Raw genomic sequence first — 71,249 nt, 5'->3', positions numbered from 1 at the left:
CGCTTAACTTTATACTTAATATTTCATATCCACCTCCCTTTTTGTAGTGTTGTTTGTCATATTTGTAACGTTGGTCATCGATCCATGATATGAAAACAAATTATGTTATCGATTGAAACAACTGATGATGTTAATATCTATATCTATACTATATAATTAAAGAAACCAATATGTGACACGTGTCATTCATTGGACGCACCTATTTTTGGGGTTTTCCGCCTTTCTTTTATATTTATTATTTAGTATATAAATTAGATTTTTTACTATTATTAGTATTTTTATTATTTATCAAATATATTGATTACTTAAAATTTATATATAAGAGGTTTTTAAAGACATATTGTTTTATTATTTAGTATGTAAAATTACATTTTTTTTTTCAACCCGTGTAATACACGGGGTAATAATCTAGTAACCTAATATAAGACACTGATTTGTTTTTTGTTAATCATCGAGAAGTCACTTTTAGTAGATTAAAATGCCGCATGTCACAATGAAGATAACACGACATACACGTCGTGAAACCACATATCAAAAGCTGACATAGTCATCAAACACATTGAACAACTATCGTGGTGGCTATGGAGCTTTTTAAGGATAATGATGGGTACAATAGCGAGACTAGAAACTATGGCAACGACAAGGAGGATGAGGGTTTGGCAGGGGTTTTTCTATGTGTTTGATGAATATATGGAGATGAATCCACAAGTAATGATTTGCGTAGAAACTTACTTGCAATGTAATTTGCAATGTTACTATCCTCGCTTATTTACATGGCTTTATAGTGGTCAGGTTTTAAGGGTTTTCTTTATAGGAATGTTATACTAGATTTGTGTACTATTAACTATTGAATATGAATAGCAAAATGTAAATTTAAAAAATTAAGTAGCTGCCGAGTTTAAAAAAAAAAAAAAAAAAAAAAAAAAAAAAAACCTCACATTAACAATATCATACATAAGCACTTTTGTAGGTAAAGATTTAATCACTTTAATCTATCTACTATAATAAAAGAAACCAAGTTTTAGACACGTGTCATTAATGGAAAGTATCCTCAAATCTATACTTATCTTATATTAACTAAATAAATTAATAATAAATCTTATCATACTTTAATAAAATATTATCCTCAAATCTAAATTGTTAATTTAATATATTTTTAAAACAAATATCTCTCTTTCCTACTTATCTTAAAACAAATATCTCTCTTTCCTATTTATCTTATATTAAATATATAAATAATAAATTAATATTAAATGTTATCCTAATTTATTAAAAATATAACTTTTTTATTATTTGATATACAAAATTATATTTATTAAAAAAGTCTAAAATGCGGGGTTTTGAAAAATATAATTTTTTTATTATTTACTATCCAAAGTTACATTTATATAACCCGTGTAATACACGAAGTTTTTAAAGATATAACTTTTTTTATCATTTGCTATGTAAATTAGATTTATTCAACACGTATAATACCAGAGGTTTTTAAGGATATAATGTTTTTATCATTTGATAGATTTTTCGACCCAACTATACACGGGTTTTTTAAAGATACGACATTTTTAGTATTTAATATACAAAATTACATTTATTTAGTATGTGTAATACACATGATTTTTAAATATATAACTCTTTTTAGATCTATTCAACACGTGTAACATACGAGGTTTTGAAGGATGTAATTTTTTTATTATTTGGTAGATTTATTCAACCCGATTATACACGGCTTTTTTCAAAGATACGACGTTTTTAGTATTTAGTATACAAAATTTCATTTATTTAATTTATGTAATACATATGGTTTTCAAATATATAACTTTTTATTATTATTTGATATATAAAATTACATTTATTTAACCCGTACAATATACGGGGTTCATAAAAATATAACTTTTTATTATTTAATATATAAAATTACATTTATTCAACCCATGTAATACACGGGGTTCTAACCTAGTTTAAATATATTAGAATTTACTGTTGGACCATAGAGGTGAGTTTAACATGAAACCAATTTTAAGAAAATAATCATGAAAGCGGAATAACTTACTTGTGCATTGTGCTCAAGTGATATATAATGAAAGTTAGGGGGTGTTTGTTTTTACAAGAAGTACTTCTTGATCTCTTATGTCTGCGCCGCGCAGACCACGTGCAGACCTTTAGGTCTGCAGTGTGTTTGTTTTTTTGAAGAGATTTCACTAAAAAAGCTCTTCTAGAGGTCTTCCTCGCGCAGATCTGGACCAACCTCTTCAAACCTCTTCAAAACACTTATCTCTGTCAAAACATGTCCAGATCTTCAAACCTCAAAACCCTACTCACTTCTCCAACCGTTAACCATCATTCACCCTTCACCGCCACCCCCTCTTCAAACCTCCTCCGCCAACCCCTCCACCTCCACCGCCCCTCCACCACCGCGAACACCCTTCTCCAGCCGTTCAACCTTCTCCAATCGACACCCATCTCCAGCCGTTCAACCTTCTTCAATCGACACCCATTTCAGCCGGTCAACCTTCTCCGATCGACACCCATCTCCAGCCGTTCTTCTCCCTCCTTGACCTGCTTAAATGTGAAAGATTGACCACTTTCTTCTTCACAACTTCCCCAACCCTACCCCCTGTTCAACAAAAAATTGTAAACAATGGGACATGGGATTAGTTGCAGGGTACAAGATGAACATGGGTTGTTTACAGCAGTACAATTTAGGCATTTGGAGATTGTAAAGCATCTACATATAGCTGCTGCCAATAGCCAGATTAAGGTGGGTATTCAAGATTTTCTTTAAAGTTGGAATCTTGATTCATGGTTATGTAAAGCATCTACATTTGATGGTTTCTTGGTGGGTTTTCCTCAGATTGTTTGCTTTTGAAAGACGGATCAGTTAATGGTATGTTTGTTTATGATGATTGTTGTTGATTTTTTTTTATATGATGTTAGTTCTTAATTAGATATCTCGTATGATAAAAATGTTTCTTGATTTCAGTTCATTGTTTGTTGAGAGATATTGTGAATTTTTTGTGTTTGTGATTGGGAATTTTTGATGTTTGTTAAGAAACACCTTTGAAAAAACAAACAGTCTTCTTCTCGCAGATTGCAGAGGTTTAGACCACCTCTTCTGCTACAGAGGTTTGCAGATGTGGTCCGCATATTGCAGACACTTTGCCTCTGATAAAACAAACAGCACCTTAGAAACAGAATGTGGTATATATTGTTGCATAACCTTGTTATGTATTAAAGTTGAAGCAAAAACATATAAGGTGTTCCTCACATTTTAAAGATATGTCTTATTTACACACCCTTTTCTTCTCTGTCTCTCTTTAAAGAAAAAATGGTTGAATTATCTCTTGGCACATTAGGTGATATTTTCTATTTTTCTTAGGCAAACGTACAGTTTTTTACCAACTCATACATGACAGATAAAATCCAAGTTGTTACAAGAATACAACTTAATTGACCATACATAACTCAAAAGGTAAAAAAAAAAAAATTAACAGTATTCAAAAAGACCTTGATGAGCTCAAGCAGATTCGTTAACCAACCGTTTCTTTTTGTTAAGCGATCCGCTTGAAGACGCCTTTAAGTTCTTCCACTTTTTCATAGACTCCTCGGTCCTCATAAATGGGCATGTTTCATCAGATTCTAATTTCCCAAGAGATAAATTAACCCTCTTTCTTTCTGGAACTTTATTCTTTGCGGGCGACAAAGTAGCTTCCTTTGTCACAATCGGGATCTGAATCATCTGATCATCATGATTCTTGTTTGCTGGTTGTGAATCAAATGTATCCGCTTGTTGTTCATGTTTTCCGAAACTTACATCGGGAACAATCTGAGAAATGCTGAAAGAACTATGACTTGCAGTGCTGATCAGTTGTGTCCATGAAGATTTATGCCGCCAAAATTCACCTCTAGCTGTCCGAATCAAATCTTCATCGTTTTTCACAGGCGAATCTTTAGTTGGTTTCTTTAAATCTTGATCATTTTCATGGTTATCAAAATTGCAATCAAGATCATCAGTTTCAAGTTCTTCCTCTTTTTGGTCAAGATCGTCACTTTTAGGTTCTTCCTCTTTTTGGTCAACATCATCACTTTTAGGTTCTTCCTCTTTTTGGTCAACATCATCACTTTTAGGTTCTTCCTCTTTTTGGTCAACATCCTCACTTTTAGGTTCTTCCTCTTTTTGGTCAACATCCTCACTTTTAGGTTCTTCCTCTTTTTGGTCACGATTATCAGCTTTTGGTTGCTCTTCTTTTTGCTCATAATTGTTTGCGATAATGTCGGGAATGTTATTTTCTGTAGTCACGTCACCTACTTCTGTTCCAGGCCTGTTTTCATCAGCCTCTAACTTTCTCTTTTTATCAGTGTTAAGTTCCTCTTCTTTTCTAGACGCAATGAAGTCTGAAATACTGAATGATGTGTCGCGTTTCTGACCAATAAGACCTTTCCATGAAGACTTCAGTGACCGTAAAGAATTATTTTCCGATTGTTTCCTAACCACTCCCACTTCTTTTTTGTCGTTTACTTGAGTATCCACACGGGCCCGAGAATTTTCCGATTGTTTCCTAACTACTCCAACTTCTTTTTTGTCGTTTTCTTGAGTATCCACACGGGCCCGAGAATTTCCAGATGTTTCTTCCGTGTGTGACGATTTTCTCTTCTTATCGAGCGGATCAGTTTTCTTTCGAGAATTATCTTTCACCTTATTTGGTTTCTCAGTAGAAGTATTCGCCATCATGGCTTTCATTTCCCCTAACAGATCCATACCGTCGTTTTTCCTATTACCCACGTTGATTATCATATCATCATCATCTGTTAACTGATCTTCCTCGTCAGTTTCAGCAGTAACCGGTTCATCTTCTTCATTTGTTGATTCAGAGCGCTCAATTACTTGTTTAGACGGATTTGCCCTTTCGAATATCTTATTCATCACTGAGTTCATAATACTCAGCTCTTGCTCGTTGATACCGTAGCTTGCGTCGTCGATTTCCATAGATTGTTTTTTACTTGGAGGAGGAAAAGCAAGCGAGTGCTCCTCGCAATCGCAGAAATGGGTTGGAACAGGTGGAACTTGAATCCGTTGAAAGCTGTATTTGTGTTTTCCGATCCCAACTTGAGCCAATGATTTCACCTATAATATAAAAAAAAAAAAAAAACTAACAGAATTAGTGAGGTGGAATCGAGACAGCATGTGAGTAGAGGTGGTAATTTCAACCATTTACTTGTATATGAGTAAAATAAAAAAGAGTAAAATGCCATTTGCGTCCAAAGGTTTGTTTTACGCGTCTGGATCCAAAAGGTTTGAAATTTTGTCATTTTCATCCAGCTCGTTAATTTCATCCATTTTTCTCTGTTAAGTCAGGGGAATTTTCGCCTTTTTTGTTAACTTAAAAGGCAATTCAGTCTTTTTCACTTTATGTACAAGCATTTAGCAGAATGTACAAGTATTCAAAATACCCTTACTAAATAAAAAAGATGAAAGTACCCCTGACATAACGGAGAAAAAATGAAGTTAACGAGCTGGATGAAAATGGCAAAATTTTCAAACCTTTTGGACTCGGATGCGGAAAAACAAATCTTTGGACGAAGTCGCAAAACTAGCCAAACCTCAGGGACGAAAATATCATTTTACTCAATAAAAAATTATGCTTAAAAGAAAACAGGTAATATGAGTTGGAAGTGGCAAAAGCCGCTCAAAGTATAGTGTATACATATTCTTCACACCAATTATTTTTAAAGAAACTATAAAAACCTGACAAAAGGTTTTTCGCATCAATTCGACCAGACCCATTTACACCCATGACCCATACAAAAAAATAATCCAACGGACCAACACACACATTTTGTCACCTCAATGGTTGTTTTGTAATCGAAAGGGTGTAAATAAAGAGGTTACCTTTCCTAGCTTTGGGAAGAATATGTGTATCTGTGTCTTATCTGCAGGGGACGGTTTCTTTGGCTTCTCGGATGTATCGTGAATTTTGGTTGCATCGGGATTACATTTATCAGATGCTTTGCTGGCATGTTCAGACTCCTCTTGCCATTCACGCTTCAATTTAACAAGATAATGTTCTTTAGCCTTCTCAAGCCTCAGCTTCCCTCCTTTCCACATACATCCATTATACTGTAAAGTTTGAGTGTTAATATAGGCATAAATATCTACGTAGTAGATAATATTATAAAAAGATAACTATATCAGTATATTCTCAGGTAATTTCTTTTAAAAAACTAAGAAGCTTTAAAAAAATATATACAACGAACTTACTAATAGCCCTGTCATGTAAGCGAATATCATGATGTTATAAGAAGTACAAATACAAAACAAGAAAAAGAGTAAAACATAGCACAAAAATAATGGGAGAGTTTAAACTACCAAGGAAGCGGTAGCCACGCATGTATCGATATCAATATGTTTAAACGACCCACGGGGATTTATCTTAACCATAAACATTCGTAAATGTGTAATTATTAAAATAAAATAAAACGCTTCCGTAAAATAGGAACCCTTAATACAAATTTGTTGCTTATCCATACAAACCTCTCACCCTTCACTTACAAATCTATAGCTTTCCATGTTCAAATTCAAAGATGTTAACCATATACAAGTATTGGTGTATTATTATACTTTATTTAAAAAATGCATCTTTTAAACATATGAACACAATGCCATTGTTTTTTATTTCTCCAACAAACAAACAATGAACCAAAACCACAAAGCAAGACTCATGAGGGGCACTGACTGACTGTCATAACTAAGTACACATACACTTAACAAATTCAATCTAATAGGCACATCTGGAAGACAAATTGATATTCAAAACAGTTATGTACTCAACATGTAAACCCTAGGTCAATTTGCAGATAAAAAAGGCATCAAAACAAATAACATAATATGAAAGAAAGAGAGAGAGAGAGAGAGAGAGAGAGAGAGAGACCGTGCTGAAGAGTTTTGGAAGAGATTTATCGGAAGAAGGGAGGAAATCGAGGTAAGCGAAGCTACGGCCTTTGGTGCGGACGACATCGACGGCGACTACTTCACCCAACGCCGAGAATGTTTTCCGGAGATCATCTTCCGTCACTCCGGCGCCTAATCCGCCGACGTATATCCGTGTTTTCTCTTTCGTTATTTCTGTCTCTCCCTCCATTGTCGCCGGAGACGGAAACGAAAGCAACTTCTGAGAACAGAAGGTGACTAATGACTTAGGTTATGTTTCTGGGCTGGGCCGGGTCGGCTGACCTAAATGTATGCCCACAAACCAAAACTTTCCCGTTTCAGCCCATTTATATTTATCAAGATAATAAATATCCTTGGAATTAGTTTAGAGTAAATTGTCAAAATCTTTCTTGGTCTGGGCATGTATATCAGTTTCATCCAAAACAATTTTTTGTACTATATTGTTTTTTATTTTTGGAAATTTTTGTCAGTTTCATACAAAACAATTTTTTTTACTTATATTGTTTTTTACTTTTGGAAATTTTTGTTATTTTCATCCAAACGTTTAACTTTGTTTGCCAAAATCGTCCCTAAAATTTGGGATCTTTTGTCATTTTCATTCAAATGTCTCAAAGAAAAAACAAAGCAAATTAAATGTTTGGATGAAAATGACAAAAAATCCCAGGGTGATGGGCGATATGATACAAAAAAGTTATTTTGGATGAAACTGGTAAACATACCCAAACCTCAATGACGATTTTAGCAATTTATTCATTAGTTTAATTAGAATTGGTTTGAGCTTATATTAACTTTGCTATTTGTAAGATTTGCTGGAGGATGATAATGATGAGAATTATTTTGAGCCCAGTTCTACTATGATTTATCAATCTTTTGAGCTACCCAATAAACCTCCACTTATCTATTTATATATACATAACAACGGGTTAATTTCAGAACCAATAACATATATGTACACAACTAGGTGATGCCTCGTATCCCGCGTTGCGGAGTGATGGCTGAATAATTCTCAATCAATTAAAAAAACACTACTATAATTTTGCTAGGAAAAAAACTAAAATGATGTTAAGATCGTATTTTCGGCTCTGGGCAAAACTACAATTTTTCAGGACTAATGAGCAAGTGTTAGGCAGCTCTTGACACGGGAAAAAATTAAATCGGGTCAACCAATAAAAATATTTTCTACTTTTGCGAAAAAAAAAACTAAAACGATTGGAAAACATAATTTTGAACTGAGGGCGAAATCATAGTTTTTATTCAGGGATAAAATCGTAAACTAAATGGACCAATGGGAGAGTGTCAGTCAGCTGCCGGCGTGACTGTAAGTTTACACTTGGGGAAAATTGTAATTTAACCAGGAAAACAAACAAAAACGATGGAGAAAATGTAAATTTAATTTGAGGGCAAAATCGTAACGTGGCTGTGAGAAAAAAAAAACTTATGGCAAAATTGTAAATTTAAACGGGGCAAAATCCTAACTTTTAACCAAGGGCAAAATTGAAATTTTTAGCCGGGAGTGAAAGCGTAAATTTATTTTTAAGTGGGGGTAAAAGCAACTTTTTTGACTGATGGCGAAATCGTAATGTTAAGGGGAAAAAAACTAATGGCAAAACTGTAAATTTAAACGGGGCAAAGTCATAATTTTGAACCCAGGGCAAAATCGAAATTTTTTAGCTGGGAGGAAAAGCGTAAATTTGTTTTTAAGTAGGGGTAAAAACATACCATTAAACTAATGGCAAAATCGTAATTTTAAAACGGGATAAAATTGTAAATTTATTGGACCAATAGGAGAGTGCCAGGCAGGTGTCAGCTAATCACAAAACAAAACTATTTAGAAAGCAAAAGAGAAAAAAAAAAAAAACAAAAACAAAACCTGGCCGCCCATTTGACCCAATCATTGGAAAACACTATTCTCGCATCTTGATATTGTAGATGTAGTAAATAAATAAATAAATAAATGTGTTTTCTAACGCAGCAAGTAATGTGATTACCCTTTATCATGTTTTTGCAAGTTTTTTTTTTTTTTGATAAATAATTATGTACTTAAATTTAAGAATACATACTTGTAGATATCTATAGAATACATTAGTATCTACTACTAATGTATATAAGTTATGTTGAATATAGGAGTGATTTTCATATGTATGTTTAATTAGTTTGAACCGATATGATTATACGATAATGCAGTGGCGGATCCAGGAATTTTTCCATGGGAGTGTGAAACATTTTTAAAAATTTTAGGCCCCAAGGTATATAAATAAAAAATCGGTTCGTATCGGGTCGGTTCGGGTCGCGTCGGGTCATGTAAAACAAAAGAACTAACTTTATATAATCATCAAAAACACATCAAACCTTGTTACAAACATAATTAAAACGTCGCCCTACAGGTTTACATTTTTTGAAATATATCCAAAACATCATCTAAACCTACTTTCTTAAGCAAGTCTTTCTCTATATAACATATACAACCTTCACTTAAATTCTCAATGCCAATCCGATTACGCAAGTATCCACATCAACGAATCTGGAAGATGTATCAACTTTCCTCTTGAGAAATCGCGTCATAACGTCCCAGCTCATTATTCCTATCGGCTATCACAAACAAATTGATCTATAAGTTCATGTCTCCATAACATATTACATAATGTATCAACGATTCAAGCCCTAAATATCATAACGTAAATCACTCTAAAAATCATCTAAACAACATATAGACCATAAAAAAAGGCAAACATACCGTGATATGTGGCTATAAAAAAAAGACAAAATATCATCACTAACAAAATATAACCCACCATAACATAATGAAAACAAAACGAAGCACATGTCTACTATGGTTAGTATGCGGCTATAATAGGCTGCTGGAGGTGGATAATATCAACCAAAAATCATCAAAAATAACAAAGAAACTTACCCGTGTTTGATCGGCGGTGGTATGGTGGCTGATTACGGTGGTATGCGGCTGCTAACTGTTCACTGTTGTCGCTGTTGATGTTCTGATCGCTGGCGTGCAAGGACGATAGAGAGAGCAGGATAGAATATGTAACGGTTTTGGGCTTGTTTATTTTATTGGACTAAGATTTAGTAGTGGGCTATTTGAATGTGTTGGGTATTTGGGTTTAGTTATTTAGTTATTAAAAGTAATATAATTTAGGTAGTATTTTTTATAAAATAAGAGTTTACTAAAGAATATTTTTAAAATATAAATTGATAACACTTTTTACCTAAGGGGTGCGAACGGAAAATTCCAAGGGGTGCGGACGCGATTTTCGACGGAACTTAGCACTAAATTTTTTTTTCCCGGGGGTGCGCCCGCCCACCTTAGGCTGGGCTTAGGTCCGCCCTGCGACAATGAGCTATGAATATGAACAAACAATATAATTGATGTTAATGTTGTACTTGAAAATGTTAAACTGTACCATAATGTAAGATCAAATCACATTGTTGAGAAAAGTAACATTTCAGTTATATCCACTGATGAGTTATGAATAAATAAGCAAACCACTGTTTGAGACTAAACGAGACAAACAACTGGTGGCATTATAAGCACTGCTAGTGATCAAACACTGATGGTGGTTAACAGCTGATAGTAACAACTGATGATGGTAAACAGCTGCTGTTGAAATAAGCAGTATATAGTGAATCAGTGGTTTGAAATGCTGTTGTGAAGTGAGTCAGTAGTTGAGGTATCGGGGAGCAGTTGTTTAGGTATAAGGTCTGATACTTACATTCTTGTAAGTTCAGGGGGTGTGTGTGGAAATTCTTACAACGGATAGTTGTAACTGAATTTAGGTCGATTAGTATAAATAGGGGTTTGCAGTAGTTTGTAGTTAGTTCATTAATTTCAGTTTCTTTGTAATTCCTTTCTTGTAATTCAATTTCTGATTCAATAAGATTCAATCGTTAATCATTGATTCAATTCTCTGGGTCAATTTCTGGGTTGTTTTTTCTAACAAGTGGTATCAGAGCCATTGGTGGCTCGATTAAGAAGAAATTGAAGTTCAATTCCGCAATCAGAGATCAAAGATGGTGTCAACGAAGTTTAAATTGGAGAAGTTTGATGGGAGGAATGATTTCAGTCTATGGCGTGTGAAGATGAGGGCTCTTCTGGTTCATAATGGTGTAGTAGATGCGCTGAAAGGAGAAGATAAACTTCCTGAAGGCTTAACTGATAAAGAGAAGAAGGATATGCTCGAGAAGGCTCATAGTGCAATCATATTGAGTCTTGGTGATAGGGCTGTAAACGAGCCGAGTCGAGTCGAGCTAGACCCAGCTCGGGCTCGGCTCGAACTTGATTCGAGCTGGCTCGACTCGAGCTCGAATTTCAAATCGAGCTGAGATTTGAGGCTCGAGCTCGGCTCGATTAGAATTCGAGCTAGCTCGGCTCGGCTCGATCTAGCTCGAACTAACAAAGAACCGCAAAATTTATTACTTAAAAAGCCCTTAAAAATGAATTTCTTCATAGCCTAAGGGCCATAACTGCCATTTAATTTAAGAATATGGCTAAATATGCAAGTATAAATAGTTAATTCACTTTCTCCATTGTCTTTACCTTCTTTTATAGGGGAGATACTCCTTTAGTTTTTGTTTTCTAAGTGATGTGGGACAAAAAATGAAGGATGTAAACCTCATCGAGCCAGCTCACGAGTCGAGCCAGGCCAAGCTCGAGCTCGGCTCGTTTACAAACCGAGCCGAGCCGAGCTGGCTCGGCTACAACCGAGCCAATTTCGAGCCGAGCTTTCTTCGAGCTTTTTTCGAGCGAGTTTCGAGCGAGCTGCGAGCCACGATTTTTTTGAACACCCCTACTTGGTGATCGAGTTCTTCGTGAAGTATCAAAGGAGACGTCTGCTGCAGGGATTTGGGCAAAGTTGGAGTCATTGTATATGACTAAATCTTTGGCAAATCGGTTGTATTTGAAGAAGAGGTTGTATACATTTCACATGTCATCTGGAAAGAGTCTTGAAGATCATATTGATGAATTCAACAAGTTGATTTTGGATCTTGAAAATATAGAGGTGGTATTGGATGATGAAGATCAGGCCATAATATTTCTCACTTCTTTACCATCATCATATGAACACTTTGTGGATACATTGATGTATGGTAGAGATTCTCTATCTATGGAAGATGTATTGTCTGCTTTGAATTCAAAAGAATTGAAGAAGAGGTCAGATTCTAAAGAAGAAGGTGGAAATGGTTTGTTTGTGAGAGGAAGGTCAGATCAAAGGAATTACAGCAGTGGCAGCAGAAATTCCAGGTCAAAATCCAAGTCAAGATTCAAGAGGAGATGTTTTGTTTGTAATTCAGAGAAGCACTTCAAGAAAGACTGTCCAGAATTCAAGAAAAGAAAAGGTGAAGGCAGTTATTCAAGAGGGCAAAGTAGTAATTACTCAAAGGGGCAAAGTAGTCATGTAGATTCTGATGATCAGTCAGAAGGAGGTTATGACAGTGCTGATGTTCTTATGGTCACAAGTGAATGTAATCAAGAAAAATGGGTAATGGATCCAGGGTGTTCATTCCATATGACACCTCTTAAAGAAGCCTTCAAAGAATTGAAGATGGTGGACATGGGGTCTGTAAAGCTAGGAGATGACAGCCCTTGTCAGATTCTTGGCATTGGTACAGTCACAATGAAGACAGAATCTGGCATCACGTTTGATCTCAAAGATGTGAGGTACATCCCTGATCTTAAGAGAAGTTTATTATCTCTTGGTACTTTAGAGAAAATGGGATATCATGTTAGTCTTAGAGACGGAAAGGCCAGGGTCATAAAAGGGTCTATGGTGGTGCTCAGTGGTACTAGAATCAAGAACAACATTTACATGTTGGATTGTAAAGTTGTTGATGGAGTGGCTGCTGTGGTAAGTGAAGAAGGTGATAATGAAGCCCTGAAGTGGCATAAGAGACTTGGTCATATAAGTCAACAAGGCCTGATTGAGTTGTCCAAACAACAAGTTCTTGGTGATCTAAAGAACTGTGATATAAGCTTTTGTGAAAGCTGTGTTTTGGGTAAACAGAAAAGAGTTAAGTTCAGTAAGGGAAAGCATATATCTAAGGGAGTCTTAGATTATGTTCACTCTTATCTGTGGGGGCCAGCAAGAACCGAGACTTTGGGCGGTGGAAGATACTTCTTGTCCATCATAGATGATTACTCAAGAAGAGTGTGGGTTTATGTGCTTAAACACAAGAGTGATACTTTCAAGAAGTTTCAAGAATGGAAAGTATTGGTGGAGAATCAAACTGAGAAGAAAGTGAAGAAACTCAGAACAGATAATGGGCTGGAGTTTTGTAATCATGAGTTTGATAAATTTTGCAAAGAAAATGGTATAGCCAGACACTTAACCATTCCTGGTACTCCACAACAGAATGGTTTGGCTGAAAGAATGAACAAAACTTTATTAGAAAGAGTGAGGTGTATGTTAGCAACCTCAGGAATGCCAAAGAAGTTCTGGGGTGAAGCTGTATCCACTGCAGCTTATTTGATCAATAGATGTCCTTCATCACCAATTCAGATGAAGACACCTATGGAGATGTGGTCTGGAACTAAACCTGAGTATGAAGATTTAAAAGTTTTTGGGTCTTTGGTGTATTCTCATGTGAGTGATGATAAGTTGGATCCAATATCTCAAAAGTGTGTAATGCTGGGATATACTGAAGGTGTAAAGGGATACAGGCTTTGGAGGTTGCAAAATCCAAAGGTGATAGTGAGCAGAAATGTTCAGTGCAGGGAGAATGTCTTATACAAAGATGTTATGGAGTAAATGAATAAAAGTGTATCCAAGAAAAATGATCTTCAGTTTGAGGTGGAGCTAGTGTTAAACAGACCAAAGGTGAATGTTGAAAGGTCTGGTGCAACTCAGGGTGAAACAAGTCAAAGTGGAAGTCATGGTTCAAGTCAGGATGAGACAAGTCAAAGTATACCAAATTTGGAGGATTACATTTTGATAAGAGACAGGTCAAAAAAGAGAGTTGTGAAACCACTGAGGTACAAAGATCAAGAAGATATTTCTGCAGTTGCCTTTGTAGCAGCAGAGAATGAAAACATCTATGAACCGCTAACTTTTGAAGAAGCTGTTAATTCAGAAGATAATCAAAAGTGGTATAAAGCAATGGATGAAGAGATGTATTCTCTGTACAAGAATGGTACGTGGGAGTTAGTAAACAAGCCTAAGGACCAGAAGTTGGTGTCTTGCAAATGGATCTACAAGATTAAGGAAGGTGTTAAACCAGGAGAAGATCCGAGATATAAAGCGAGATTGGTGGCAAAAGGATTTACTCAAAAGGCAGGTGTTGATTACAATGAGATTTTTCTCCTGTAGTCAAACATGTCTCAATTAGAGTTCTCTTGTCCTTGGTTGCATCATTAGATCTGGAATTGGAACAAATGGATGTGAAAACTGCATTTTTGCATGGTAATTTGGAGGAGAAGATCTATATGGCACAACCAAAGGGGTATGAGGTCAAAGGGCAAGAAGATAAGGCATGTTTACTGAAAAGGTCCTTGTATGGACTGAAGCAGTCTCCCAGACAGTGGTACAAAAGATTTGATGAATACATAGTGGGCAGTGGTTTCAGCAGAAGTCCTTATGACAGTTGTGTGTATCATAGGGAGTATGACAGAGGTAAATTTGTCTATTTACTCTTGTATGTTGATGATATGTTGATAGCTTGTGAAAGCAAAAGCCAAATAGAAGAAACCAAACAACTGTTGATGAGAGAGTTTGAAATGAAGGATTTGGGGAAAGCCAGAAAGATACTTGGTATGGAAATTCACAGAAACAGGGCAGAAAATGTGTTAACACTGTCTCAATCTTCTTATATTGAGAAAGTGTTGAAGAATTATGGAATGGGAGAGTGTAAGCCTATTACAACTCCTCTTGCAGCTCATTTCAATTTGTCAAAGAAAGATTGTCCTCAAACAGATGAAGAGGAAGAATACATGAGCAAAGTTCCATATGCAAACACTGTTGGAAGTCTGATGTATCTTATGGTCTGCACAAGGCCTGATATTGCATATGCTGTTAGTGTGGTGAGCAGATACATGGCAAATCCTGGTAAAAATCATTGGGCAGCAGTGAAATGGATTCTCAGGTATTTGGCTGGTACAAAGAAACTTGGTTTAAAGTTTGAAAATCATGCTGAGAAGGAGAACATGGTCAGTGGTTATGTTGATTCAGATTATGCAAAAGACAAAGAGAATGGCAGATCAATAACTGGGTATGTGTTCTCAGTAATGGGTAATGTGGTGAGCTGGAAGTCTCAGTTGCAGCATGTTGTGGCACTATCCACAACTGAGGCTGAATTCATATCTTTAACTGAAGGGGTAAAAGAGTCTTTATGGTTAAAGGGTATGGTTGCTGATCTGGGAATCAGGTTGGATGGTGTGGAGGTGAATTGTGATAATGAAGGTGCTGTTCAGTTGTCAAAGAACAGTGTTTTTCATGAGAGAACCAAACACATCAATGTGAAGATGTTTTGGATCAGAGATGTGGTGACTTCTAAGGAAGTTGCGGTCAAGTGGGTTGGAACAGAAGTTAACCTAGCTGATGTGATGACCAAGGCTTTGCCAGGTGCAAAGTTTACATTTTGCTTTAACTCATTAAGTCTAGGTTAAACTGAATTGTTACTTAGGTGGAGATTGTTGAGAAAAGTAACATTTCAGTTATATCCACTGATGAGTTATGAATAAATAAGCAAACCACTGTTTGAGACTAAACGAGACAAACAACTGGTGGCATTATAAGCACTGCTAGTGATCAAACACTGATGGTGGTTAACAGCTGATAGTAACAACTGATGATGGTAAACAGCTGCTGTTGAAATAAGCAGTATATAGTGAATCAGTGGTTTGAAATGCTGTTGTGAAGTGAGTCAGTAGTTGAGGTATCGGGGAGCAGTTGTTTAGGTATAAGGTCTGATACTTACATTCTTGTAAGTTCAGGGGGTGTTTGTGGAAATTCTTACAACAGATAGTTGTAACTGAATTTAGGTTGATTAGTATAAATAGGGGTTTGCAGTAGTTTGTAGTTAGTTCATTAATTTCAATTTCTTTGTAATTCCTTCCTTGTAATTCAATTTTTGATTCAGTAAGATTCAATCGTTAATCATTGATTCAATTCTCTGGGTCAATTTTTGGGTTGTTTTTTCTAACACTTTCTTTCAATCACAAAATGCATACACGAATATAAAGAACACAATCATGAACTAGCCTACTACAATATCGGTTATTACAAGTAAAAGAGACAACGTACCTTTGAAGCTTTAAGGGGCGTGTTCCCCATCTCGATAATTATTGCATCCGACCAACGATCCTATCAACAATTCTTGTTACTTAAGCATCTTTTGTTATTGGTTGGAGTTTTACCCCCCGCTTACGATATGCTCATATAATGTATATATGTGTGGGCGTTCGGGGGGGGGGGGGGCAAAAGTGAAAGTGCACTAATTTTAACGTTATTTACTAATTTCGTGAAAATAACGTTAAAAGATGGGATGGTTAATCATGCATCATGTGGTGGCGTTGATAGCCAAAAGACAAAGGGGTACATGCACTAATCGGCATTTGTCTCAATTGTTGAGTGTTATGTGCCTTATGTCCAAGGCTTGATGCAAAACTACAATCGAGCCAGGGGGTCTCATTGGAAGCTGCCTCTCTATTCCTACGGGGTAGAGGTAAGGCTGTCTATATCTCACCCTCCTGAGACCCTACCTTAGCTTTGCTATTGGTGAGATATACTAAGTATGATGTTATTGGTCGGAAAAAGTCTAGGAAAAAGTCTTTTACTTATACTACTAAAAATTGGACTTTTTTATGTGTTTTGTTGTTATACAAAAAAAAGTTAAATATTTTTTTTAAATGCAATAGATAAGTTTAATATATCGAAACATTAATATTAAATAACATAATATTTATCATATTTGGTGTAACAGAATGTTTAGCTAGAAAATTTTAGAGAGTTGTTGAGGTGTACGGATAAGGAGAAGCGACTAAGGTTGAGGAAGATATACAAAAAGGTGAAAAGGGAGGCGAAAACGGTAGCGACGAAGCAAATAACACATCCTATAAACAGATATATGAACGACTGAGAACCAAGGAGGAGAAGGATGACATGTTCAAAATTCTCAAAGCTAGGAAACGTACGAGGGATCTAGGAGTAGTGAAGTTCATAAAGGGAGGTGATGAACGTGTTTTAGTAAAGGATCATGACATTAGATGACAAACCTACTTTCACAATCTTTACAACGACGGGACACCTTACTAACAAGAAAATGACAACCACACTATTGTAAAGACACAAAGTAATAATTGTTATTATCGCGCTATCACGCATAGTGAGGTGAGGACAACACTTAGAAGAATGGGTAGGGCTAAGGTAGTTGGTCAAGATAGCATACCGATGGAAGTGTTTGAGGGATAAAGGAATTCAATGGCAAACTACTTTGATCAACATTATTTTTAAATCTGGAAAAATGACAACCAATGGAGAAGGAATGTTGTAATACCTTTATATAAGAACAAACGAGATGCTTTTTGTTGTGGGAATTACAAGGGAATAAGCTTCTCGATCATACTATGAAATTATGAGAAAGGGTAATTGAAACTAGAAATAAGACCGTGGGGTATGGTGGGACGGGGGTTTGGGGCATGGGTTGACACGTGGCTTGAGGGGGGCTTCGCTGGGCTGACCCACATTGAAGACGGTATGGTGGGGCGGGGGTTTGGGGCGTGGGTTTGGTGGGCTTCGCTGGGCTGACCCAAACCGCTGGGTATTTGAATATTTTTTAAAAAAACAAATTTAATTTTTTTAATATTTTTAAATAAAGAAAATTACATAAAAAAATTCCTAACGTTTATATTTGTTTTTTTATCTCTTCTCTCATCTCCAAGACTAGTTGCAACTCGTCACCCTCTAGGTGATCAATGGGCTGGGATGGAAATTTCAAATCATCCCGTTTTTGTTTTTGGGCATCTCTAGCGGCATCTCTAGCTTCTTTGCTCTTTTGAATTTCGGCCCTTTGTTGTTGGAATACGTTGAATGTATCTAACTTGCATGAAATGTCATCCAACTGATCGCTGTATATTCCCCTACGCGAGCCCAAACTCCAAGTTGAAGGCGATGCCGTACCAGATCTTGATTTTTGAGCACGCCTTTTTGCGGCATCTCTTCCATACTTAGGCCGGTTTGGCGAATCATCCAAAAGGTCCTCAAACTCTTGATCTCGTGCATCAGATTGGGCTTGGAACGAGGCCCTTGACCTTTTGGAAGACGTGTTACTTTCGCTACCACTGGGGATATTCGCCCACTTTGGATGGAATTTACAAATCTCCCAACAATGCATGAAACGGAAGTTGCTCCCCACATTTGATTTGAATGCAACCAATGCATTTGTCACAATGTCGGCTTCGGTTTCACCACTTTTTGGGTTTTGCTTTGCTTTATTTAAAAAACCACTATATTTTGTAAGTTGGCCGCTAATCTCGCTCCACTTCGAGGATAAGCTATCGTTTTCACGATAAGCCTCCCTTCCCATTTCTCCATGGAATGCTTTATTAACCGCTTCCCACAAATGAGTTCGATGTTGAGAATTTCCTATTTTAATAAAAACAAAATTTAATATATTACAAAGTTACATAAAAGTTAACCATTAATATATTACAAAATATTTAAGAATATATTACAAAATATTTAAGAATACCTAAACTTGGATGTTGAGATTGTTGACACCAAGCCCTCGCCAATGCAAGTTCTTCATTAACGCCCCATTTTTGTTGTTTTTGTTTTGACGGTTTCAAGTGCTTTCTCCGCCTCGGTTTTTTTCTTATGACTTCTCTTTTTGGGAACTATTGAGGCGGAAGGACCATCGTTGGGTGGCTGAGTATCGGGGACGGTTTCGGTTTGTGAAAGGTCGATGGAGGTTGGTGAAAGGTTGATGGTCGTTTGTGTAAACGGGGTAGGTATCGAATCGTCGGTTTGTGGGAAGTTAGTAAACACACGATTCCCGATATACGATGCATAACTCGCTTCAAGGAGCATAGGGGAGTGTATGAAAAATGGACGAGGCATTGGACGATTGGGTGGTGACTGGTGGGCTAGGATTATTTTATTGGAATGCAAACGGGTTGTTCGGGTCATAAGCACGGTTATGAGGATGCATTTTTTCGTTTTGTAGAAGGAGAATTGAAGATGATTATAGAAGATATGGAGTGTATTGTGGTTGAATGTGGTAAAAAATGGAAGAAAAATGTGAGTTTTATAGTGAATTTTTTTTTTTTTTAACATAACCGTTGGCCAACGGCTAGCCCAACGGCTAGTTTGGTTTGGCCATTGAGAGCCCGCCATGTCAGCTTGTCAAGACCGCCCCACGCCCGGCTTCAAACCCAAGCCCCAAGGGCCACGCCCCAACCCAAGCCCACCCGAGGTGGTGGTTTGGGCGTTTTCCCCCAACCCAAGCCCTATACCCCATAGTCTAAAAGATAGACTCATGTCTAGGGCTGAGCAATTCACGGTTCTGAACCGCCGGAACTGAGGAATCGAATCGGAACCGCCAGATCTAAACTGTGTTGTTGTATTTAGGGTCCAGTTCTAGTTCTTAAATTTGGGAGAAAATGATTCCCGGTTCGGTTCCGGTGATAACCGACGGGTCCGTTTAAAGAACCGCTAGAACCGGTTTAGGTTTAAACGTTTGAAAATTATTTCAAAAACCCTATAAATTTAATTGAACTTTAAATGTTATATTTAAAAATATGTATTTAGGATTAAAGAATATAGAAAAAGTTTTTACATAATGTTTGAATGAAGATTTTGTGACGGTTAGCTAAAAGTTTTTTTAGTTAACGTTCATTTTTACGTTGTATACTTTCCTTTTATGGTTTGAAATATCTTATCGATGATTTAAACTTTGGATGTTCAAACTCTTAGTTATATGTTTTAAACCGTTTAATTGTTTTTATCTAGTTGTTAATTTTAGGATTTAATTAACCGTTTAACCCGATTTCGAATAGAAACTGTTAAAACACGATTCGGTTCCCAAGTAGGCCGCAAGTATTCCAAAACTTGAAATTACCAAAAACTTGTTTAACCGGAGAACAGAAAACGCATTACTGCACTACTACAGCTAACCACCAGTAGGCCGCAAAGATTCCACCACCGCCTCTACACTTCACAAACACCCTTTTCACTCCCGATCCCAAGTTCAAACCAAAAGCTAGGGTTTCGATCTGGAACCATAACTATGCAAAACTGGTTTTCCGGCAGCAGTGATGATACCCCCAATTCACTACCTAAATCATTATCGGCTCCATCTTCATCACTGTTAGCAGATTGGAACTCTTATTCCGCCACTAAAGGCTCCGATGCAGGCTCCACCAGCTTCGTCGGTTCATTTGATATCGAATCGGCAGTTAGGTCCGCAAACGACACCGTTTCCGGCACCTTCAATGTGTAAGCTACTCTACAATTGTTTTGTTGAACTAGTTTAGTTGGTATATTTCGTGATCTGTTTGAATATTGATGAATATGTTGTGATTTAACTACTGAATGCATGAATTTGCACATTACACATTCAAATTTAGAGAATAAATTTAAGTTTGATCTAGGTATCTAGGCTGATTATCCTGCAAATTAAGTTCAAGATTTATTTTTTGAATTGTTAAATATGTGATCATGAGTATGTTGTCTTGATTTTGTAACCCTAAGTGATTTTTTGCAACTTTTGAACTGCAATTTTGTGTATTTTTGTAACCCTAAGTGATTTTTTGCAACTTTTGAACTGCAATTTTGTGTATAATTTGTGATATTTGTTTCGTGACTGTATGTGCAACTTATTATTCATTGACTTTTTTAATGCAAAGTCTACAGCTTTTTATGATATGTTGTTGGTGTTTTCTTGATTTTTAACCCTTAGTGGTGTTTTTGCAACTTTTTAACTGTCATTGTGTGTATTATTTGTGATGTTTGTTTTGTGACTGTATGTTAAACTCATTTTTTGACTTTTTAATGTAAAATTTATAAATTTTTTATGAGATATTGTTGGTGTTTTCTTGATTTTGTAACCATAAGTGGTGTTTTTGCAACTTTTTAACTGTAATTGTGTGTATTATTTGTGATGTTTGTTTTGTGACTGTATGTTAAACTCATTTATTACCACCCATGGCATTATAGGTTAGTGGTATCTTGGTGGTGGGATAAGGCTTATGACCATTAGGTCATGGGTTCGATTCCCACAAAGCGGGTTTTCCCAGATTTATTGGGTTTCCTCCTGAATTGGTGTATAGGCATTATTGCCTAGTGGAGATGGATATGATCGGGTGGTTCTGCTGGTGGTACGATGATACTCCAGTGGTCCGTCAGTGATCCAAATTTGCCGTTCAAAAAAAAAATGTTAAACTCATTTATTGACTTTTTCATGTAAAATCTATAGATTTTTTTTAGGAAATATTATTGGTATTTTCTTGATTTTGTAACCCTAAGTGGTGTTTTTGCAGCATTTTAACTGGAATTTTGTGTATCATTTGTGATGTTTGTTTTGTGACTGTATGTTAAACTCATTTATTAACTTTTTAATCTAAAATTTATTGATCTTTTTATGGCATTGTTGGTGTTTTCTTGATTTTATAACCCTAAGTGGTGTTTTCGCAACTTTTTAGCTGTAGTTTTGTGTATTACTTGTGATGTTTGTTTTGTGACTGTATTTGCAACTTATTCATTGACTTTTTTAATGTAAAGTCTACAGATTTTTTATGATGTGTTGTTGGTTTGGTTTTTGTTTAGGGTATCTAGGGGAGTGAGTAACATACCAGGGAATTTGCAGTCGGCTACCAGTAATATCCCTTCGGGGAAGTCGCTCATGTATTTTGGGCTTCTTCTTGCATCTGGGGTGTTCTTTGTTTTTGTAGCGTTTACGGTTTTTCTACCTGTTATAGTAATTGTACCTCAAAAGTTTGCTCTCTGTTTTACCGTTGGATGTGGGTTTATAATCGGGTCGTTCTTCATGCTCAAAGGTCCGAAAAATCAGTTTCTGCATATGACATCGACTGAGGTAATTGCGTAAAAGTTTTGAAACTAATTAGAGGTGACAGTTTAGGCAGGTCAGGTGGTTAACGGATCAAAAAACGATAATTTTTAGTATGGGCCTAAGCGGGTCGGGTCAGGTTGGTCTGATCTGTCAACACTCTTCTGCTCCTTTTTTGAATTGTACAAAATAAGTAATGCTTTATATAAGGTTATAGAAACCGTTTCAAGATCAGTAGTCTAACTCTTTTAAGAAAGCAATCTAGCAGTTTTAAACGTCTAACACCTTGGCCGTTTGGTGTTCTTTAACCTGTTTGACATGGTCGATTTATTTGACCTGTTTCCATTTTTGGTAAGTTTTATCTTTAAACCATCTGATCCGTTGGAGATGATATAAATGACCCAAAACAAATGGGTTGATATCGTCACTTGTAATAAATACATTCCATTTCCGCTGCTTTTATCTTTTTCGTATGTGTTATAAGTTATAACGTCTTTTATCATATTGCAGAGACTTCCTTTCACTTTGGGATTCATAGGGAGCATGGTTGGTACCATTTATGTTTCCATGGTGCTTCATAGCTATATCCTTTCTGTGTTCTTCGCTGTGATTCAGGTATGAAAGATCATGTTTCCTTTTTGTAGCTAATTGCCATTCCTTAGACCATATGTAATGGTTAATGCCCACTAAGGGCATTTTTCACCACATCATCATCATAATGCCCTTTTAAAAAAGGTGTAATGGTTAATGCTCATTTCATTTATTACTTTTCATTATTTTTCTTCTCTTTGGGCATTATTATAGAAATGCCCCTCACTCTTCATGCCCCTATAATGCCCATGAGTAATAGTGTAAGGGCATTATCAAAATCTTTCATGCCCTTATAAAGCCCCATTACATATGGTCTTAGGATTATTAACATCGGTCATTTGCTATATGTAATCCGTAATGCTCATGGTTTGTTTGTTACCTTAAAAAGGATCAAACTCAGGGTGTGTCAAACTATCGACTTTCCAAATAGATGTATGATACAACTGTGCGCCAACTCACTTTATTATAACAGAAATTCGATTTTCTATAAAAAGGATTTTTGGGTTGACCAACTGGATCCAAGCATGTGTCAACCCGCACTTGCAAAGTTACTCGTATTGACCCGGACATTTTTTAACCTGTTGTACGACACGCCCGTTATGCTACGTCTAAAATTACTAACATAGATTAGTCCATTGACCCAAAATTTGACGATGGCTTCTTTTGATGAGATCTGACATTATCGTTTTGTGACAGGTTCTTGCCCTTGCTTACTACTGTATATCATACTTTCCTGGTGGATCGACAGGGTTGAAGTTTTTAACATCTTCTTTGACTTCTTCGGTTATGAAATGCTTCGGGCGGTGACCCCCTTTACTTCTATGATACACTTCAACCAAATTTGTTTAAGAGATGAGTTCAGTTTTTCTTTAAGATTTTGGCTTGTGGCAAACACTCATTGAGATTTGATTGATCAGCATGTAAGATATGAACTGACTATACCTTTAATTTTTGTGGTTCAACCTTTTTTGTCTGTTATAGGATGAGTAAGCAGATTTGTATGAAATGATGTTCATGGGTCTCACTTTTAACTTGGCTTATATTTGTTTCTTGAGAAGTTTTTAGTTTGAAAAAATTTTTAAGAAAATGTGTAACAAAATTAAGATTAAAGAGATCATCATATAAACACATAATGATTATAGCAATTCGGGTTAACATTAACTAACTTATCTTTTGTTAAGTTTTTGATATTTTTACCGTCTTCTATTTGATAATATGATACTGATCACCAGTAATGTGATACATGTAACAAGTAATTTCTACATGTATAATCTTTGCAAGTTGATAAGGATCACAATTCTCTCCACCCAAGTATGGATCATCTTTGTAACTTGTATCTAATGCTGATAAAGATCCACTTTCATTCTAGTCAAGGTAATAAAAACTTTGTATATTGCTAATCTATTATCTTATCTAGTATATTAGGAATCAAACACTTATCGAATCGTGAATAAATATAAGCATGTCGCAACGATATATTTGAAATTGTGTGAACGTTACATTATAAGTTAAAACTAGTTTAAGTTCTCGTGCGGTACACAGGTTGTATAAACAAATACTTCTTATAATTGGAATTACATTCCCTAATCTTGAAGGACAACGACCATGGACCATGCAATATCACATGTCCACATAAGAGATGTGCCCGTCGAGTTACTTTTTGACGAAAACGTCCTTACCAAGCTGCGTGATAAAGACATACATTTCCGGCTTCGGTATGATCTTGTGGAAGATCTACCATACTTTAAGAAGTCAAGACTCGAAATAGTAATTTATGTTTTTATTATTTTTATATACAACAAACAACATATATTAACATGTTAAGTAAACATGTAATTGGATTTAAGGTTTAAAAGTAAAAAGATTGAAATGAAACGGATTAGTAATTTAGAAAACTCAAATTTGATTGAGAGAATAGATGATACAGGATTGAATAACAAGGAAGGGAAAAGTCTTGGTTTCCTTACCGCTCAAATTCAGTCAATGCCTCAATACATTGCCACGTGGCAATTAGATGTTTAAGAGAAAACCATGTAGCTTAAGATGGTTTTGATTTATTATAATTTATGGATTATGGATAACGAAAAGTGTAAACAACGTAATTTGTAAAACAAAAAGGAAGTAAATGTGAGGAAGCCTTAAAAAAGATGTTCGTTTGTGTTTGCTCAGTTGTGCATTATCACTCATAACTCGACTTCAAATATATATATATATATATATATAGGGTAAGGATAGTGTAAAAAGTGCTCAAAGTGTGAGAAGTGTAAGAAGTGTATTATAACACTATATATAATACTATATAACACCATATAAACATCGTATAACAATATGTAACACCATATAATACCATATAATACTATGTAACACTATATATCATTATATAACAAATATAACACTATACATCTATAATAGACATGCTATCAGACAACCTATAGTGTTATATTTGTTATATAATGATATATAGTTTTACATAGTGTTATATGGTATTATATGGTGTTATATATTGTTATACGGTGTTTATATGGTGTTATATAGTATTATATATAGTGTTATAATACACTTCTTACACTTCTCACACTTTGAGCACTTTTTACAGGATCCTCTACCTATATATATATATATATATATATATATATATATAGAGAGAGAGAGAGAGAGAGAGATAAAAATTGACACATTCTATCTTAAAACTTATAAAGAAAAAAAATATATACTAAGAATTATTTATAATAATAAAAAAATTCAAAAGAAAGATTTAAAATGTAACATGAGTACTATTTTTAGGGTTTTTTTAGAAGTTTCTACCGGTGTTGTGACGAATCGAACCGATTCCGATCAAATAACATCTGTGCCGGTATGGTGTTATCCGAATCGTTATCAGTATTTTTTTACAGATTTCGATCGATGTAAACAACGTGTCACTATTTTCTTGAGTCTATGTCATTCAACAGATATGCTAAGTGTTTGCTACTGTAACAACTCAAACCCAGTACCAACCAATGTTTACCGCAACGTGTCTCGGGTCTAAAAGTTAACCACCAAAAGTGTCCCTTTTTGGAGTTGGGGTTGAAGAGGCGGATGTGAGAAGGCTTGCTTGGATCCTAAATTGTGGTATTTGTACATTCCCCTTCAATTATTTGGGAATCCCTATAGGTGCCAATATGAAAAGAAGTGTTTTTTGGGAACTGGTTGTGGAAAAATTTAGAAAGAAATTATCGGGGTGGAAAGCTAGACATTTGTCTCTAGCCAGAAGGGTTACGTTGGCAAAAGCCGTTCTTGGTAGCTTGCCCTTGTACTACCTTTCTTTATTCCCGGCCCCTAAGTGCGTTATTAAACAGTTGGAAGGAATTAGGCGCGATTTTGTGTGGGGCAAAATGGGTCGAGCACATAAAATGCGGTTGGTGAAGTGGGAAAGGTTCTTAAACCCGAAGGCTCAAGGGGGTGTAGGAGTTGGAGGGATCTATGATTTAAACTTGGCGATGCTCTCAAAATGGTGGGGTGACGATATAAGGCGGAACCTAATCAACTTTGGGCTTCGGTTGTTAGGGCCATCCATTCTTCTAAAAATGCCAACCTTTTCATCCCAGTTAAAAAAAAAAAAAACTATCCCTGGAGTCTGGAAAGATATTATTGGTATTAAGGAGACCCTTGTGAAATTTAATACTCATATTGAAGATCAAATTCGAGTCAATATTGGAGACGACAAGAAAACTTACTTTTGGTTGGATCGGTGGCTTTTAAACGAACCATTGAAGGATCGGTTTCCGGATATTTTTAAAATTGCTGCTGACGAAAAAGGGAGTGTCGCTGAACACTTTAAATCTCGGGACAGTTTGCAGCAATGGGGTTGGGAATGGTTGAGAAACCCGATCTCTATAAGGGAATGGGATCAGATTTCGGGCCTTATGTATTTGCTTCAGCAGCAACGATTGAAATTAAATGGGGATATTTGGTATTGGAACAATGATAGTGGAACAAATTTCTCGGTTAACCACATTAGGCAGCAAATTATGTCCGCAGGGGTGCAAAACAATGTCGATACTACCTTCCAGTGGAATGCTTGGGCGATCTCCAAGAGTAATTTCCTAACCTGGAGAGCTATTATGGGTAAGTTGCCTATCAAAATAGAGCTTCAAAACAGAGGAGTTGTGCTTCCGGATGTTAATTGTGATCGATGCGGATACGGGATAGAAGATGCTAACCAAGCCTTTGTAAATTCTTTGTTGGCGTAAGGAATATGGTGGAGCATTTTTGTTTGGGTCAACGTCCCAAACAAAAAATGGAAGAAAGTGGGAGTATGGATAACGCCCCCGGTTCGAAAAAATGGAAGAAAGTGATGGATACTATCTTTAAGGCGACTTTTTAGAGGATATGGTACGCGAGGAACCAACAAATTTTCAAGGGGAAGTTCATGCGGGTTCAAGACTTGGTCGAGCAAATCAAAGAAGACTCCTACTTGTGGGTAAAGCATCGTTCGAAACTTCTAGCCGTGTCGTGGGAGAGTTGGTTAAATTTTGATGTTTCGAGTCTTTTGTAATCTGTTTTTTGTTGTCTCATTTTTTTTAAGCTTTCCAGCGGCTTGACAACTCTTTATATAAAAAAGTTAATACTTGTTATAAAGTAAGTGTTAATTCAAAAGCTTTGGACCAAATTAGGGAGGAAAGCAAAGCGCCCAAATCGAACGCAGGAAGCCAATAGGGACGATCGCGACATCGACAGAGCGAAACATGCCTCCCCGTAAAGAACCCTGCCGGAACTTCCAGCGTGGATAGTACGCCTTCTTCCATTCGTTCATACGTTTAGGGTTTAACATATTTACATGTCTTCTGTTTCTTTTTCTCATGCTATTTCACCACAATCTTAGGGTTTTATTGCACATTGTTAGTTTTGTTTCTGTCACAATATCGGTACCCATAATATGAACCGATATTTCACTGATTTATCACAGATATCAGTATCTTTCTTCTTAGTTCTACCATTTGCCTTTCTTCTTATTGTTACTATTAATGTTTTATGTCATTGTTAGTGTTAAATGTTGCTATTAATTGTTATTATCAAATATCAATCAGTTCTTCTTGGTTGTTAAATTGTTAATTAATCAGGATATGGTTAATTAAGAAAATAAAATTTTTAAAATTCTGACTTTAGATCTTGTTCCTTGAAATTTTGTAGCATCTTTCTAGTTTCTATTCTGGATAGTTGAAACAGTTGAGTTTTGTGTTGCAGCTGTCAGTACGGCGAACGTTGCAAGTTTCTTCATGTTAATCCGCAGCAAGCAAAACCAAGTCCAAATCCTTTTGGATTTGGTACACAGAACACTTCTCAACCTCAAAAGTCCAACCCATTCGGGTTTGGCACACAAACCGCTACTCAACCGCAAAAGCCCAACCCGTTTGGGTTTGGCGTTCAGAACAACTCTAAAGCTAATCAATTCAAGGTTCATTGTGCATCTTTAACTCTTACAATTCTGTTTATATTTCATGTGCCATTTTTATTTCATGTTAGTGAGTTTTTGATGTGTTATGTTGAGCAGCCTGGTGAAAATAAGTGGAGCCGGTTTTCTCCAAGTGGTGGTAATCCTACAGCCCCGCAAAAACAAGACAGCCAGTCTTCAGCACCTAACCATGTGTAAGAATACAGTAAATTGTTTCTGTAGCTTCACTCTTTTTAAATGTGACTAGAAAAAACTATATATAATGATAATCTTATTTTTATGTCATGAGAACTGATTGTGTTTAATTTTTTATGTTATAAAGTTGCACGGATCCAGAGTCTTGCAAGCGCCAGATTAGTGAAGATTTTCAGCAGGAGAAACCACTTTGGAAACTTACATGTTACGGTCATAGCAAATAGTATGTTTTTTTTTCACACCCTCTATTTCAATATTATTCTGAAATTCGGACCGGACTTTGTTTTACCATTTCCTTTGAAAAGTAAGACTGTAATGTTCGGATACAAAGTTTTTGTTTCTGATTGCATGAATAATAATTTCCTTTGAAAAGCAAGATTGTAATGTCTGGATACAATATTAAGGATATAAAATGTCATTGGTCCAAATTTCTTTCTTTTTATAAGATGAAGGACTTGATATAACCAGAATGTAGGATCGTTTTGTGACCCAAACGAGTCGATCAGAAGAGGTCTTAGACAGAATCAGAGGCGGAATTCATTGATTCGGTCTTCGTTTAGCTTGTATAACACTAGAATCACTATTAACTGTCTATTTTATTGAAAACACAAGGTTTACAACTCAGTAGACACTTCGACAGCGCTTCGCCGTCGGAAACAAGAAGGTTACATCTGATATCGCTTGAAAGGTATATATAGGACATGTGATTCCGCTTGAACATGCTTCAAGCGGAATTACATCTCAAGCGAAACCACCACTCAAGCGGAATTACATCACTTGATTTCGCTTGAAACCACCATGTACACTTTCAAGCGAAATCACCTATAAATTTCATTTCCTTGTTTTACGTGCACTGATTTATACAAACTAGTCTAAGACTCGAACGAAGATGAAGTCGACAGACAACTGCACTAACACAGAAAACTTTTTTCCTTTCCTTAGCGGGCCTTGTGACATCATTGGTGATGTTAGCTATGAAGAACTACGAGCTTCTGCCTATGATGATGCTAAACGTGGGACCAACGTTCAGTCAATTGTAAGTTTATTAACAGCCACCAACACTTTTTATCAAAATTTCCTTGCCCTTTTTTCTTGTAAGATCATTATCAGTCATATCGTGTTCATCGCCAGCCAATCATAATTTTAATTGTAAATTTATGCAGGTTGAGAAAGAGAGGAGTTTACTTAATTCCAAGTTGATTGAATTCGAAAACCTACTTAGGAATCCTTACAAACCTCCGTCAAATTCAAATCTTAATACCCAAAATACCCTTCCTGGTACCAGTACAAATACATTCCCTCAAACGGTTCAAAACAATGCCCCTCCTGCGGTTTCAAGTTTCAACCAGTTGGGTTCATCCTTCAATACAGGTTTCCAAATGAGGCAAGATTCTTTTTCAATAATTGGGATTTATGCATTTTCTTTTAGCAACGTGTAGCGTTTTCGGTTTTTTTTTTCATATATTTTGTTTTATTTGTACCTTTCAGAGCGCCCGCTCCAAATAATGCTTTCGGTCAAGTAAATCAGTTCCAAGCTCCTACTCAGATATCAAACGCACCCCAAAAGAATACTTTTGCATTTGGAATTCCAGGTGTGATTTTGATTATTATCATCTTATGCTATATATATATAGGGTTAGGGTAAAATGAAAACTCCTATGAGTTGTGAGAACTCGCTTACAAAAAGTTTTTCAAATTTTTTTTTACCAAAAATCCTTAAAAAAATCAGCATTTTCAGTTTTTTTTTGTTGATTTACACCACCGTAAAAAACCTTTACAGTGGGTGTAAATGCTGATGTCAGCTGCTATTTACAGTACAGCGCTGTAAAAAGGCTGAAAACACCGCTCCGGATTTTTTAATTTTGTTTACAGCTGTATTTTTAACATTTACATCTGCGTATTATCATCTACGTGCTGTTTGTAACATTTACATCCACGTATTATCATCTACGTGCGTGTAAAAAATTAAAAAATGGTGGCAAAAGTCGTACGGGAAGTTGGGGTTTCCTTAGTTCTCACAACTCGGGTGGTTTTCTCTTGATCCGAAGCCTATATATATATACACACACATATAGGTAGAGAGTGATGGGGGTGAACTGCGAGAACCGCCTCGACCCTTGTAATATTTATTATATATAGAGGGGCATTCATCTTTTGCAGTTCCAACATAATATTAGTACATGTAGTATTATATGTTTTTGTTATTGTCTGGTGATTTGTAGGTCAACTACTGGGCAGTCAACCTTCTACACAGTCATTTGTTAGCCCTGTCCAAGCCACAACACCTACCTTTGCCAACGCTTTCTCTGCTGCAGCTTCACCGAATCTTAATATATCAAGTCAACAGCCGTCTATGCCGTTTGGTACTCAAAACACAAGTCAACAGCCGTCAATGCCATTTGGTAATCAAACTAGTCAACAGCCGTCTATACCGTTTGGTGATCAAAACTCTTCTGCAAAAGTTTTTCATGAATCAATCACCAGTGTTAATACGTAAGTGCATCTTGTTTTATAACTGATTATCTGGTTTTGATTATTCAGAATCAAGTAATCACTTTCAAAGCACGCGTCTAAAACCTCCCTAATAATAGTTAGCAAAAAAGACGATAAATATTCTGCTCTCTGTTCTTTATGCAGGCAAAACGTTCCACAGTCGAATAATAATGAGCACGACAGTATATGGTTCAAAGATGAATGGAGAGCAGGAGAGGTAACCTGTTTAAGATTTTTTCAGTTTTTTTACCTGAACCATCATCATCTTTATTTATTTATTTATTTATTATTTTGCAGATTCCTGAAGAAGCACCTCCAGAAGGAGTAATCTTTTAGGGAAAGTGCAGGATCTCTAATAGAGCAGAAATGAAAGTTTCTTATTTCTTTTTGTAGCACTGTACATGGTTCTTTAGAACAAAGTGATTGATTTATTGATAGATTTACCATAACTTTGTATTGTTGACCAATTATATTGATCAAATTTTGACCTTTTTATACAAGAACAAAATAGATGTTTGAAGCTTTACAATTCATGGGTTTTCTGTTAATGTTTTAAGAAAATAATAGGGTTTGTGGCACCATGTCTTTATTCTTTTTAATGATTTATATTGTTTTTATTAAGACGGTGTTTAATGTAGATTAATAAAAACACATTACTTGAAACCTGTGTTGTAGAAATCGTTAGGCGCTTGTCCCGACAACTAAAAAGAAACCCTAGCCCCAATTTTATTCGATTTGAGGTAAGAGCTATTTCCACTTGACTGATTTGCTCCAATTGATCCATTCTGATCCAATTTTGGCTGGCTAGGTCTGAATTTGGGCGATTTTTGCTTGATTTTTCGACTTTGACCATTGCCGCCTAGTTTGGCTAATTTGGCAAAATCTAGGCGGCAAACCTCCGATGAGCGACTAATCGCTACCTACAATTTTACACTGCTGGAAACTAATTAAATCAATATATCCCCTTGAAAATAAAATTAACATCCTAACAACTATTATTTATACACCAGTCCCTAAACAAAATCATCATCATACTCAGTAAATCTCATCAATAGCAAAGCTAAGATAGGGTCTGAGGAGGGTAAGATGTAGACAACCTTACCTCTATCCCGTACGAATAGAGATGCTGCTTCTAGTGAGACCCCCGGCTCGATAGCAGTTTTGCATCAAGCCTTGGACAGTGGCGGATCTAGGATTCACGTCAAGCGGTAACGTTTTATAAATAAGCGGTAACGAAATCGGAAAAACTTCAAATTTTTCCAAAATTTACACTATCGCCGGAACGCCAAACGGTAGCGGGCGCTCCCCCTTGTATACACATACATCCGCCCCTGGCCTTGGACACAAGGCATATAACACTCAACAATCGGGACAATAGCCGATTAGTGCATGTACCCTTTTGTCTTTCGGCTATCAACGCCCAAACAAAACTAGAATGGAAAATATTGTCAACCATCTTACAAACTTATCTTACTTTTTGCCCAACAAGATATTTTTTTAATGTTCATTGACATGATTTGTTTCATATGCTTGTTGACACATACATAGAAAACATACCATAAAGTATATAATTAACTTGGTGATACTAACATACTAATGCTAACCCGGTTAGCGACATCCTAATCGTACGACGTTCCAACAAAGTATATAAATAAAAAAAATATTTCTTTAAATGTTCCACGCTTCAAAAAGAAACTTATAATTTGATATTTGTGTTTACGAAGTTTTACTGAAATTAAAAAAAAAAAAAAAACTGGTTGGTCGATTTCATAACTTTCAGTATTTCTCTAAATTATCGGTACCAAATCAATACCGCACTGTTATAATCAATATCAATACATTTTCATACGATACCGATCTCATACAGACCCATATAACATAGAACAAATTTATATCAAGAGTTCAACACCAAGATTTAGCAACAAACAGTTGCTTTTGCCATAAATACATCTCAATGACAAATCTAGAGTCGTTTACCACCAAGTTCACCTTTTCCAAAAGTAGAAAGAGCCATTACGTGGCGGAAGATAGAGCCACGTAAGCCAAAGTGCTGCGTAAACCTTGGCTAGCTTCCCCCCTATCCGATCAAAACCCACACCAATCAACAACAAACAAAGGGTTTTACCCTTTAGCCGCGTCTCCTTCTCTTTAATTATTCCACAAATCCAACTCAATTTCAAGATTCATCCATACCCATTTCAGACTTTCAAAAAAGATCCATACCCATTTGAGAGTTTCAAAAAAGATCCATACCCATTTCAGAGTTTCGAAAAAGATCCATACCCATTTGAGGATTTGAAGGGTAATGTAAAGTTTGATTAGTGATTTTTGATAATAGAGGACTGATGTTTAGAAGACATAATATTACTGCAAGGATATTTGAGCGTCAGATTCATACCCCTGCTCCTGGTACCTCTGTATGTACTCTACAATCTTCATTTTTGTTTCTGTTTGTATGTGATTTTTGAACTTTGTTGTTTGGTTTTAGTGGGTTTCCTTTTTATCAATGTTTCTTTTGGTAGATTGTGAGCTTTTGATCTTGTATTGTGTATGTTATCCTTAATTATCAGAGTTTTGTAAATGAAAGTTGTAAACTTTATGGTCTGATGTTATAAATGTTTGAGTAGATTGTGTGCTTTTGCACAAAATAGTATGTTTTCTGGGACCATTTTTTGGAGAGATTGGTTTATGTAAATGTTTAAATGTTATTGAGTACTCAGTAGTCCTAGGGCTGTAAACGAACCGAACGAACACGAACAAGACCTTGTTCGTGTTCGTTTGTTAAAAAATATATGTGTTCGCGAAGCGTTCACGAACACTTATCGAATGAGATTTTATGTTTGTGTTCGTTTGTTAAGGAAATGAACTTGTTCGCGTTCGTTCGTGTTTGTTTGTTAATTTTAGGAAACGAACAAAAATGAGCGTTGACGAACACAAATGAGCACAAACTAATGTTCATGAACACAAATGGAAACAAACGAACACAAACAATCATTCATGAACAGAATATATAATACAGTGACACTTATTAGATATTTAATTTTTCGGAATTTTGAAGTACTTAAATAAATATAAAAACTAAAAACACTAATGAACTATCGAACACAAACGAACACGTTACCGAACGTTCACGAACATAAACGAACGAACGAACATGACCCTTGTTCATGTTTGTTCATTTAACTAAACGAACAAAATTTCTTGTTCGTGTTCACGAACTGTTCGCCGAACGTTTGGTTCGTTTGCATCCCTACTCAGTACAATCTATGTTTTCACTTGATTTAGGTTAATTGATATGATTTTTTTAGGGGGGGGGGGGGGGGGGGATTATGATATTAGAGGGGTGTATGATACTTTGGGTATTTTGTTTTGTTTGTTTAGTGGGATTTTACTGGGTACGATTGTTTGTCTATTATTTTGGGGACCGAAAACTATTACCCTTTTATTGGATATCATTTCTACACCTCCAGTGCTTACAACTTTCGCATAAAAATCTGTTCTTTAATAACAGATGAGAAAATGAAGTAGTTAGAAGTAGCAATAGCTCAAACTTAGGTAGTCGTTAAATCTTTATTGTTAAATTCATAAGGATGGATGCCTGTAGTTTTTCATAATTGTGAAAAATAGTATTTAATGTCTTTGTGTTCAGATGTTTTTTCATGGAGTTGCAAGCCAATGAAGAAAGTTACAAAATTTACACTTGCGTTTCGAAACTGATTATCTGATCATTGCTATATCTTAAATGAAAGTTTCTGTAATAAGTCAACTTGAACTCACCCAAACTTATAAATATTGTGTTGTTAGATTCATCGTGCCAGAAGATTTTACGAGAATATAGTTCCTGCTTCTACAATATACGAAGTCGAATGTCCGGATAATTCATTTCGCAAGTTCACAGAAGATGGAAAATATCTGATAAGTTTCAGTCGAAACCACCAAGATTTAATCGTCTACAGACCAACATGGCTATCGTTTTCGTGCAAACAAGAAGATTGCGATAACCAACCTCTACCACCAAAAGCAAAGAAATTCGAGAGTTTTTTCACGCAGTTGTACTCGGTCCCGCTTGCTTCTGCAAACGAGCTCATATGTAAAGACTTTTTTCTTTACGCGGAGACTAATCAATTCGGACTTTTCGCAACTTCAACCGCGCAAATTTACGATGCCCCTGCTACTGGTGGTGCTATTCAAGGGGTTCCATCGATTGAGAAGATAACGTTTCATCTTTTAAGGTATGTTCTTAACTATTTAAATGGTACTTCTGTTTAGGGCTGCAAACGAACCGAACTTTTAGTGAACAGTTCATGAACCGTACGGCGGGATTTCGTTTGTGTTCGTTCATTTAATAGATGAACGGACACGAACACGAAATTTCGTTCGTTTAGTTAAATGAACTAACTTTTATGTTCGCGAACGTTCGCTAACATGTTCGTTTGTTTGTGTCATTTGTGTTCATTTGTGGGTGGATCCACTTAATGTCTGTGATGCTGTTTTTATTAGAGATTTAATATATGTCCGTTTATGTTCATTAACGTTGGTTTATGTTCGTTTGTGTTCATGAATGTTCGTTTTTGTTCATGAACGTCGGTTTGTGTTTGTGTGTGTTCATGAACACGAACAAGTTCATTTCCTTAACGAACGAACACGAAAACAAAATCTCGTTCGGTAAGTGTTCATAAACTGTTCGTGAACACATGTATTTCACGAGTAGATTTTGTTATTTTTGCTCTTTTGTTCGTGTTCGTTCGGTTCGTTTTCAGCCCTACTTCTGTTACTTGGAGATAGAATATAATCTGAATCGATCATTACAATAGCGTCTAACGCGGGTCGGGTTTCGTGTTTGTATGTGTTTATAGATTGGAAGATGGAGTTGTACTTGACGAAAGGGTTTTCCGCAACGATTACATCAATTTGGCACACAGCATGGGTGTTTTTTTATTCGATGATTTACTTGCGATTGTCTCTCTCCGTTATCAACGTATTCACATACTTCAGATTCGGGATTCCGGCAGTCTCGTCGATTTAAGGGCAATCGGGGAATTCTGTCGCGAAGATGACGAACTTTTTCTCAATTCTAGTGCTCAGGCCCTTTCAAGTGTTGACAAAAGGGCGCCACATCATACGCCCGTAAATAATGCGGTAAACGGGTCTCCTCTTGAACAGCCTGCTCAAGAAAACCCGTTTCTAAGCGGTATAAAGCAAAGATTGCTTTCGTTTATTGTGCGAGGGATCCAAAATGAAGAAAAAGACGAAACTATGGTTGGTTTTGTACTATAAAACTTTTATTAATCTTCAGTTTATACTTTTTATTACTTGATATGCACATTTGTTTCTTAATGGTATCTTTTTTTTTAATTGTTGTTTCAGAGAATTCAATCCCTAAAAAAGAAGTTTTATTTTCACTTTCAAGATTATGTCGATTTGATTATATGGAAGGTGGGTGCTGACTTGATTAGATTTTTTTTTTTTTTAGCTCTTTTGTACGATTATGATAACGAAACGTCTATTTTCTTTTTTTGGGTAGGTGCAATTTCTGGACCGACATCACTTGCTAATCAAGTTTGGAAGTGTTGATGGAGCAGTAAGTATGCATGTTACGAAACATGTTTTACGTTAAAATATTAACGTTTGGTACATAGAAAAAATCTATTCATATGGTGTTTATATGATACAGGTGTCCCGAAACGCTGATAATCATCCTGCCTTCTTTGCCGTATATAACATGGAATCAACAGAAATTATTGCATTTTATCAGGTATTTATAATTTTATATACATTGTTACATGGGATTTTTTTATTTTGTAATTTAATTAAAGGGTATTTTTTTTCTGATTAACAAGTTAAATCAGCCTTTTAATATCTTGCAGATGTCATCCGATGAGCTGTATTTGTTGTTTGAACAGTATTGTGATCATTTTCACGTACCGTCAAAAAGTTCGCCGTATATGAATTTTATCTCATCTCACTCAAACAACATTCATGCTCTCGAGCAACTGAGAAGCAGTAAAAATAAAGCTACAAGCTTCCCATTGGTAAGTTATCTTGCTGATGACTTTCTGTTTATATTATTGATGATTAACGTATTAAAAAAGATTAAGAGTGAAATGCCATTTTCGCCCCTGAGGTTTGGCCAGTTTTGCGACTTTCGTCCAAAGGTTTGTTTTTCCGCATCTGGATCCAAAAGGTCTGTAATCTTGACATTTTCATCTGGCTTGTTAACTTCATCCATTTTTCTTTGTTAAGTCAGGGGTATTTTTGTCGTTTTTGTTAACTTAAAGGGCAATTCGGTCTTTTTCAAGGGTAGTCGGTTTTTTTACATAAAGTGAAAAACACCGAATTGCCCTTTAAGTTAGCAAAAAAGATGGAAATACCCCCGACTTAACGGAGAAAAATGGATGGAGTTAATGAGCTGGATGAAAATGACAAGATTTCAAACCTTTTAGATCCAAATGCAGAAAAACAAACCTTTGGACGAAAGTCGCAAAACTGGCCAAACCTGAGGGACGAAAATGGCGTTTTACTCAAAAGATAATAAAAGAAGCATTATTAAAATAGTATCTAATTTTAATAAAGTAATTTACAAGGTTTTAAGCATTTGAAAACACTTTGGGTGGTTGTGACCCGTTTGATCTGTTTCCATTTTAGCTATTTTTAAATATTTATTCATTCGAACTAACTGTTGGAGATAAAACACAACCCAAATCAACCAATTCTAGGTGGATGGGCCAAAAACGCCACTTCTGATGCTACTTTTACCATTCCATAAAACTGTTCTTTGACTTTTAAGGTCAAACAATAGTCAGCTTTCGTATGGAAAGTCAAAGTATCCGGTTATATAATCGATTTCTTATTGTTGGTTGGAAATTTGCAGTTTATTAAGAAAGTGCTGGTCTCTTTGCCGTTTAATTGTCAGTCTCAGAGTCCTTCGCCTTATTTTGATCAGTCTCTATTTAGATTCGATGAAAAGGTGCGTCGCCTTATAATAAGCATGTATTATTTCATTTTTTTTTTCTTGCGGTATATTGTAATTAAAAGTGTTATATTATCTGTTTGCAGCTTATTTCTGCAGCTGATCGACATAGACAGTCAACTGACCATCCGATTAAGTTTATCTTACGGAGGCCCCCACATACCCTCAAGTTCAAAATCAAGCCAGGTAAGCACATTTGAATTTACTCTGCGTTCCGATAAAACGGGCCCATTTTGACTTTTGGTTACTTCGGAAATTCATACCAATGGAAGACTTTTTAACTAATTGAAAAAATGAAGCTTTCTTTAAATAAGTTGGATATGGTTTCAGTGGAAAGAACTTATATTAATCCTCGTCGGTGATTAAGTTGAAAAGTGTTATGTTTGACCTAAAAAGTCAAACCTCACCCTGTCTAGAATCTAGATCAAGAAGATGATTTGCTTACAAACAAAGTTTTTTTTGGTGTATCTTCGTATGAAGTTCGATATTGTTTCAACGAAAAGAACTTAGCAAATCATTGTTAATTCTAACATCGACCGCAAAAGTCAAACCTTATGTGTTTAGGTCAAGAAGATGACTTTGTTACAAAGTAAAAAGTCTACAGTTTTCTTTTAATATATTTTCTTAATAAATTTGAAATAGTTGCATAAAAACAAACTTTCCATGAATCCTTGTCAATATTTTAAATTTGAAAATTTGACAATTGGTCCGTTGACTCCAAAGTCAAGCCTTACCCTCTCTAGATCATGAAGACAACTTTGTTACAAATGAAAACCTACAACTTTCTTTCATTATTTTCTTAAGAAGTTAATCAAAAAGAACTTTTAAGTAAGTTTGACCAAAAAGTCAAATATGTTACCTTTTAAGATCAGGGAAGATTATTTAGTTACAAATTAAATACCCAAATTTTTTCACATTTCGATCAAGATGACTGATGACGAGCGTAAACTATATTTATTGAACAGGACCCGAAGCTGGCATTACAGATTGCAGGACAAAGAGAATATCATCGTTTCTTTTTCATCCAATTTTGCCCCTCGCGCTTTCGGTTCAGCAGACTCTCTTTTTGCAGCCTGCTGTTGTAAACATACACTTCCGTAGATAAACCCAGATCATCATGAAATGTGTAAACAACCTTCCGACGGTCTTTCTTTGAAGCTGCATTGCATTTGACTACCAACATTCATAAATGATAAACCCGTGTTTAGGAACAGTATATTTTTGGCCTGTTTTACGCTATGAATGTAATGTATCTTATTGTAAAATCTTCAACCTATAGCTGATAGTAATGAGATTCACTTGTTAGTGAAGCGTGGTCATAAATTTCTGAACCCTATGATTGTTTTTTTACTACTATTTCCATGCATTGGGGACCGACTTTTTCGTGTATTTTTTACTAGTGTAAATAATAATAATAATAATAATAATAATTATATATAGTAAAAGGCATGGGTTCTAATAAAAACACACTCCAAAATCTTAATTTCACAGCATGTATACGGGCCGTATAACGTTATACAGCCTGTATAGAATAATCTGACATGATAAACATTGGGTCATATAATGTTGTACGGCTCGTATAGATGGAGAAAATATTAGGTCGTATAACATTCTATACGGGTCGTATACAATACATGAGGTTTGGGTCGGTATAGTATTGTATATGGGTCGTATACATGGAGACAAAAAAACATTCTCTGACATTTTTTTGTGCAACAATTAGTTATACGGCCAGTATAACTCTATACGGGCAGTATACATGTCGGTAGGAATGAGCGTGATACCGGTACTGTACCCAGTACCAAACAGACCACTTTTCCACAAACAATTCTGTCTCTATCCCTCCAAATATATATTGGAGCTTATATATCACCAAAAAATAATTCTTAAATAATTACATCTACCAAAGTACCAAACTAACTATCCAAGTGGAAAAAAAGCCCAAAATAAAAAAAATAAAATAAAATCCCAAATCACATCTTGGGCCCACCACTACTCCCTGGACACGTGGCACTCTCCCATTGCTTGATCAAATCAGCATACCCTTGAGCTGAACATACAGCAAACTCTGTTAAGGAACTCACAGCAACAGACATTCCAGCACACAACACTCTAATGGCAACCTCCTCCATTTTCTCAACGGTTTCTTCGTCCTGCTGCCGCCCACTCTCCACCATCTCCATCCCGCTGCCGCCAAACCTTCTCGACGATCCAACCCCCGAACCACCGCCACCTTCTTTCAGCTGCTGCACATACAAAGAACCAACCCCTGCTGCAAAAAAGTCCATCCCTTCCAGCACAGGGACCTCACTGATCGAGTCAAACAGTCGGCTCCACTGGATGCACACCCCGAACATCGGTGGGGCCCCAGTTGACCGTCGGGGAGAAAATGGGAATTTTGTTGTGTTATTCGAGTTTGATCCGATGCAACGTAGTAGCCAGCCTGTGATGGCGTGAATGTAGGATTTTTGAGAGGTGATCCATGTCTCGAAACAGGCTTTCCAGTTTTGTAGCTCGAATTCGAGATTGGAAGCTGACTGGGCTAGCCGGTGTGGCTCGTTAGGGTGCAGCGGTGTGTATTTTTTCGGTCTAGATGGTGTTCCGGCTAGTAAAATCTTTGCTTCGTCGAGTGTTCGTTTTTGTGTTTGATGACACTCCGCCATTACCTTCCACATTCTTGATAATCTTCATGAAAATAGCATCTTTGTCAATTCATAAGAACAATTTATAAATAAGGGGGTGTTTATAGGGCTACGAACCGAGACCTCGTTCGTGTTCGTCTGTTAAGAAATATATGTGTTCATGAACACTTATCGAACAAGATTTTTATGTTCATAAGAAATATACGTGTTCGCGAACTGTTCAAGAACACTTTCCGAACGAGATTTTATGTTCGTGTTTGTTTGTTAAGGAAATGAACGTGTTCGTTTGTGTTTGTTTGTTAATTTTACGCAACGAACGAAAATGTACGTTGATGAACACAAACTAATTTTCATGAACACAAATGGGAAACAAACGAACAAAAACAAGCGTTCATAATAATATATAATACATTGACACTTATAAAATATTTTATTTTTCGGAAATTTGAAGTATTTATATAAAATATAAAAACTAAAAACACTAATGAACTATGGAACACAATCGAACATAAACGAACATGTTACCAAACTTTCACGAACATAAATGAACGAACGGAATTTCTTGTTTGTGTTCGATTGTTTAATAAATGAACGAACACAACGAACTTCCCGCTGAACGGTTCACGAACTGTTCGATGAACGTTTGGTTCGTTTGCAGCCCTAAGTGTTTAGATAATCAGGTAAAAATGAAGTTGTGAAATGACAAATATACCCTTGGATCAGTTCAAGAAGCTGCGGCTGAAGTTCTTGATCCCTTAAAGTTTCAATCCTTTTTGATACAGCTTCAACCGAGTGAATCGAAACTTTGATCTGTGTATGTAAATCTCTAATGGCTGTTCTTGTTTTATGAACCGAAGAATGGTCATCCCCTTTAGCATCATGGTTCCTAAGTTGAGCGCATTTCTTATCGTACGCGATACGAATCCTTTCACCAGCCTGGTTATGACCAAAGTGGTTCGGGTCAAAACGTACTGTTTAAAAAGAAGTTATAATTTTGGTTCGGGTCAAAACAGGTTTAAAAAAAGTATAATACCTTCACTTCCTCGTATAGTTTCTTCTCCCACGCGTATAGTTTGTCGAGAGTCGTTTGATGACTGTTGTGAAACATGCACGAGTCGTCTGACTGATCGCTGCTGCTAGCATAACCTTCTTCTTTCGAGGAATTCATCAAGAATCTCGACGAGTTTGACCGAGAAGACGATGCGGACCTCAACAACGCTACCGGGTTCAACATCTTCATAGCTGTTAAATCAAAAAGAAACAAACATCATTGTTTAGGCCACATGTATCAAAAGCTTCAAACAAGAACTAATAATGAGAAAGTAAGAGACCGAATTCGAACCTGAGAGTTCGTGTGACGTTGACGAGTACTGAGCCCGGTTAGCATCCAGCATAACCGAAAGCTCGTTAGCCGAATCGGAAATGATCTGGAACTGAGCTTCGAGATCTTTAATAACCTCCGACATGCTCGTCGGCCTTCGGTTCACATAAACCGTGAACCCCGGTGTCCCTTCGGTTTTACCCTTTTCTTGATTCATAACACCATCTCCATTCCCGGTATTCACAACCTTCCCCGAACTCTCCCCCTTCGAAACCTCGAGATTCTGCGTTTTACTCACCGTTGGTCGCGGTTCTAACTCGTGTTCACTTACGGTTTCCTCCCCGCTATCCGTCTCAAACGCATCATCATCATCATCATCCTCATCATCATCATGATCATCAACTACCGAAACTTCATCTTCATGATCACAATTCACATGACCGTTAAATCCATTAGATCCCCTGTTCCTCCTATGGCTAAAATGCTCGATTTCTTCCTGCTCAGTTTCCTCTTCAAGCTCCGGAATCCCTTCCTCTTCTCTAACTTGTTGTAACCCGTTAACGTCATCGTCAAACACACTGTTTCTGTTATTATACCCGTAATAATCCAACGACGAAAACGGGTTAAAAAAGAAGTCCCATTGTGACGATCTTTGAGGCGAAGGGGGCGGTAAATTCGGCCGGTTGTAACCAAATATCGACGCTTGCGATTGCGAATGCGAATGCGGATGCATTGGAGACTGCATACCAAAGAAACTATCAGCTGCATACTGGTAAACAGGAGAATGGTTATATGACTGGTTGTATGACTCCACTCTGGCTATTTCAGGGGATTCCGGCGGCATTTCTTCGACGAAAACCGATGCATTTCCGCCGGATCTTAAATAATGGACTTTGGGTTGTTCAATGGTGAATGAGTTTGGGGAAATGGTGATGAATCTTGGGGTGGTTTTTTTGGATGGTGGCAATGGTGGTGTGGTGAATGAGTTTAACGAGAATTCGCGGGGTTCGTCGCCTTCTACGTAGTCTTTAAGGGCTGCGGAAACTCGTTTGAGCGATTGAAGATACGCTTTGTGACCAGAAGCGAATTTGGTTCGATGTTCAACGGCTTTCTTGATGAAGTTTTTTCGATCTTTGCAGAGTTGTACAGCTTCTTCATCATCCAGTTTTGATGAAGAACATCCCATTTCGTGGTTTTCAGGAGTTTTTGTGATTTGGATCAGAGGGTTTTACAAGATTCATAAGGGGTTTTTGGGTCCTGTATTGTTGAAGAAGATAAATGAGTCATGATTGATTGTGGATGATGAACACAAGAAAGTTTGACTTTTTCTGGGTCAAAAATGTGATTTTTGAATTTGAAATTGGTGCTAATGTGTTATGTTTTTTAGAATTATTTGCTACTATATTAAAACCTACTTAAACATTTATGCTTCAGAAAGAAACAATGCTAAGAATGTTATAGATTACACATTTAGTCATAGACTTTGTGAACCAAAGTTTGACTTTTAAAGTCAAATTTTACAAATAAACTGTAAAATACACATTTTTTTATTCTAAAAAATGGTAATAATAATGGAATTAATTTGGGAAACTAATTAATAATTAGAATAAAGCAGAAGATAACTACAGAAATTCTCTTTTTAGGGTTAAGAACCAAAAGAGGATAATGGTCCAGTACAAGCTGCAGCCTTGCAGAAAATTTATCACATGGGGGTGAAAAAAATACAAAATAAATCATTTAGCAAATAAAAAAATACATAAAAATATGTAATTAATTAGCTTTTGTCAAAGCAGTTGATCAAGATAGATAAAGGTCATTATGAGAACCTTGGGAAACTCCAAAGAAATTAACCTAAAGCTTCTTCTTGACTAAAGCCTCTACAAAAATCTTTAAACAATTAAATTGCCAGAAGAATACAATATTGGTAAAAAAACAAAAAAAAAAATTAAAAAATTAAAAAAAATATATTTAGCATTGATATAGGAAGATACATGGGGTATTCAGTTATTAACTCAAGAAATAATCAAATCAAATACTTGTTTTGAAAAGATTGTTCTTGTTGTGTTTTAAAGATGTAAACTTGGCCGAGAAAGTCAAATATTTGACTTAAAAAAAAAAACTATGGTGAAATTAAAATCTCCAAGATTAAACCTTAAAAAAATCACAATTAAAATCAGAAGTAATACTGTTACAAGGGGAATCAAGAAATAAAAATGCATTCAACTGGTAAATATATATATAAATAAAAATCAAATCTTGATGATATTGTGAAGCTTCATGCAGTAAAATCAAGAAACAATGGGAGACAAAGATAAAGAAAGTAAAGATTTTTACCTGTTTTTGTTAATTTATCAATGGTGGGCAGGTGATTAACTTCAAGAACAGACACAAAAACACAATCTTTCTTCAAGAACACACACTTCAGATAGAGAGAGATGATCTTCAAGAACACTGTGTGTGTGTGTGAAAGAGAGAGAGAGAGAGAGAGAGAGAGAGAGAGAGAGAGAGCAACGGTCAAAACTCTGTTTAGAGTGGGAACCCTATATTAAAACCAGTATAAAAGAAAATTAACTGAAATTCTATTTCCAGAGCTAATATTTATTAAATGTATAATAAGGTACAAATTTTAATGCATTTATTACAATTTATGAATATATGTTTTTTCTGAATTGTAGGAATATTGTTATGAGAAAACATCTAACTTTATAAAAGCTTTGATGTTTGTAGACCTAAATATAAAGGAAAGAATCACATGAAGAAGGATAGCAAATCCCATACCTCCCTTGTGAATTCCCATTTTGCCCCTAGTTTTCTAGCATAATCTCCATCTTGCCCCTTTTGATCACATATGGTTTTTGTTGGAAAAATTTATGTTGCAATTTGCAAATTCAGTTTTATTCTTTTTTTTTTTTTTTTTTACTAATTACATAATTTCATTCCAATCATCAGGGCAAATTACATAAGGATAGCAGGTAGACGAGCAACAAACTGCGCAGCCATCCCTTTTTGAATAGAAAACCCTAATCTACTAAAAACAAAGCCTCGCCCCTGAGGGGTCGAAAAGTTGCTATGGACCACACGCTGAACTCTAGACAAGAACCGAACTGCCTCCGGCGCCAAGGAGCCGAACGTGTCAAACGCCAGGGGGACAAAGGCATGTTGATTATCCTCACAAGCTTTCGCGTGCTTTTCCACCTTCTTTGACTCTGCTTTCAGTACCGCTTGCCCCGCCACAAATCCATTTTCCCGGAACCCGGCTAGTGGGGATACACCTGTGAGATCGACACAAGCATGTTTCCCGCCCTCCCAACCAAAAACTAGCACGTCAGTTGGGCGTAGGGTGGATCTCCCCTCCGACGGGTCTGTAAGAAAATTAACCGGTGCCTCTTTCTTCGCCGAGATCCCTGCTCGTCTGAGAATATCCATTAACGCGTCTCGCACAAAGTCATGGCGATACTTAAACCCCGGCAACTCTCTACAGTGTAATGCATGCTCCCCGTATTTATCTAGGCATGCTTTACGGCAGACTGGGCAAGTTTCATCATTCGGGAACATGGGGATCATCAAACGGTACTTAAGGATTGACCGGTACTCCACCGCTGACATTCGTTGACCCAAACCTTCAATAGGAATAACAGTTAAGAAATCCTGAGCGTGAGGCCTCTGTAGGCATTCAATGACGGCTTTCTGGCGGGGTGACAAATGGAAATCTTCTCCCAAACTTTGTGCGATTCGACAACAAAGGGCATTCGCCAAAGTTTTCTGTGGCTTTTTGGGGGCGGTGTCCTTGTTAGAGAAACCGCCGAGATCAAAGTCAGGTAGAGATTCATGCAAGCGTTCCAAGGCGCTGGCATAATCCGGATCAGTGTTAGCAACCCCACTGTTACGTAAGATGTGGTCCTGCAACTCCCCAGATTGAGACCTGGAAGCCACAAAGGCATAGGCAGCCACATCCCGGGCCGAGAGAAGGCCCAACCCACCAAGCCTCATTGGCAAGGTTACGATTCGCCAATGTAGATCACCAAAAAAAGGACCCCCACATACGACAATGTCTTCTATTGCCTCCCGAAGACCTTTATCAAAACATGAAACAGCATCATCCACAAAGGGGGGCTGGCAAGTTCGCAAACCAAATAGCAACTTTGCAACCCCCATACAAGATCTAAGCAAGAGGAGTTCGCTTTGAGGATCCCGCAACAAGGGAAGGTGTCCCATAATGTCAACAGCACGCGTTGCCCTCTTAGACGCTAGACCACTAATAAAACTGGCATCACGGCTGACTGCCCCTCCTAGCAGTTTGACACCTTTCTCCGGCCTCCCAATCTCACTGGGGAAAAGCCCTGGCCGGACCTTCACCCCGTTGCATGTCGGCCAAAATACTTCAGTTTTTCTAATATTAAGTCGTAGCCCCAAGGCTGGACCCTCCAAACCGATGATGTCGAGAGCTTTAGCAACCTGAACAGCGTCCCCGATTATTGTCCCGTCATCCAAGTACCAAGCATGGAAGGGGAGTTTACAGTTTTCCTGCACCTGAAGCACTAAGGGGTGTAAGGCTAGGGCAAAAAGCAAAGGTCCCAAGGGATCCCCTTGCTGCACACCCGTGAATACCCCGATGCGGTCATTCCTCACGTATAGCCTAGCAGACTGAGCATATAGAAATTGAACCCATGGGAATATGGAGGGGCAATGGCGATGGACCTCGCGAAGCAAAACTGAACGGTCAACTAAGTTGAAAGCGTTGGAAAAATCAACCGTAAGCATGGACAGCGAACCATCCGAATGAAAAGAATTAAGAAACCTGTTAGCGCTATGCAGCACCGCCTCCGCCCCATTGGGGACCCCCACCCCAAATTGATAGTCCCCCAAGTACTTAACAGCTTCTTTCCTAACTTTCTTCATTGCTACTTTGGAGACTAATCTTCTCCAAATTGCCCCCACAGCAATGGGGCGAATCCCATTATCAGGCTTCAACAAAGGGGTTAGGGGCGCCGAAGCAACAAAATCCGCGAGCACCTTAAGACATAACCCCCTAGCCAAAGGTTTACCACTTCAGTGATGGCAGTAAGCAGTCCCGAGGCCGTCGCCGACCCCTCGCCGCTAAGAGCGTCCAACAGGTGTTGGGCCCGCAGGCCATCTCGCCCACAAGATGTCCCTTTCGGGAAAGATTTCACACACCTGTGCACGCAGTCTTCATCCACGGATAACGCAGGTTGTGAAAGAGGAGTTGAAGGGAGGTTCGGGGGCGGTGCGAAGGGATGTTTGTCGATAAGGGCTTGCATGGTAGATTCCCCCCGGGGAGCAACCCCACTGGAACACAACACTTTAACTGCAGCAGTGAAGTGACCATCACTCACTTTCCTGAGACATTGCTTGATGTTAGGGTTAACCTCCTCAGCTATCTCCCGTTGTGCCTCCCCCCCACACACGACCCCTTCTCCAGTATCGAAAAGGAGGGAATTGACCAAAACCTCAAATCTAGAGCCCTCCTTCCACATAGCTAACGCCCGCAAAATACTATCACATTGCAAGGATTTTCGATTACCGGACCTTCGCTCTTGCCTGGAAGACGGCTTAACCACCTTAAGGGTACAACGGGGTAAGAGCAAGAGTTTGACCCAACTTTCGACAGTCCCAGGGGAAGCTACTACTTTATGGATGGCACCTGTCAAAGCTTGTGCAAATGCCAAACGACAGCTTGGGGGGATGCTCTTAACAGTTCGAACCGGAAGGGAGAAAACACGTTCAAGGAGATCGACATCTCCCATCACTCCCTGCGGGGTCCTAAGCTCAACAACCATCACAGGATCTTGGGGCCTTGGGATCCCCACGACAAAATCCTCATCAGACCCGGATTTTCTAGAGAACGTGAAAACACCATCAGGATGATGACACCCCCTACTAAGTGCGTGTGTCTTCATGCACCTCCCACACAACCAATATCCCAAAACTCGCAGGGTTTCCCCAACATTCGAAAACAATTCTAAATCCTTAGAAAGCGCACCTTGAAGGGATTCTTTACGATCATCTCTAAAATGGAATTGCTAAAAATGCGCGATCAATCTATTATACCCAGAAGACCCAGGCTTGCCGTCTTTACACTTGTGGAAGTTCCTGAAGGGGCATAGCCACACTCCATTGGACGAGGTGGAGCCAACATCCCCTTCCGAGGCACTGGATACCATGTTCCTACCCTTGGCAGAGCCCATTGGAAACAATCAAAACCGAGACGTGATAACGAGTCCTCCTTCTCGAGGTGAGGAGGAGGCCAGGTATCAACCCACCAAGAAACGAAGGAGAGGAAAGCAACCTACAGTTGCTCTACCTCCCAGACACCTCACCAAGAAAGAGCTACGTCATGACTGCGCGACTTGCGGCAAACAACACTTAAATATAGGTGTTTTATTCTGATTCCAAACTTTGATCTACAACTTTTAGGAAATGTGGTAAGATAAACCACGTGTAAAAAACTAGAGGTGTGTACGTGATGCGACGGGGAAACAACACTTAAAAGCTGATCTGAATCAAGATTAGCTTGAGCTTGAACTCAATCTTCATACCGAGCTGGCTCAAGTCAGTTTAAAACTAAAATCGACCTGGAATCTTAAACTCGAGCTCCGTTCAATTAAAAATCGAGTTAGCTCATTTGACCAAATAATATGACTTATTTTTGTCAAAAAGGCTAAAAATTAAACTTTACTTAGACAAATGATCAAGTATGTAAGTTACAAAATTATTTAACTTTTGTAAGGGTTTAACTTATCCTTTATAGATCAATGTAGGACAATGGAATAGATGAATTCTTTAGGAAAGGAATTGGTCATTTTATAGTCATTTATTTCATCCAAACTTTCTTCCTTACTTTCTTCCTCACTCGACATGAGATGAGCAAAAGTGCAAAAGTTTCAAGAGTTGAAACTTTAAGTAGAAGGGCGAAAGGGTAATTTCACTTTTTAAGACACTAGTCTCCCTTAAGTGTCGCAAATTTAATTTTTTTTCCCAAAGAGTTGTATTTTATAACAATAGATAATGTTAGATAATAATTTAACTACTTTGGTGTGAATTATTTATTTATTTGATTATTTGTGAGTAAGATATGTTAAAAATTGATTATTCCAGACCACTATTCTATCATGACGATGAACAAATAAATAGTTTAGTAATAACACACATAAAAAAAATCAAGAGAAGAAGTTAATAAGTATATCGTGACACCTTAAGAAAATGTTACATATGTTGTTCACATGAGAGAGAAACTAGACCATAATGAATTCTTTGTGTCAAATATCACAACACATTTTGGGTGCATTACTATGGATGAAAGGAGAACTCTAAAGTTAAGTTTGCTTGAGCGGAAGCAATACATGATAAGTGATATCCTAAGAAGTTTCTACTCGGGCAACCAAGAACAAATCCTGAAATTTTCACCTAGAAAACTAAAAGCAAATATGAAAATCCTTGAGCTACTTGTGGACAGGGGTGGACCCACGTTAAGCGGAACGGGGTCCTCGGACCCCAATCTTTTTTTAAAAATTAGTAGAAGCGGTATATAAAATTTTCTATGGACCCCATAAAATAATTTACTTGGACCACATAATAATAATAGTGAGCTTGGTGTAGTGGTAAAAGCCTTTGTTTACACACGAAAGGTCCCGGGTTCGATACCTGTTTGTTTCGTTTTTTTGTGTTTTTTTTAAACCTGATTTTAAATTAATCACTTTATTTTTTTTTCTATTTCAATTTTTTCTCACCTATATTTAGCTGAATGTGTAGTAAATGAAACTTGTAATTTAGTTATAATATTGTTTTCTATTATGTTTCTCGACCCGACCCGAACAACGACCGATCCAAAAAATTTGAACACCGAAAAAATGGGACCCCATTGTCCAAAAATCTTGGTAACGCCACTGCTTGTGGACAATCGAATAATATTGGTTGGTATAAGGAGCTTAATGTCACATGGACTGTGACAATAATTGAAAATTTTAATCCATCAATCTCGTTGTAAAACAGAATAGGGAGTGTTTGGATTGATGGTATGCAAATAAAAGATATAGGGGGTATACATACGGTTTAAATTTTCATAATTTATTTCATGTTCTAATGTGTTATCAAATCAATATTATGATAATGCTATTTAGAGTTTTTAACTTGATATTTTGGATTATTAGTATAAAAAGTTTATGTAAGTACTTTAAAAGGTTTTTGTGTGTTTGTAATGTAGCTAAATGTGGAGTATGGTTCATTATTTGGGGTTAAAAGGGGAATTTTCATAACTATTAGAAGTTAGGTAATTAGCTTTTCTATCTATCTATCTATATTTTTTTATATAAGAATGGCACTTATCTCATTAAGAAGTCTAGGGACTAAAGGTGTTAAGTCTTATAAAAAATAGTTATTGGCCAAAAACCACATTAGTCATTCTTCGTTAGTCATGAATTGGGTGTGCGAACTCTAACAAAAAACGATGGGATATGATAGACATCAGGTTGAAGACTTAAAATTCTTGCAAGCTGAAGCTATATTTTTAAGGATTAATATCAAGCACTCAACTTCATTTAAAGAACACTTGCCAAGCATATCTCTAACCTAGAATTCAAGATTCTAGGATATTTGTAGGTTGATGAATTGAGATTATAAAATGGAATTTGTTGCTAAGTTGAGATGAGAATAGCCTACACTTATGTGAAATCATGTTGGAATATCAACTCCATCGTTGAAACCAAAGCTTTGTGTGCATGTTGAGGGGTTATGGTATACTAGTGAAAATAGATGGAACTTATGATGTTGGATAACATGACCATTCATTTTGATTATTGTAAAGAGTTTAGTTTGGCTATGGTAGAATACGGAGGCTAAGATGTTGTTTGTTTTTTCAGAGGTAAAATGTTTGCAGTCCGCGGATCACATCTGCAGACATCTGCAGCAGAAGAGATGAACCAAACCTATGCAGTCTGCCAGAAGAAGACTGTTTGTTTTTTAACTTCTGCAAGCTGCTGAACATCATACAAATTCTAATTACCATTTTATCACAATGAATATCATAATCTACTACTTCTAATAAAACAAAATAATGTTTAGCCACTTGTCATTAGCTTAAGCCAATACTTGCCACGTGGCCTTCTAACACTTCTTACTGTTTTCGTTTGAGCGGCAAAACAAGACTACGCTCTTCCGCTTTTTCTCCTCATACCACTATTCAATCAAACCTCTTTCTCTCACATGTCATTCAGCGGTTTCTCTCCCTCCTCAAAGAAACCCTAAATCTGTCCACCACCACATTAATGCCGCCACCATGGTGATGAAGATGATGAATACGATTTTTGAGGATTGCAATTATGGTGATGAAGATGATAGTGACCAATAGGTTAACCGGTACGTTTTATCTTCCCACAATAATCTCCATTGAAGTCAGATTTTTTCTTTTATCTTCCCACAATAATCCTCACCACACCCCTTAATCTACCCCTAATTTAATCAATTCTTGCTTTCTTGCAAATCAATCAAACCCCTGTTCGTTGATTTCATTTCCCCCATAACAATATCTGAGCTTTTCCATCCACCTATTGCTTTATTTATTTTTCTCAACAATTTGATTGGTAATTACCTGTATTTCCTCAACCCTAGATTCGGCAGTGGACTGATTGGTGTGGTACGGATGATTATAAAGGTAAGGATGATTCTAAGGGTTTGGGTTTTGATGATTGTTTGAATTTGAATTTAAATTCGGGTCGTACTTTCTTTTTTCAATTCCCTTTTTCATTCGATCTTATTACAATCAGGAATCTAAATCTCTTTAATTCAATCTTATTACAATCAGAAACCTAAATCTAATATGTATTAGACCTTGGTGATTTCCGCAATTTCATCCTTCGATTTCATCTGCATCTATATCTTCATGATCGTGATTTGTTTTCTGAATCCATGATTTGTACAGGTTAAATTTACTTATATTGGCACAATCAACACTGTTGTTCATTATCATCAAGGTTAGTGTTTGCTTCGGATTAAGTTTTTTTTAGGATTTAATTTTTGTAATATTAATCATCACTGTTCCTTTGTCAACCTGATTTATTCAATATTGGTGATTTAGATTAGATTTAATTTCCATACGGTAAATTGAATTTTTGTTTGACCATCAATTGCTGAATTTACTAAGTTTGTTTTTGTTTAACATGTGTTTCTTTGGCTGAACTGAATAAAATCGGGCCAGAATCCGCTGTATTGAAAGTATCCACAACCCTGGCCTTGATAAAATGTATGTGTGAGATTTGCAAAATATAATGAGAGGATGAAGTTTCTGCAAGATTTTGTTCCAGTATGTAATTAGGTGCAAGATAAAGTTTCAATTTTTGTTATTTTTGTTCTACGTATGAAGTCAAAACTGAAGCATTTGGACTTTAGGGTTGTAATTTGAGTTGGGTTTTAAATTTTACAGGTCACTGGAAAAAGCTGTCATGCTTGATGAGATTATAAACTATGTACAGTCATTGCAGAGGCAAGTTGAGGTAATTAAGATTGATTTAATACTAAATTAGTATAGTATAAATAAAAATATGTTACTTTGTTTTTTAAAGTTATTAAAGTTCTTTTTTATGTAGTTTTTGTCTATGAAATTGGCCACTGTTAATCCCAGGATGGATGTGAGCATGGAAGCACTTTTATCTAAAATATGTTACTCATTCACTTTAATTGTGTCTTCTAGGTCCATCCTCAGTTTCTTAAGCAAGCAAGGATGCCTTTGCCACTTGAAATGTCGCAAGAGCCTGTTTACGTGAAAACAATCTGGACCGTCCATATTCATCCAGAAAGTATACCACACCTTCTCACCCCTAACTTGCAAACCCTTTTCGAACGCACACCACCATTCAAGTCTTCCTCTTCCGATCTACTACTTCTTCTCTGGTAACTTCCTATATATAATCGCTCTCTTCGTTTTGCTATTCTGTAATACCTGCCTTATCAGTTTGTGGTTTTTGATCTGATTGCGTCTGTTTGTTTATTAATATTAGTTTGTAACTGAACACTGAGAATCGAAGAAGGTAAGGATGTTTGGAATATTACTATGTAGGGGAAAAACTACTATGTTTATAATATGGATTTTTAAATTTTAAAATTTTTAAATTTTAGTAAGATCTACCAAATTCAATGAACATTACTTAATCAGGTAATATCATACCAAATTCATAACTTGCTTTGGTTGTTAATTTTTCATGTAGATTTATGTTTTCAGTTGTTTGACCTAAACTCTTCCATCGCAGGTTGTGTATAGATGAAACGGTGCCAGCAAAAAGTAGACCTAAATTTATGTGTTTATATCACCGGTGTAAAGTAACGTTTATGAATTTCTCAGTTTATTTTTTATTGCAATCATATCTTGGTTTTTAGGTAAAAAGATGTGCTAAAATGTCAAGAAAGCTTAGTTTTTTCAAAGATCAAATACACAAGGCCGGGTTACAATCTTCTGCTCTTCCTACACTGCAACCGGATGTCGACTTGGAAGCCTTAGAGGTCTACTCTTTCAAGCTCATTGACAAAAAAATAAGTTTTTTTTAGAATGTAGCTGTTTTTTTGGGAACAAGCAGTCGTTGCATCTTTTTAGTAAAGAAAACATACCCTCTTTGAGGAGGTTAACTTGGTTTAGAACTAAATATTGTTCATTTATTTTGTAATAACAGACACAACTTGCTGAACTAATTGAGATGAATGCCAAGAGTGATAAACTACAACAAACATATAACGAGTTGCTAGAGTTCAAGATGGTGCTGCAGAAGGTACATTGTGCCTAAGCAGTTAATGCGCTAAAATATCGGATATCGGTCATTTGAGTTACAGGTTATCAAGGTGGGATTAGATAATGATGACAGATATGCTTTTAAGCTTTTCTAAGTGGCTAGAGGCGACTGTGGTTCCAAGGTTGTGGTGGTTGTAATTGTGGTCATCAAAGGGTCGTAGCTGTCTTCCGGCGGCTAGGGTTCCACCATGAAACACTGGATGCGGCAGATTCAGGGCGAGACCTGTTGAAGTTTTGGTATTTCGATCCATTGACAGAAAACTAGGTAAGGGAATTCATTCTAACGTGGGAGTAATTGTTGGGTATATTTTTTCAAGGATTTATTCTTTTTCTTTTTCTATTGAAACAGTTGATCCTCGGCATGGCTATAATCAAAATATTCAATTTTGTTATGCCAAATGGATTCACTGTGAGAGTAGACAAACTTTTTCTATTAGTAAGATTCAACGCTTTAAAAAATTGCTTTGAAGCAAATACATATCCCGTTATATAATCTAAGGCTTGACATAGGGGAATGGAAAGATGTGAATCTTGAAAGATGCTCAAGAATGAAGCTTATTCAGCAATGCAGCGGAGGGGGTCGTTGAAAGATGAACCATGTATAGATCGAGTGTGGTTGCCATATCATGGCTCACCGGGCCTAGCCATTCTCGAGCTGTGGTTACCTGAGATGACGCAAGGTTAGGTGTTCACTGTCTTCGTCCTATTTTTGAACATGCATTTTTTACGGTTTACACAAAGCACATATGTAAATTTTAAAAGTAGAAACATTCAATATTTAGTCACCGGACTTATATAGTGTGATTGTGGAAAGGAAGGAGGAAAAAGAATCCTGTAGATGTTTTATAATTTAGGATATTACACATTATTGAAGTTTCCAATGCATTAATTATCACTTAAGAATGCTAGGTAGCTCAATATATGTTTTGCTTTCCTTCATTGATATCAAATATGAAGAGAAAGAAACAACAATACATATTTTCTTTTAAGCCATTGATATCAGATATGAAGAGAAAGAAGTTACATATTGAAATTCCCAAACATTATGCAACCTACCAAACTTATATACTAAATATTTTTTTTTGCAGCTTGAAAGTTGAACTTCTGAGGCTTTGATATCATTTTAGTTACTTCAGGAGCTGGTTGAGCTGGCCGCCAAAGGCTCAAGTACAGGAAAATGATCAACAACAGGTCCTTATCTTTCTTCCTTATTTCATAACATATGGAAATTCATTGAGTATAAACTGCTAACCTCAGTTAATTATCCTTGCTGGTAATTTCGTACTATAGTTTTGCTGCTCAACAAAAACCACAAGTTGAACTTCATGGAAAAGCATGTGCAGCTGTTGGTCAAAATGGATTGATGGCTTTGTAACACTTTATTCATTCAGGTTTAATGTTTGCCTGTTTGAACTAAACTATGAGAATATACATGGGTGTTTTGGTTTGTGCTCACAGAATGCTTTTTTACAATTGGATGTGACCTTAAGATAAATATATTTACTTTGACCCTGCTCCTGTTAAAACCATCAGAATATAGAATTTGTACTAAATCATTTCATTCAAAAAGTAGATTATTACTCTAATAAACTAACAATATAATTTATGTAATCACATTCGACAAGACTATTTATTGAACCAAATCTGGCTAAAATGTGTTTCAACCTTGTAGGGCAACTCAACCACTTGACCCACACTGAGTTACCCTTTTGACCGGTTACCCAAACATGCTCATTTTGCCATATTTTGAAGTCTAAAGACAAGAATGATCATTTAATAATTATGGTCACTAGACTTGGTTTAAAAAACCGAGCTTAAAGCGTGAAGCGATGAAGCGCTAGGGTTGTCGCTTTTTTTGCTCTGAGGCGACAAATCACGTTAAGCGTTTTGAAGCGCGCTTTAAGCCCGAAGCGCCATTGGTTTTAAGCGACGCTTCAGCTCAATCAGGTGAGATTTAGGTTTTTAGTTTAGGCCCAATAGTCTCTAATAGGGTTTAACTGAGGTCCGCTACCCTAAAAAAAGAACGTTAGTAAACATCTTCAGCCGCTCCCTCCCTCTTCTCCATCGATTTTTCATACTTTCTCCAATAATCGACTTTAATTTATGTTTTTTATGTGTTAAGTGTGTTTTTAATCATGTTTTTGTGTTTATTATTGATTAACAAGTAGAATATGTCATATTGATGTGTACAAATATTTTTTTTGTTTTTATTTTTATTTTGAGCGTTTCGTATACGTGAAGCTCTCGCTTCGCGCTTGAAGCTTCGCTTAAAGCTTTTGGAACCAAAACGCTTCGGAGCGCCTCACGCTTTTTTAAACCAAGGTCACTAGAGAGTTTTGTTAATCCAAACCAAAATTATCATTTGTTAACAACAATAACCAGTCAAATGATTCAACTTTTCATAAAACGAACCTTCTGAACATAGAAATTATGCATTTTTTATGGGATATAAAGAAGGTGTGCTAATAATGCAGTCAACCAAGTAGTTGGTTTTGGCTTTTCTAGACTTTTGTTTTCAGGCCTTACATTATTGTTCGCATTTTCTAGACTTTTGTTTATTCTCAACTTCTGGCCTTACATTATGGTTTGCATTATGTGTATGTTTATTGTACAGGATATACCCGCTCAATTTTGTAAGACATGGGTATCATCAACCAGATTTAAGATTAAAGCAAGCAGATTTGAGAACAAAACAATTATTTTGATCCACTTTTCAACTTGGTGTCAGTTGGACGTAAGTTTTAACATCTCTTGGAGTCGAGTGTTATAAGCATTTTCATCGGATTTGAGCTAACAATAGTTGTTTTGTGTGAATCAGGTTATTAAAGAAGTTGTTTCTGCACTGGGCCGACCTTTGGCAGACGTGTTTTTGCAGTAACAGAAGGTTATGGTGAATTCACAGTCACTACAATAGCCAAAAAAAACAACAAGTTCCATTATGTTAAACAAGTTCTGAATTGTTTAATGTATGTTTTCAGGTATATTTTCTCTTTATCTTATTGTATCTCTAACTGGTAGTGGTGGAAAACCGGGCGGGTCAGACTGCGGGCATGTTGGGTAACAGGTGAGTAATGGTTCACAACGGGTTTGGGCGTTTAAGATAAAAAAAATAGTAAAATGAAGCCGAGGAGGAAGTGGTCTACAATGTTGGTTAATATGCCATGTCACTATGGCTAATGAAGCTTACCTTGCTACTTGCATAGTGCTTTTAGGATGCAGATTCTATCAAATTGTACAACAATATGACATGGTGGTAAAGTTGTAGTCAGGATGGCATGCCGGGTTGTGTTTTTGCTGGTGTTGGTAAGTATATTTTATCTGCAAAAGAAGACGGTGTACTGATTATGACTTTGCTCTTTCGCACAAGTTAGTGTCATAAGTAGGTTTTTCTAATCAAAAGATGAACTTTATTAGAAACCACCACATAAAACACGACATCCCAAAAAAAATGACAGGACCATTAACACGAAAAAACTTTACATGTTTTAACCAACCCGATTATTAAGTAATTTATGCGTTAAAGGGACGAAGGGATAACTCTTATCAACATGTTAAGTCCAGTGTTCAGCTGAAAATCGATTTTAGATTTTGGAGTTTGATTTTTAGAACCTTACACAGCTACAAATATCAATCTTTTCATTCTGACTAGAATCTTGGGAAAGGGGTTGAAATATAATGCTAATTCGCTACATGCTATCATATTCTTGATATTATCCGCTTTTGATTTCATAAGGTTTTCTCTCTTAATTTCAAGGCAAGTATTTATTTTGCACAGATGAAATATAACTTTGAATATGACATGTCAGTTCAAATGATTGAGATTTATAATGAAAAAGTTCGAGATAGGCCTGCTATAGAGTAGGGATGAGCTCGGTACCGAAAATACCAGTAACGAAAATCCCCAAAACTGGGTACCGGTACCGAAAATACCGGTACAATTTGCTCATCCCTACTACGGAGGGCTTAAACAAAATATATACTATTTCTATTTGTTATTGTTTACAACCATAGCCTCTAACTATCTGTTATTGTTTACAACCATAGCCTCTAAATTTGCACTAGATGCTACGAGTATATTACTAGCTTGGTGGTGGTTCAACTGATTTTCTTAGGAAAAAGGATTGATGTAGGTTATTGAAAGCCAATAGGAAATCTAATTCGGGCTTGATAAAAAATTTAATTGGTGTCATTTAAAAAAAATATGCCATGGGCCTATTTCTAGCTCTCTTTGATGAAACACTAGAAATTTTTTACATTTTATAATGGAAACAGTCTTGAGGAATAGTGTGTTCTAAAGAATAAAAGTCCCAATGGGTTAATGCTTTGAATGTCTGCTCCTTTTTGTTGTATTTTGAGTTACTAATCTTCCTCGAATGTTTCTGGTGGTCATGACATGATATGCAAAGTTCTTTTATCATGATTTATCTAACTCTATTTTGTAGTTCATTGTCATTAGTTTAGGTCGATATGAGCGGTTTATTTTATGTATCAACCGGAAAAGGTTTGGCTTATGATTAAGAGTGTAAATACTTGAGATTGGCTCGGTAAACGTTGAATCAAGTCGAGCTTAAAAGAGCTCTAGCCTAAATTTTAGCTCATTTAGTATACGGTATAAGACTTCTTATTGATTATAATAAGTATACAATTATAAAAAAATAACTGAATGTCGCCACCTATCGTTGAGATGGTTGGAAATGAATTGGCTGCAATAAACTCTGACGTTGTTGCTGAATGTGTGGATGCACTGAGGTTACCACTTATTCTCATAACTATTACTGGATATGCATTATATTTTTCATAAAGATGTAGAGGTTCGACTATTGCAGGTCTTTGGCCACAAGATTTACAAGGTAATTGATGTGTTTGGATGTCTCAAGTTTTTTTCTTTGTTTTGTTAATTACTAAGGAGGTTTATGTTAAATATTACTCTAACTATGTGTACAATAGCATTTGAAATATTGATGGGAAACTGAAGATTCTTAGACCTGGAATCAAATCTTGAATTATAGTTCTATGATTAGAAGATTCTTGGAAATGGAATCAAATTGTGAAATGTAGATGTATTAAATTGTGTTTTTTCCCTACATTTTTAGTACACGGTTAATGAGTTACTTTTGAATTTTGATTATGTCTTGAAGGTGAACTAAGTTCCAGCTTTTCAAGATGAAGTGCATGAAACTTGGATCAAAACCGGATTTGTTCCAGTCCAATGGCGAAAACACTCGGTCAGTATGTCATCATTTTCTTTGGATTACCACTCAATCCTACCGGTGATTACTTTGTAGCAAAGAGTATTTGTCAATTAGCATGTGTACCAAATAAATTACTTTTTGTATGATTTAGTTACGTGTTAATTATAAATAGCTTTACTATGATTTATTTCATTGATTATTGATTATATGTGTTCTACTCAATATATGTTAAGGTCAAATAGTTCGGGTCAGTCAAAACGGGTTTTGCTTAAAATAGGTTCATGTCAATATGTGTTTTGCTTTTTGTCAATTAGCATGTGTACCGAATAAATTACTTTTTGTATGATTTAGTTATGTGTTAATTATAAATACATTTACTATGATTTATTTCGTTGATTATTGATTATATGTGTTCTACTCAATATATGTTAAGGTCAAAATAGTTCGGGTCAGTCAAAACGGGTTTTGCTCAAAATAGGTTCATGTTAATATTTGCTCAAAATAGGTTAAGGTCAAAACTGGTTAAAAATGCTTTATTTAAGAAAATATATATCAAATAACCAAAGTTATATAAAAATAATTAAAAAAATGAAATCTATCCGGGTTCTAAAAATTGCTATAAAATCATTTGTACAGTAACATCTCAATACCTATAAAAAATGAATCAAAACATATTTACCTAAGTGAGAAAAATCATATTTTTATACGTTTATATTGAAAAGTTCTTTCATTACAAAGTTCATCTCATTGCCAGTATATATTATATGTTTGTGTTAAGCCACCCGCGAAGCTCGCGGGATCTTAGGCTAGTCAAACAACATAACAGGTAGAGTTAATCACACAAATGGGTCCTGTGGTTTATACCTAATTTCGCCTTTGGGTACTAACTTTTTTTTAACAGGTTTAGGTTCTATGGTTTCAATTTTGTAACACCTTTGGGAACTAACACCAAAATTAGTTAATTAATGACTAAAATACCCTTGCATTTTTTAAGTTTATCAATGTAACATATTTGGGTACTAACACCTAATTTTATTTAAGTTAGATCAATTTTACAAAATCTATTTATTTTTTTATTTTCATCTTTTTATTATATCTCTTAATTAACATAAACTCTATTTTTCATATTTTTATTAAATTTCTTATTTAACATAAAATCTACTTGTTACACCAGTATTTTTTTAAATAGTTTTTTTAAATAAAATCTACTAGCTATATAGTTTTATGTAAATTAAATTTATTACTCGTTTTAAATAATGTAAACCTTACTCGTTTTCAATTTTGGATTGAAATGATTGATAATAATAAATATCTTTCATGTAAAAAAAATTTAAGCCTTTTTTTTAACTTGTTTTTTTGTTCATTTACATTTTACTATTTTAGAAAGATATTTAATTTACATAAAACTATATAGCTAGGTATTTTAGATAAAACTATATAGCTAGGTATTTTAGATAAAACTAAAAAAATTTAAGGCTTTTTTAACTCGTTTTATTTTTGTAAAAAAGATATTTAATTTACATAAAACTATATAGCTAGTAGATTTTACTGGTGCAAGTGTGCAACTAGTAGATTTTATGTAAATTAAATATCTTTCTAAAATAGTAAAATGTAAATGAACAAAAAAACGAGTTAAAAAATGCTTAAATTTTTTTACATGAAAGATATTTATTATTATCAATCATTTCAATCCAAATTGAAAACGAGTAAGGTTTACAACATTTAAAACGAGTAAGAAATTTAATTTACATAAAACTATATAGCTAGTAGATTTTATTTAAAAAATCTATTTAAAAAAATACTGGTGTAACAAGTAGATTTTATGTTAAATAGACTTTATGTTAATTAAGAGATATAATAAAAAAATAAAAATAAAAAAAATAAATAGATTTTGTAAAATTGATTTAAACTTAAATAAAATTAGGTGTTTTTTTTTGAACGGCAAATTTGGATCACTGACGGACTACTGGAGTATCATCGTGCCACCAGCAGAACCACCCGATCATATCCGTCTCCACTAGACAATAATGCCTATACACCAATTCAGGAGGAAACCCAATAAATCTGGGAAAAACCCCATTTGTGGGAATCGAACCCACGACCTAATGGTCATAAGCCTTATCCCACCACCAAGATACCACTAGGCTCCATGGGTAAATAAAATTAGGTGTTAGTACCCAAATGAGTTACATTGATAAACTTAAAAAAATGCAAGGGTATTTTAGTCATTAATTAACTAATTTTGGTGTTAGTACCCAAAAGTGTTACAAAATTGAAACCATAGAACCTAAACATGTTAAAAAAAAGTTAGTACCCAAAGGCGAAATTAGGTATAAACCACAGGACCCATTTGTGTAATCAACTCTAACAGGTATGAGTAACACCACAATTCTGAAAATTAACACCAAAATTCAGCAAATTAACACCACAATTCTGAAAATTAACACCAAACATGAAATTACGGTACCGTACATAGATACACAATCGGAGAATCAGAACAACTAGTTTTCCGACTGGGTAATTCTCCGGCAACCGATGATATCAGATTCTGATGCGAAACCGAAATGTCAATTTTGACATCAGAAAACTTAGATCCGTTCGATCCACCAACTCTCATCACCGACTGGTGTTATCAAACAAAGAGGGTGGTTGTTGTGTGGGAGTGAAGGAGGCAACAGAGTGGTTGTCACACCCCAACCGATGGCGGAATCATCGGGGCGCGGCACTGAGCGGAACAGATTGTTCAAAGAAATTCCATAACAACTATTATTACCGAATAGTTTAAATGTCACGTCCCATACCGTGACCCATAAGATAAATTTTAGTTATTACAGACATAGGTACTCTTCAAACAAAAACATGTTCCGACAACTCAGATTTAAATACATAAATATAAATTGTCTTGGTTTCTAGACTCTTTCCTAGCCTCGGTTTCACAGCAGATAGAGCAAGTAAGCATCCTAAACACCTGTTACATACGTTAAAATAAAGTCAATACATATTATGTAAAGGTGAGCACACAAGTTTGATAATAGCATATAGAGTTCGAATAGTTTACGCATAACCAGCACGTACACAGATAGCAATGATGCATGTAAATTATCGACATGGACCTATCCATACCAGTGACTGCGGGTTGACTGTTCGAGACAGTTCGCAATACATGATCACCACCGTAAATCATGCAAGTAGATTGTCCTTAACAACCCCCGTGTGAACGGGTGCTGAGTCCAAACTATAGTACTACGTTGCTAAGGCAGGTAGACAGCTTTCCACGTGTAAACATAATAACAAGCATACTTTTAATCACGTAATACATGCAGTCAGTTAGCGTTCAAATAGTTTGAATAGTGTGTTCGATTGTGATTTTGATAAGTAATGTATGTAACACCCAAAAGTGCTAAAGCAAAAAGGGTTCGAGTATACTCACAGTGATTGATTGTGGATTGAAGGGAGCGCTGAGAGTAAGATTAGCCTGAATAGTTCGATAGCATAACGATAAGTAACGCGGAAAAGTAAACAAGTATGGATGGATCGAATGGGCTGGTCAATCGAACGGCAGGTTCGATCGGACGGCCTGTTCGATCGGCTGGTATATCCGATTGGACAGCCCTGTTCGATCGGCCGGTTGGCTCGATCGGCTGGACCATTCGAGTGGATTGTTTCTTCCTCTGGTGTGTTTATGTTAGAGGATTTGAACTTTGGAAGTTTTTGTTGCAGTATTTGAGAACACTGAAGTGTTCCTACCTTTCAAGTCATTCGATCGAACGGTTCGTTCGATCGGCTAGCTCAGTCGATCGGCTAGCTCACTCGATCGGCTAGGATCTTCAAGTTAGTCCCCAACTGAATGTCACTCGATCGAATAGTTTGTTCGATCGGCTGGCATTCTCTACTACGAACAAGTTGTGAAAACGATTAAGTGTTGAAGCATAGTATCTCATGATCCGAGCAGTAATGTTTACCCATCGAGTGACCCATTCGATTGAACATTACTTCGTCAATACTATACTTCAAAAGTTTGGAAGTGTAGGACCATGTGCTAGCCGATCGGCTGGCCCGGTCGATCGGCTGGCATGTCCGATCGGCTGGGCTGTTCGAACAGCCTAGCCGTTCGGCCAGCATTTCTGACCTGGTCGGCCTTTCGTCTAACACTTGGCTGTTTGTTTATTTGTCATTCTTTCAAGGTATCTTGACAACGTGTTGAACTATGATACCCTCGTTCCTACTTGTTCCCTTGGCTCGAACAGGAATCACCCAAGTCTGGCCGGTGAACGGTTCGGAATGTCAGTTTAGAGTTTAACCCGAAATCGGTGAACCTTGTTCATAGAACCCGAATCTTGAACCTTTTAACCGTTTGAATGATTAGTTAGCCGGTTCAAGCTCCGTTTCTATTGGTTTGAAAGCATTGAGTGTAAAAGAGTTGAAAGAAAGTTGGAAATCCTTCTTTCAATCCTTCATATCATGAAAATGTTTAGATCTATGATAGATCTTAACTTGTTTATGTGGAAATCGGGTAGATATAAGCTAATCATAGTGGAATGAGGCCAAAACATGATGTCCTTCAAGAACACCATGATGACATCACCCAAGAACACTTAGATCTTGGTGATTTCATGGTTAGAATCCTAGTTTTGAAAGATAGAAAGGTGTAGAATCAAGTATTGATCAAGATCGTACAAGAATTAGAGTGAAAACTTACCGGGATTGAGAGAAATCTGGGAAAAGGTGAAGAATAGGAGCTGGCCGGTCAGAACTTTCCAAAAGTGGAAATGAAGACAAGGACAACCCTATTTATAGGCTTCCAAAAGAGGAAAGTGGCAGCCGATCGGCTGGGAGATCCGATCGAGTGGGCTGCTCGATCGGCTGGCAAGGTGCTAGCCGATCGGCTGGCCTGTTCGATCAGGATGCTTCCTGTTCGATCCGCCACGCACTTCGAGTATTTTGCGACGATTTTCGACGTTTCGATTTTAATGGACGATGATACGGATACGATAGAGTTCCTAATCAAATTACTTTTAATCCCAACTACTATATCTAACATACAATCTTCTATAAGTCACGTTTTGATGTCGGTTTCGATTGAGTTTGATTGCTTTTCGAGTTTCGATTCGATTTTCGATTTGATTGCTTGAATACCACACCAAACACAAAGTAAACATGCACAAGTAACACATAAGGCACGCACACACGTATAATCAATACTACAATTCGCATAATTCGAGTCTCGAGTTCGATTGATTGTTAGATCGGTTTGATTACTGATTGATTAACTTTATCGCATTGTTACTTCCTACTATTCACAGTCGTAGATCGGTTCGCTTTAAACCACATTCGATTACTTCGATTCTTGCTGATTACAACACTTACTCCACATAATACAGCTAAGATATAAAATCGACTATCTACAGTCAAAGAAAGTCAAAGTTGACTTGGACTTTGACTTTGACTATGACACTCGAAAACACGGGGTGTTACAGCCTCCCCTTGTTTAGGGAATTTCGTCCCGAAATTAAGCTCGAAGGCTACACAACACCGTGATTTACCAATTTGATGCTTCAGATCCATTTATTTAAACAGCTGCGGGTACTTGGCCTTCATGTCGCTTTCGAGTTCCCAAGTGAACTTCGCGCCTCGTTTGCCTTCCCATCGGACCTTCACGATCGGGATGCGAGAGCGCCTGAGCTGCTTGGTCTGGCGATCCATGATTTCGACAGGCTTTTCCATGAAGTGTAACGTTTCGTTGACCTAAAGATCGTCGAGTGGTACGATTAGATCATGATCAGCAAGGCATTTTCGGAGGTTAGAGACATGGAAAGTCGGGTGGACGTTATTGAGTTCCTCCGGTAATTCGAGTCTGTAGGCGACTTTTCCGATTCTTTCCAGAATCCTAAAAGGTCCAACATATCGAGGCGCGAGTTTCCCTTTCTTGCCGAATCGGACTACACCCTTCCAAGGTGATACCTTTAGGAGTACGTAGTCACCAACTTCAAATTCAAGGGGCTTGCGTCTTTTATCGGCGTAGCTCTTCTGTCTGTTCCGAGCTTTTACCAAATTGTCCCTTATCTGGTGGATTTTGTCAGTCGTTTCTTGTAGAATCTCGGGACCGGTTAGTTGCGCGTGACCGAACTCGTGCCACACAATAGGCGATCGACATCTTCTACCATACAAAGCCTCGAAAGGTGCCATTTGAATGCTGGCATGATAGCTGTTATTGTATGAGAATTCGACCAATGGAAGGTGTTTGTTCCAACTTCCACCAAAATCTATAACACACGCTCGGAGCATGTCCTCAAGAGTACGGATCGTTCTTTCAGTTTGTCCGTCGGTTTGAGGGTGGAATGCAGTACTCAGATTAAGCGACATACCAAGGGCCGCTTGAAACGTTTCCCACAATCGCGAAGTAAACCGAGCGTCGCGATCTGAAATGATGTCACGAGGCGTACCATGATTACGAATGATCTCGTCGGTGTAGATTTGGGCTAGTCGTTCCACCTTGTAGTCCTCCCGTATAGGCAAAAAGTGGGCTGACTTCGTTAGACGATCAACTATGACCCAAATACAGTCGTGACCTGATGGCGTGGGCGGGAGCTTCGTTATGAAATCCATAGCTATACTCTCCCACTTCCATATAGGTATCGGCGGTTGTTCGAGTAAGCCAGAAGGTCTTTGATGTTCAGCCTTGACTCTTGCACAAGTTAAACAGCTCCCAACGTACAGAGCGATATCCCTTTTCATACCCGGCCACCAGTACTTATAACGCAGGTCCTGGTACATCTTATCTGCACCGGGATGAATAGAATACCGGGATTTGTGGGCTTCGTTCATGATAATCTTTCGCAAATCGGTCCGCTTAGGGATCCAAATTCGGTCCAGATAATAGAATATCCCATCTGGTTTGCTTACTAACTGAGCTCCATCGTGATAGATCCTTTCTCTCTTCAATTTACGCTCGTTAAAGCAAGCATGTTGGGCTTCTCGGATGAGGGTTTCGAGGTTGTGCTGTGCTTGGATGTTTCGAGTACTGAGAACGTAACTATTTCTGCTGAGAGCGTCAGCAACCACATTCGCCTTGCCTGGGTGATAACGAATCTCACAGTCGTAATCATTGAGAAGTTCTACCCATCGGCGTTGACGCATATTAAGCTCTCTCTGATTAAAGATGTGTTGTAAACTCCTGTGATCAGTGTAGATTGTACACTTAGTGCCATACAGGTAGTGTCGCCAAATCTTCAATGCAAAGACAACCGCGCCTAGCTCGAGGTCATGGGTTGTATAGTTCTTCTCGTGGATCTTGAGCCGACGAGATGCGTAGGCTATAACCTTGTCTCGCTGCATGAGAACACAGCCAAGACCAAGGTTAGAAGCATCACAGTAGACAATGAAGTTGTCGCTTCCGTCGGGCAGTGTAAGAATCGGTGCGTTGCACAGCATATGCTTAAGAGTTTGAAAGGCAGTCTCTTGTGCGTCTCCCCACACAAAAGGCTTGTCCTTATGGGTAAGAGCGGTAAGCGGCACAGTGATCTTAGAGAATCCCTCGATGAACCTTCGATAATAGCCCGCTAGTCCGAGAAAAGAACGAACTTCTGACGGGTTCTTAGGCGTAATCCAACTTTTGACAGCTCCAATCTTCGCAGGATCGACATGGATACCCCGACTATTCACTATGTGACCCAGAAACTGAACCTCCTCCAACCAGAATTCGCACTTGGAGAATTTGGCATAGAGTTGGTTCCCTTGGAGTAACTCGAGAACCAAACGTAGATGTTGCGCGTGTTCGGCTTTCGTTTTGGAATAAATCAAGACATCGTCGATGAACACGATGACGAAACGGTCAAGATAAGGCTTACACACGCGATTCATGAGGTCCATAAAGACCGCGGGTGCGTTGGTTAGACCAAAGGGCATAACAACAAATTCGTAATGGCCATAACGGGTTCGAAAAGCAGTTTTAGGAATGTCTTCCTCTTGAATCCGTAGCTGATGGTATCCTGAGCGCAGATCGATCTTAGAAAAACATGCTGCACCTTGTAGCTGATCAAACAAATCGTCAATTCGTGGCAAAGGGTATCGGTTCTTGATGGTTAGCTTATTCAATTCCCGATAGTCGATGCACATCCGGAACGACCCGTCCTTCTTTTTGACGAAAAGGACTAGCGCGCCCCAAGGAGAGGTGCTTGGGCGAATAAAGCCTTTTTCAAGTAATTCCTGGAGTTGGTTCGAGAGTTCCCACATTTTGGATGGAGCGAGTCGGTAAGGGGCTTTGGCAACGGGGTTAGCTCCAGGAATGAGGTCGATACGAAAGTCGATATCACGACTTGGTGGTAGCCCGGGAAGATCATCAGGGAACACCTGAGGAAATTCACGAACCACTGGAACATTTTTAACTTCAACTTTCTTTTTCTTCCCCTTCTCCGCTACTACGATGTTGGCCAAGAAGGCTCGGTATTCCTTGCGGAGATACTTGCTGGCTTGAATACACGACATAAGCTTAAGACCTTTCGACGTTGTTTCACCGTATACACATAGGAGATCACCATTTGCGAGCGAGAATCGAATCATCTTTTCAAAGCACACAACTTCAGCATGGTTTTCACGAAGAAAGTCCATGCCTATTATGACATCAAAACTTCCGAGTTGCATCGGAATAAGGTCGATTGGGAAGATGTGATTGTTGAGTTCGAGAGTACAATCACGGAGTACTGAGTTAACGGCGATAGTTCTCCCTGTAGCAACTTCGACTTCGAATGACGAGGATAGATAAGAGCGCTTACGACTAAGGAGCTTCTCGAATTCAAATGACACAAAGCAGTTATCGGCTCCAGTATCAAACAAACATGATGCATAAATACCATTCACAAGGAACGTACCATTAACCACGTTGTTATCCGCCTAAGCTTGGCGGGCGTTGAGGTTGAAAGTTCGGGCATGGGCTGCTTGCTGCTGCTGTTGTTGCTGTTGCTGCTGGGGCTCTTGCTTGACTACCCTGTTCGGGCATCGGTTGGCAAAGTGGTTAGGGTCACCACATGCAAAGCAGACTCGAGCATTGACTGCCGGTGCTGGAGCTGCTGGTTGGCCTTGAGGAGCAGGGAGTAGAGCTTGGTTGACAGTGGCTTGAGCTGGGGCTTGGCGAGGACCATAGCGACAGTTCGCAGTGAAATGACCGTAAAGGTTACAGTGAGCGCAAAAACGACAAGCTAGACCCACTGGATGATGATACGAACATGTCGGGCAGAGTGGGTGAGGGCCTGTGTATGCACGCTTTGCTGGCGGTGCATTGATCACTGGAGCTGAACGCTGGTGTTGCTGCTGTTGAGCTGGTACAGATTGCAGGGGAGCAGCGGTGGTTGCAGCAGCACAGCTCTTGTTGCTGGAGCTGTTGTTGTGGTTCTTCTTCTTCCTTCTTGAAGACTTGGAGGACTGAGCAGTTGAGTCGGTGGGTGTTGCAGTGGCTTGATGCAGAGACTTTGTTTGCTTATCCCAGAAACCAGACTTGACTCGCTTATTGTTGATCTCAGCGGCGAGTAGGTAGGTTTCTTCGATCGTTGCCGGCTTGGCGGCGTGAACAAAATCGGCTACACAGTCGGGTAGGGCTCGGATATACTTCTTGATGGCTTGATCGGAGGTCTTGACTTGATCAGGACAAATGATGCTAAGCTGCTTGAAGCGAGCAGTGAGAGCAGCGTTGTCTCCATCCTTCTGCTTAATTTCCCAGAACTCGTCCTCCAGCTTTTGGCGTTCATGAGGAGGGCAGAATTCTTCGATCATAATCACTTTCAACTCCTTCCATGATAGCCCGTAAGCTGCATCGTTTCCGCGCTTGTTTCGTTCGGCCGTCCACCAGTCTAGAGCACGGGACTGAAAGACGCCTGTAGCATTGAGAGTGCGGAGATGCTTAGGACACCCGCTCTGGCGCAGAGTGACTTCGACCGAGTCGAACCAGTGAAACATGGCTGTCGGACCATCTTCGCCAGTAAACTCTTTTGGCCCGCATGCCTTGAACTGCTTGAAGCTGAAAGCAGCCTTGCTTGAATCCTTAGGGATTTCAGCTCGTGATTCTTCAGACGACTTGCTAGCGTTCTCATACACCTCACTCACAGCTTTCGCCACAGTTTTGGAGATGATAGCAGCGAGACGTCTGTCCCTCTTTTCCTGACGGGTAAGTGGGGCTCGGTGTCGGGATCCAGAAGAAGACATGGTCTGCAACAGACATCGTCACGAGACTCAACACAACGGAATCGAATCTCACCTCACACGTCTACTACTATCTAAAGCTTGGAATCACGTCAAAACACGTATCACATAAACACATAAACACATAGCCACAGATACACGTAAACACAGAAGCACATAAGCACCAGGTTACGTAAACACAAAAGCACGTAACCATTTAATTACAGAGGAATTCAGAAAACAGAAACCTATCCTTCAAAGCTCGCGTGTCGTTCGTATAGCGATTGCTTATGGCATATCGTGTAGCACAGTATAGTATATCCTAGCTTAGTCGTATAGCATATCATATCGTAATATAGTCTAGATTGCAGCAACTGGGGATCGATTAGGGATAGAATAACGGTACAAGTCGTGTGTGTCGATTGAAATGATAGTAGAATCGAATAACATCCCAAAATATAAACACAAAACGGAGAAAGCACACATAGACACATAAAAATCAACGAGTCATCAGAGTACGCGGTTGCGGTTCTCAGAATCGAAACACATAAAATCGAGAGATAGACTGTCTGCGGCTACTAGACATCGACTACCCAAGGCGATTCGACTATTCGCAGTAGACTTGTCGTCACTTTCGACTCTAGTTGGTCGTGTTTCTACCTCGATTCTCGGGCATTCCACACGCGATCCCTAGGTCATACTTGTGAGTTCAGGTCGTTGGAGTCCATCGAGGCCTTGGTGAGGTAAATAAGGTCCAGAACAAACTGCCAAGGTCAGGGTTTCACCCCTTGGCTTAGCAATTTCATCCTTGTTTTTAATAAAATAAGGGAGATTAGTCATCAAAATATGGATTTCACTCCTGATTTGGTATAATCTCCCTTGTTTGTTGGTGAAAGTAATGAGGTAAGCATGAATAAACGAATAATATAAACGAATAATATTAGCATAAGTCAGATAGTTTGGTCAGGAGTTTGCGGCTTTCACACCTATTCCTAACTAAATCTACCGACTTTATTTGAAAATTCGAGTGCTGTGATAGTGAAGGATTGCAGAATAAGCACATAAACTTGGTCTGATGGTTCCTAACTATAGTCTAGGTCTCTAAGACAGCGACCCAGGCTAGGTCGTGTCTGCCTAATTCCCTATAGTTATGGCTCTGATACCAATCTGTCACACCCCAACCGATGGCAAAATCATCGGGGCGCGGCACTGAGCGGAACAGATTGTTCAAAGAAATTCCATAACAACTATTATTACCGAATAGTTTAAATGTCACGTCCCATACCGTGACCCATAAGATAAATTTTAGTTATTACAGACATAGGTACTCTTCAAACAAAAACATGTTCCGACAACTCAGATTTAAATACATAAATATAAATTGTCTTGGTTTCTAAACTCTTTCCTAGCCTCGGTTTCACAACAGATAGAGCAAGTAAGCATCCTAAACACCTGTTACATACGTTAAAATAAAGTCAATACATATAATGTAAAGGTGAGCACACAAGTTTGATAATAGCATATAGAGTTCAAATAGTATACGCATAACCAGCACGTACACAGATAACAATGATGCATATAAATTATCGACATGGACCTATCAATACCAGTGACTGCGGGTTGACTGTCCGAGACAGTTCGCAATACATGATCACCACCGTAAATCATGCAAGTAGATTGTCCTTAACAACCCCCGTGTGAACGGGTGCTGAGTCCAAACTATAGTACTACGTTGCTAAGGCAGGTAGACAGCTTTCCACGTGTAAACATAATAACAAGCATACTTTTAATCACGTAATACATACAATCAGTTAGCGTTCAAATAGTTTGAATAGTGTGTTCGATTGTGATTTTGATAAGTAACGTATGTAACACCCAAAAGTGCTAAAGCAAAAGGGGTTCGAGTATACTCACAGTGATTGATTGTGGATTGAAGGGAGCGCTGAGAGTAAGATTAGCCTGAATAGTTCGATAGCATAACGATAAGTAACGCGGAAAAGTAAACAAGTATGGATGGATCGAATGGGCTGGTCGATCGAACGGCAGGTTCGATCGGACGGCCTGTTCGATCGGCTGGTATATCCGACTGGACAGCCCTTTTCGATCGGCCGGTTGGCTCGATCGGCTGGACTATTCGAGTGGATTGTTTCTTCCTCTGGTGTGTTTGTGTTAGAGGATTTGAACTTTGGAAGTTTTTGTTGCAGTATTTGAGAACACTGAAGTGTTCCTACCTTTCAAGTCGTTCGATCGAACGGTTCGTTCGATCGGCTAGCTCACTCGATCGGCTAGCTCACTCGATCGGCTAGGATCTTCAAGTTAGTCCCCAACTGAATGTCACTCGATCGAATAGTTTGTTCGATCGGCTGGCATTCTCTACTACGAACAAGTTGTGAAAACGATTAAGTGTTGAAGCATAGTATCTCATGATCCGAGCAGTAATGTTTACCCATCGAGTGACCCATTCGATTGAACATTACTTCGTCAATACTATACTT

The 71,249-nt window shown here is 37.4% G+C and overlaps 5 protein-coding genes and 1 long non-coding RNA gene across 7 annotated transcripts; 4 read left to right on the top strand and 2 right to left on the bottom strand.

Moving 5' to 3' along the window:
* Window positions 1–3,341: 3,341 nt before the first annotated feature.
* On the bottom strand, window positions 3,342–7,203 carry LOC110886202 (nucleolar protein 8). Its single transcript, XM_022133970.2, has 3 exons — window positions 6,927–7,203; window positions 5,888–6,115; window positions 3,342–5,122 (listed from the first exon to the last, which is right to left on the bottom strand). Exons 1-3 carry the CDS (start codon window positions 7,134–7,136, stop codon window positions 3,515–3,517), a joined length of 2,046 nt encoding a protein of 681 aa, XP_021989662.1. The 5' UTR covers window positions 7,137–7,203; the 3' UTR covers window positions 3,342–3,514.
* Window positions 7,204–19,985: 12,782 nt separating this feature from the next.
* Window positions 19,986–23,586, top strand: LOC110886200 (protein transport protein SFT2). Its single transcript, XM_022133969.2, has 4 exons — window positions 19,986–20,385; window positions 21,715–21,982; window positions 22,466–22,570; window positions 23,243–23,586. The coding sequence occupies exons 1-4, from the start codon at window positions 20,177–20,179 to the stop codon at window positions 23,351–23,353; spliced, it is 693 nt and encodes a 230-aa protein (XP_021989661.1). The 5' UTR covers window positions 19,986–20,176; the 3' UTR covers window positions 23,354–23,586.
* A 3,567-nt stretch (window positions 23,587–27,153) lies between these two features.
* Window positions 27,154–31,201, top strand: LOC110886199 (zinc finger CCCH domain-containing protein 16). The gene is made up of 10 exons (XM_022133968.2): window positions 27,154–27,317; window positions 27,773–27,983; window positions 28,080–28,174; window positions 28,303–28,398; window positions 29,118–29,211; window positions 29,339–29,559; window positions 29,664–29,767; window positions 30,398–30,668; window positions 30,813–30,885; window positions 30,966–31,201. Exons 1-10 carry the CDS (start codon window positions 27,274–27,276, stop codon window positions 31,002–31,004), a joined length of 1,248 nt encoding a protein of 415 aa, XP_021989660.1. The 5' UTR covers window positions 27,154–27,273; the 3' UTR covers window positions 31,005–31,201.
* Window positions 31,202–32,627: 1,426 nt separating this feature from the next.
* On the top strand, window positions 32,628–38,971 carry LOC110886198 (light-mediated development protein DET1). Of its 2 annotated transcripts, none has more exons than XM_022133966.2 (10): window positions 32,628–33,085; window positions 34,473–34,900; window positions 35,525–35,927; window positions 36,036–36,104; window positions 36,193–36,249; window positions 36,343–36,423; window positions 36,518–36,700; window positions 37,540–37,635; window positions 37,725–37,824; window positions 38,604–38,971. In XM_022133966.2, exons 1-10 carry the CDS (start codon window positions 33,014–33,016, stop codon window positions 38,741–38,743), a joined length of 1,629 nt encoding a protein of 542 aa, XP_021989658.1. In that variant the 5' UTR covers window positions 32,628–33,013; the 3' UTR covers window positions 38,744–38,971. The 2 variants fall into 2 exon arrangements, with proteins under 2 accessions (XP_021989658.1, XP_021989659.1); XM_022133967.2 differs by having other exon boundaries at window positions 32,632–33,085; window positions 36,536–36,700.
* Window positions 38,972–39,469: 498 nt separating this feature from the next.
* Window positions 39,470–44,134, bottom strand: LOC110886197 (protein ALTERED PHOSPHATE STARVATION RESPONSE 1). The gene is made up of 5 exons (XM_022133965.2): window positions 43,936–44,134; window positions 41,623–42,858; window positions 41,314–41,522; window positions 40,993–41,216; window positions 39,470–40,323 (listed from the first exon to the last, which is right to left on the bottom strand). Exons 2-5 carry the CDS (start codon window positions 42,785–42,787, stop codon window positions 39,612–39,614), a joined length of 2,310 nt encoding a protein of 769 aa, XP_021989657.1. The 5' UTR covers window positions 42,788–42,858; window positions 43,936–44,134; the 3' UTR covers window positions 39,470–39,611.
* Window positions 44,135–52,748: 8,614 nt separating this feature from the next.
* On the top strand, window positions 52,749–54,859 carry LOC110883137. Its single transcript, XR_004869845.1, has 6 exons — window positions 52,749–53,109; window positions 53,277–53,657; window positions 53,742–53,828; window positions 53,903–54,072; window positions 54,520–54,583; window positions 54,683–54,859. It is a non-coding gene; the product is annotated as an uncharacterized LOC110883137 (long non-coding RNA).
* The last annotated feature ends 16,390 nt before the right edge of the window (window positions 54,860–71,249 follow it).

Source organism: Helianthus annuus, chromosome 10 (genome assembly GCF_002127325.2).
Source record: "Helianthus annuus cultivar XRQ/B chromosome 10, HanXRQr2.0-SUNRISE, whole genome shotgun sequence".
In the NCBI taxonomy this organism is placed as follows: Eukaryota; Viridiplantae; Streptophyta; class Magnoliopsida; order Asterales; family Asteraceae; genus Helianthus; species Helianthus annuus.
The sequence above is the reverse complement of the archived record's forward strand: the minus strand, read 5'-3'. Positions and strand labels throughout refer to the sequence as shown.

Coding starts and splice junctions, on each gene's coding strand:
- LOC110886198 (XM_022133966.2), top strand. CDS start 33,014: ATGTTTAGAAGACATAATATTACTGCAAGGATATTTGAGCGTCAGATT. Junction 36,250..36,342: donor TTGGAAGTGTTGATGGAGCA/GTAAGTATGCAT, acceptor TATATGATACAG/GTGTCCCGAAACGCTGATAA. Junction 37,825..38,603: donor CAAGTTCAAAATCAAGCCAG/GTAAGCACATTT, acceptor TTTATTGAACAG/GACCCGAAGCTGGCATTACA.
- LOC110886197 (XM_022133965.2), bottom strand. CDS start 42,787: ATGGGATGTTCTTCATCAAAACTGGATGATGAAGAAGCTGTACAACTC. Junction 41,523..41,622: donor AACGTCACACGAACTCTCAG/GTTCGAATTCGG, acceptor TTGATTTAACAG/CTATGAAGATGTTGAACCCG. Junction 41,217..41,313: donor AACTATACGAGGAAGTGAAG/GTATTATACTTT, acceptor GGTCATAACCAG/GCTGGTGAAAGGATTCGTAT.
- LOC110886199 (XM_022133968.2), top strand. CDS start 27,274: ATGCCTCCCCGTAAAGAACCCTGCCGGAACTTCCAGCGTGGATA. Junction 28,399..29,117: donor TGTTACGGTCATAGCAAATA/GTATGTTTTTTT, acceptor TCCTTTCCTTAG/CGGGCCTTGTGACATCATTG. Junction 30,669..30,812: donor TCAATCACCAGTGTTAATAC/GTAAGTGCATCT, acceptor TTCTTTATGCAG/GCAAAACGTTCCACAGTCGA.
- LOC110886202 (XM_022133970.2), bottom strand. CDS start 7,136: ATGGAGGGAGAGACAGAAATAACGAAAGAGAAAACACGGATATACGTC. Junction 6,116..6,926: donor TTCCAAAACTCTTCAGCACG/GTCTCTCTCTCT, acceptor CAAACTTTACAG/TATAATGGATGTATGTGGAA. Junction 5,123..5,887: donor TCTTCCCAAAGCTAGGAAAG/GTAACCTCTTTA, acceptor TTTATATTATAG/GTGAAATCATTGGCTCAAGT.
- LOC110886200 (XM_022133969.2), top strand. CDS start 20,177: ATGCAAAACTGGTTTTCCGGCAGCAGTGATGATACCCCCAATTCACTA. Junction 20,386..21,714: donor GTTTCCGGCACCTTCAATGT/GTAAGCTACTCT, acceptor GTTTTTGTTTAG/GGTATCTAGGGGAGTGAGTA. Junction 21,983..22,465: donor TGCATATGACATCGACTGAG/GTAATTGCGTAA, acceptor ATCATATTGCAG/AGACTTCCTTTCACTTTGGG.